The sequence below is a fragment of the Muscardinus avellanarius genome, assembly GCF_963383645.1.
Source record: "Muscardinus avellanarius genome assembly, chromosome: 2".
Lineage (NCBI taxonomy): Eukaryota > Metazoa > Chordata > Mammalia > Rodentia > Gliridae > Muscardinus > Muscardinus avellanarius.
The window spans coordinates 45,618,346-45,690,434 of NC_137787.1; positions in this window are offsets into that span (position 1 = coordinate 45,618,346).

Genomic DNA, 72,089 nt, shown 5'->3' on the forward strand with positions numbered 1-72,089 from the left:
AAGTTTCAAGCTTTTTTGTTTGGAAATTCAATAACAACCAAATGTATTCATCTTCCCCTATAAGGCGCTGGCCTTTTTGAAACAGAATCTGTGGGAAATATTCTCAGAATGTGAAATTCTGTGACTTTCACAAATGAACCATAAATTATATAAAATTAAAAGCAATTTTCTGACTTTTCAGCACTGACCTTCGAATGGATGCATCCCATTCAGAGATCAAATGCTGACAATTTACATTCCGTAAATCCAGCAAAAATCATTTATGAACATAAAGAAACTGGACTAAAATGAACCTCAGATGTCTAAATGGAAAATAGCAAGCACCTGCTTGCTTTAAGAAGAATGTTTTAGAATTAATTAGAAGGTATTGATTATGAATAAGCAACAACATGGTAGAAACAAAGAGCCAGTTTCTTTAGACTGAAATACAGTATTGAGAATCAGTAACATCCAGTTCAGTGCTTCAGTCAACATGCTTGAACATTACGTTTGATATGAAGCACAGTTCTTAAGTGTATAAAGGATTCCAGCTACTCCATGGTGCAATCATGTATTTCCACCCCCAGCAAAAATAATAATGCATTTACAATATTTCTATCCCGGTGTCCTTTTTCATCACCTCTATGCTCTGTTTTACTAAGCAGTGGGGTCAACCTGACATTTCCTGGAGGACTTCTCCTGTCAGCTAGAATCACCATTCTTCCAACTGCTGAATCAGCCCACCCTCAGACCACTAGCTGGTAGCAATACAAGGAGACCTTCAAATTCTGTGAATTTTGAGTCTGGATAGAAAGAGCTCTAGGCCAGTTTCTTTTAAAAGAGAACAGATTTTCAGACATTTATACGCTCACATTTCTAATTACATAGGGCTCAGAAAAATACTTATCATTTCAGACTTGGATGGACTGTTTGATTCCAAGTGAAAATCTTTCACTGTGTCATTCAGATGACTATCATATACAAAGACCATAATAATTATTCCTATTGTGGCAGAACATCATTCTAACTTGAAAACCCAAGCTTTTAGAAGAATGGCTATAAATAATCTAATACCAAACTAACAAATTTGGGGGATAAAAGAGTAAGAATCAGTCATAGAGTCTAAATTTCCAACCTTCATGACTTTGATTCTTTGCCAACCATTTTTTTTTTCTGTGCAAGCTGATGGATAAATGCTGCACAGAGACTAACACTGAATTAAAAGAATTTTTCTTCTGTTTTGAAGACTTATTAAGGGTCATCAGAACAAACTTCAACATTTTGGAGAGAATAGTCGATTATTTCCTAATGGAATCCCGGGTAACAATGATACTATATTATCAAATTCATCAGGACAAAATAAGTTAAAATGTATGGGCAAATTTACTATCTTGGGTCCTGGCTCCCTAATAATCAGAGCCTGAAGCAGTAGTTCTTGTGTATGAGGTGTACTGATGTTCTCAAGGGAAAGGCAGTAGAAGTGGGTATAAAACAAGAGAGAAAAGCAGAAAAGCTTCGCAAGGATGTGATCCCTTTTCAAGGCTGGTCTTGACCTGATCCTGGAGATCACACCACAAAATTCATCATTGATTCCTTGATCAAAGGGACCGTTTGTAGTCCCGTATCTATCAATCATTGACTGTCTGTGTTGGGGTGAGGATTGTAACCTCCTGGGAGATACAACTGCCATCAGCAATTGTCTAGAGAAGGGGCAGCCATGGGTTATTAACAGCCAGCACAAACAGCAGGTGGAGAAGGATATATGGGCCTGGTAATGGGACCTGGCCCAACACAGACATCATTCACTATACTCCCTAATTACAATTCACTCAGAAATTAGAAAGATACCTAGGGGTCTCTCAAATTTTAGACAGACTGGAAAGAGTCACCTCTAGCATCAACAGGTGAAGTCATTTGGATGAAATGGCCAGCAATCTTGTGCAGTTGCCCTTAATTGTATTACGCCCCATGACTTGTGCTTCCTTTGCTTGTTAACAATCTACAGCTTCTGACATAATGTATCCTTAACCTATTTTGGTGCCCTTAATTTACAATTATTCCTTCTTCCCGCATGAAAGAAAAGCTGCCAGTTTTGAGAATATCCATTAAGTTAAGGGCAGAAGGCAGAACGTTAACATTCAAAGTGAAGAAATAGACTTTATAAATCACAAGGCACAATTCATTTTCAATGGAAGAATGAAGTTTCCAATTGAGAGAGTTGGGGGCATGGAAAGAAGTTACCTTCCTTAAGATACAATTTTTATTTGCATTTGATGAGCCCTGTTCCATGAAAATCCTCCACCCAGTAAAAAACGTACACTTCTGCCATGGTCTGTGAACCTTCCTATTTCTTAACTACAGGCAGTAGAAATTCTAAACAAACTGTGAGTGATGTTTTTCCCTTCTTTACTCCCCAACTTTGTGCTGGTGTTGAAGTTATTCACTTTCACTTCATTGTGCTGTGATAGTTTGAAACAATCAAAACAAATCTGGGCCTTCATTATTCACCAGGTGGATGGGAAATAGGAATCCAAAGTCAAGACAGCAATAAATTTGGTAGTTCCTTTACCTAGGGGGATGTTTTAAAGCCACACACACACACACACACACACACACACACACACACACACACACACAATTCTGAAGCATCGTTTTGCACTTCTAACTTCCCTCCTCTCCATTTTGAGGTGATTAATTCCATCTGTGTCTAGAGAACAGTCAGCTTTATATGTGAATTCATTATAAAAACAGAAAAGGAAAGAAAAGACTTGCCTATCTCCATTGGAAAGTCCATTTCTTTCTCTTTTGACCTAATCAATGAGAAGGCACTAAATATTAGGGCTTCAACATCTTAACTAGATATGCCAGTTTAGTCACAAAAGGCTTTGTTAAAAGGGCATGTGGGAATCCATTGAGAGGGTCATCATTACAATAATCCACCCAGGATGGTTGAATTTCTATAGCTCAGAGTCCAGATATTTGCCCTGAATTCTGCAGCCAGCCAAAAGCAGTAGGATATTTTTTTCTGAAGCAAATAAATCTCCCTGTTTCATACTGATCCAACCTAATTCTAGCCACCCAGCCCACACATTATATATTTCCTATTTTGAGAAAAACATTCCTGGAACAGAGAGTGGGCAGCGGACTCGATTCTATTTTCCACTAAATTGAGACACCTTAAAGATAAGAAAAGCCACATTTTCTGTGACAGAGAAGAAACAGAATTCTTGCTACAGTTTAAAAAAAAAAAAATCACACACCAGGAAGGGGAGGATAAGAGGAGAAAGGCGGATTGACTTCCGGTTACAGGACAGCTGTAAGCGCTTACAAGGATCACTCTAGCATACTCTCTGATTCTCAGCTCCATTCCACATCCATAAAAATGAAGTCTCCCAAAGTAGACCGGGTGGGAAGCAAAATCCCAGCTTTGCCCGAGCTTGTGACCATGGCCTCATGTAATCAGTGCAAGACCCTCAAGTTTTAATTAGATTTCATAGATCCTTCAGTCTAGGATTTTGCAAGACCAATCCACTGCTATTTATTATCGGGGCTCAGTGATGTGTCTTGTGGCCAGAACTGTGTCCTCACCTTCTCCAGTGGAGGTATGAAGGGCCAGAACAGTTATGTTCATATTTGGATGAAAGCTAACATAACACCCTTAGAAATTAGGATTCTGATTTGAAAGGGTGAATGGCAGCTTTTTAAGTTTATTATTGGTATAAGAAAGTAATACTTTATTTTAATATTTGTATTTTGTTAGGGGGTGTCAGTAAATATGTTTATGAAATGCCAGTAAGAAGGAAAGAGAAGGTAGAAAAGAGAAGAGAAGGAAGGAAAATTCTTATTAAAATCTTACCAGAGTAAACAGAAAGCAAAAACTGGACATGCTTTCTGAATTAATACTAATATAAATGTACCTGATTAGTGAGCTCAAATTCAGTCTCAAAGAATTCACCTCTTCAGAAATGCAGCCAAGGAAAATGCAATCTACATGGACAAAAGTTCTGAAGCCAGAGGCACCGCCTCCTCACTAATAGAATTAGTTGACATTTATTTGTGTTTACAGGTGCTGGGCCCTGTTAAGACTGCAAGTATGAACATGTTATCACTTGCAAGCACAAGCTCTTGACTAGTCAACCAGATTGAAACCCAAGTGGAATACTTACTAGCTACATACCCCTCAAAATTATATTTAACTTCTCCATGTTTCTGTTTGTTCATTCATAAAAGAGTGTTAAAAAAATAGTCAGTATGGGCATAGTGGTGCATGCGGGTAATCCCAGTACTTGGGAGGCTGAGATAAGAGGATCACAGGTTCAAGGCCAGCATGGGCAACTTAGGGAGAGCCTCAGTAATGTAACAAGACTGTTTTAAAATAAGAAATAAGAAGGGCTGTAAGTGTAGCTCAAAGGTAGAATGCCCCTAGTTTCAATCTCCAATAGCAAAATAAAATAAAATAATTCACACCACATTTTATTTCAAGATCTTGAAGTGATAGCTGCACTCCCATATTCAATATAGCATTTCAACTATAGCAAAATGTAGAAACAATGTAAATGCCTTTGATAGGTAAATAGATTTTTCAATGTGGCATATACATACAGTGAGAAATTATTCAGCCTTAAGAATAAAAAAAAAAAAATCCTGTTACTTCCAATAAAATGGATGAGCCTGAGGACTTTATGCTGAATGAAATAAGCCAGTCACAAAAAGACAAATACTGTATGATTCCTCTTACACGAGGCATCTAAAATAGTCAAACTCATAGAAACAGAGAACTGTGGTTGTCAAGTACTAGGAGAAAAAGAAATGAGTTGTTATCCAATGGGTATAAGATTTGCACAGAGGAAGAATAAGTTCTTGAGATCTGCTGAATAACACTGTGCCTAGAGTTAACAACACTGTATCATACACTTAAACATTTGTAAGAGGGTAGAACTCCACAAATGTTCTTAACATCAATTAAAAAATAAAAGCTAATAAAAGAATCCCTACCTCACGGGATGCTGGAGAGTTATGTGAATTAATATATTAGGCACAGAATCTGGCACATGAAAAGAGTTTAAAATATTGGCTATTGATATTATTTATTAATTAAAAATAAAAATGTGGGGGATTAAACAGTTGCAAAACTTTCTCAAGGTCATGTAGTGAGTACTGGGCAAAGCTAGGATTTGAATTCAGGTCTCTTTCCAAGGTCCATGTGCTCAAGTGGTAGACCTTAACACCCTTGGCAAGCACACAAACTGGGGCCCACTGGGATCTGAGCTCAGGCCCACCCAACATTGCAAGAACAGAACTGCCTGAGATGTCAGGAGCTTCTTGTTGACCAACAGCTTGCGGTAAACCAGGTGTCTAAGAATAAAAGTATGCCACTAGCAATAGCTGGGATGTCACATTTAAATGTCACATTTAAAACAGGATGACTCTGTTCTTCAGTGGGAAGGATCCATGTAGAAAAAGCTGTTGGCTGAAACTAGATTCCTCTCATTGAAACTCAAGTCTGCTAATGAATTTTTTTAAAAAATCATGAATTAATAGCTTTAGTGAGGATATAATATTTCATCAAGAAAAATAGAAGTTACCTTTGGTGAGAGAGGATTATGCATGTTCCTGACTACACTCAGTTTTTACTCACAGTCCACCAGATATTTTATCATACTGTGTATATCAATCCCTAATGAGACTCCACGAAGTGGAAATATCAATTTTATCTTATGGATGAGAAAATAGAAGAGTTAAATGACAAGTAAAAAAATTGGCAGAGCTAGAATTTGAACCTGTGTCTGCCTGGTTCCCAAAGAGTGTTCTAACCACAAAATAACACTACATTGCTTCTTGTGTTGTAATGCTTTGTTTATATATAAGAAGTAAGGGATATTTACATAAGGCTCTCACATGATATAATATTTATTTATTTATTTATTTATTTATTTATTTAATTTAGTGGTACTGGGAATGGAACCCAGAGGCTTTCTACCTCTGGGCTATACTCCCAGACCTATTTATTATTTTATTTGGAAACAGGGGCTCACTAAATTGCTGAAAGTCTCACTAAGTAACTGAGGCTGGCTTCGAACCTGTGTGATCCTTCTTTCTCAGCCTCCCAAGCATGGGGATTACAAGCAGGTGCCACCACGCCCAGCTTCACCTGATATAATATTACCTTAGAATGGCTTGTCACAAACAGAAGTTAAAAATGTTATTTTTCCTGCTAACCATATACTTTTAGTACACTTTGGATTTTAAATACTTGTACTTTTCTTATGTTAAGCAATGCTAGAGAAGGCATTATTTTTCTTACTTTAATGGAAATACTGAGATTTGTATAAAGTGAGTTGTTCTAGTCAGAAAGATTTTTCAGTAGCACCTCATGGACTAGTTACACAAGTGTTGTTGTTTTTTTTTAACTACATTTCCTACTTCCTACTTTCTAAAATAGGTGATTATAGGATATAGTAATATAATCAATTTTCTAAAAGTATTAATGATATATGAAAATTTGAACACTGCATATATCCAAATAGCCATACCAATAATATTGCCAAGCAAACAAGGTGTGAATCCAGACATATGAGGCTCCTAAGATTGATAGATACCTTTGAATTCCTAGGTAAACGGCAAAATTCGTGGAGTTTACAAAGCTCAAGACTATCAGGTAGTCAAGACTTTTGATGGGAGAACACAGGCTAAGAAAAAAGCAAGTGATGTAGGAATTGTGGAAATTGGGACGAAGCAATGTTTGTTTCATGACCATGAGAAGATTAAAGCAAAAATGAAACATAGCCACATGCCTGCCACACAGCCATACGTACAATGACAAACACTTTAGTATTGAATCATTTATATCTATCTACCACTGCTTTACTTTGGAGTTTAACACTCAATATTCTAAAAAACCAAAAATCTTGGCTTTCCCCCAATCAGGGAAGGAGAAGGTGAGTTTGCAGAAAGAAAAAAGGAGAGAAGAAGGAAGGGAGAAAGGGAAGAATGGAAGGAGGAAATGAGGGAGGAATACTTTGATTCCCTGAACATATTTTTGCAGAGGAAAATGTTTCTACTTCTACCTCTTCCAACGTGGGTATATATGCCTTGTACCAGTTGAGAACTCCAGTCTCATAATGAACACTTAAGAAATGCTTATTGAATGAAGAGCATGGGACTCTCAAAGTGATGGGAATGACATCAGTTCTGCCCTGGAGGGACTCGCAATTGAAAACTTCTGACACTAACCCAGACAAAAAAAAATGGACAGGCTATTCGGATAATGCACTGAGAACTTAGAGCAATCAAATAAGTACGCGGTTTGATTTTTCCCCCCATCACTTAGGTTATAATCACAGACTGCTCAATCCCCAACCATCCTAGGGGTGACCTGAGTTCACAGGCTATTAAAACAAAGTCACAATACATTTTGAAAAGCAGCCTTCAGCAGCTTAAAGAGGAAGCCATTTTTGACTGAAGATGAGTAGAATGTTTTTTATAGAACCATTAGAAGGCATTTGGGAGTGAATCTTGCATACGTATTTCCTCTCTTCTTCTAAAAGGTAAGTAAAATCGGCAGCTAAACTAGCCTCCACTTCGACACAGATTTGATTATTTTGGCTAGCTCTGAAGAGATCTAATGATTCTAATGGATTCTTAAACTGTCCTAAGTGGTTCTCCACACTTGGCTGAATCCACAGCCACACAGACTGAATTATGTGCATATGGAACAGAAGCCGAGTTGGGGTGAAAATCCAACAGACAAACTGACCGAGTTGCTTTTGGACATTTCAAGTTCTGCCATACCTGCTGATATCACTCTCTAATGTGCCTTCATATCCCTCTGTGTTAACAGCCTATAACCCCTCGCTCTTTTTCTCTAACATTTCTATTATAATTTTCATGGAAACCCACTGCACCAGCACTTAGGATTATTTTCTATTGTCTGAAATGCTTCTCGTGAAAGTCTTCTGGGACTGCTGCAGAGTCTACTTACATCTTGGTGCAAGGCCCTAAAACGTAAAGAAGAGAGAAATGAGCTTGTAAATGCAGTCTGGAGAGGTCAGACTAAATATTTTGTTAAAGGTGGTCTCAGGAGTAATATTTGTTCATGAGGCAGACATGAACATTTCCGCTAAGAATCAATAGCGGGCCCATTTGCACCGTGCTTAGCGTTCAAAGTGTTTCTGTGCGTTTATCCCACCTTGCGCTCTTTCTCTCTATAAATAAATATCAGTGGCAGTCTGTGTTTCAGAATGCTGCTGCCAGTCGTTTTGTTATCCTTGCCTGAGAGTGAGGCTGAAAAGACCAATGCATTGCAATCCATCCTTTATACCCTGTATTCAAGCAAAGATTTTCCTGGCACAGCCGCTCTAACTGCGCTTTGCTTCTCTGCCTTTAACTGCACAGTGTGTGTGGTGCTCTCCAGCCCTTGCTCAGAACAAGCCACCCTCTCTCTGCTGGCTAAACCTCCAGGAAAAGTCTGTGGATTTTGCCTCCCAATATCCCAAAGCTCTACAGGCACTTGGGGGGGGGGGTCTCTGCATTGCACTTTTGCCTGGCATGTTTGCAGATGTCTGTCTCTCTGCCACAAATCTTGGGATTGCTGCATTTGTCTATCTTCCATGATTATTCTGGCCAATGTAACAGTGTTACGACACACAGTGCTTTAAAAACTAATTTTGAAATACTTTTTATTGGCACATTATGATTATACCAACGAATAGGCTTTTAAAGGGAGCAAGGATGGTGAAGTAGGATGAACTTGCTTTTTTATTTCTGACTTGGTTTTTTACTAAGAAAATTAATCAACTCCTTCAAAACTCAGCATATATAAATATATATATATGGAGAGAGAAAGAGAGAGAGAGAAAGAGAGAGAAAGAGAGAGAGAGAGAGAGGAGAAGAGAAGAGAAGAGAAGAGAAGAGAAGAGAAGAGAAGAGAAGAGAAGAATAACATTCAACTTGAATGACTGTTATAAAGATTAAATAATACCTGGAAAGGACCTGCCCTATATATACTGGGCATGCTATAAGGGAAGGGTAGGCATTGTTATTAATTCTGATAACATCCAGAAAATACTAAGATCATATATCACATGACTATGGAAGCTAGAGGAACAACCACTCTGTAGACAGTAGATAATGTGACAGGGAGCCTGACCTCATGCTTACTCAAACATCTGAGGAAAGGCCTATCCTTTCTTCCTGACTTTTGGAATTTCTCCCTGTCTTTCAGTATAGCATGCTGGCTGGGAGCAGAATTTAGCAATAGATTCACAACCATGTGTTGCTGATGGAAATCTTTGACTGGGGCACGCTGGAATATGACCCCTTTCTCCTTCAAGCTAGCCATCAATCAGTGGTGCTCTGCCAACTCTATAAAAAGGATCCTAATCTCTTCTTTCCTTTGCACTTCGAGAAGAGATTAGGCCAGTCACAATTGCTAGTTTCTTCCCAGTTAAGTTGGCAAAGACTTTCCATCCCAAAAAGGGTGAGCATCTACTAGGCATTTAATAGACATTAGATGTTAGGAAGACTGAACAAATGATTATGCCAATCATTTATGTCCTACTGAAAATATTCCTTGTGGGTCTGCAGGTATCTGTGTGCCCTCGAGTCCCTCTTTATATTCTCACTGTTTGAACATAACTCTGTAAGATAATATTAGAACTCATCTGGCCCAAGTTACTATCAATAGCTAAACGAAGTGATTGAACCTGAGTAAATGTCAAGACAGCCAAATTTCCAGCTGAACCGGGGCCTTCGTGCGTGGTTCGTTCTTACCATTCTTTCCTGCACACCTCCAACATCGGCCACGCCACAGAGCTCACACCCACCCTCCCCCGTCTCACTGGGTTTCCCATGTGCCTTTAAGGAATCATTCTTGATCTCAGTCATAAAATTGGAAAGCCGCATGACTGACGAGTGGATCCCCGAAGGCAGCTGAAATACAGGGTAGATTGAAACCGACAGTTAATTTGTAGCAGTAAAAAATAATGATATCATCATAAAACAAGTTTAAGATTAGACTGGTCTCAAAGACTGTGTGCCCACAGGATATATAGATGCGTATTGTCAAGCTTAAATAACAAAGCAAAACAAAACAAAACCTCCCAGCTTCCTTAAGCCAGCTTCGTTCAAGTGTTTATGATACACTACCACCATCTGCTGGCTGCAGGTGCCTAGCATTCTCTAAGTCCTGGAATATTCCATTCTGCAGAGCCTGATGTTAATTACTATGCACTGGGAAACATATTTTTAACCTCACAATATTGTTGAAATGGTACAAATAAGTCAGAGTTTCCTAGAATATCAAACAAATGAGAAAACCCAAGAGGCTAAAGATGGCCAAAAGCCCACACCCTCTGCTGCCGTGCCAGAAAGACACCTTTGCTGGGTGCACACTTCCTGGCACATAGTCTTTGTATTCCTGGGCTCTCCTGACAACGTGTTCACTTTCCGACTTCCTCCTCTCCAGCTGCCTTCTCTACCGGGCTTCCTACATGGCACTTTAGTGATAGGCAAAGCAGCAGCTCTCGGCTAAAAACAGCCTCCTCCTGGAGAGCTTAAAGAAAGAAAACCATTGACACTTGTCTTCTTCAAGGAAAGCAAAGCCCCAGTGGGATTAAGTGAGAGAAGAAAGGTTAGTGTTGGCTCGTGAAATTCTGAGTTCAATATTCTGCATGATTTCCTCAAGGTTTGCCTTGCATTATGTCTGGATTCCTTAGCTTGACAACAGGTGCTCTTCGGAAGGAAAGAGGATAGAGAATTTATAAGCGAATACAATCTTGCCATCTACAAACCCTCCTCATTTTATAATGTGTGTTCATTCTTAGCATTTCAAACCCTGCGGTACTGACATCGCAGGCCTTGAACTTTCCAACAATCCTGGGATAAAGAAGGCTTTACAAAATATTCTCTTTTCACCAAGACTTGTGTGGTTTCCTTTTCTTTTGAGTGGCTGCAGTTTAAAATGTTTATTCAACGGGCATGCAATAGTTGTGTGATAAATCAATTTATAGAAATCCTTCAATTTTTTACCTATTCAGAAAGTTATTCTGTCACTCATATTTTCATGACCTGAATTAGATGACAATTGTTCTTAGGCAAAATATACAATTCTTATTTAGCAATGATGCAAACACATTGTAAAATGGTTTCCCTGGAGAGAAGACTAGAGCCTACTATCGCAGAAATGAGTGGCATGCTGCGATTCGCGCACACCTCTCCTTGGTGGAAGGGTATCATGATACTATACACAAAACACACTAGGCCATATTAATTTTCTCCTGGACATTATCATGCTTTCATCTAAACAATTAGCTCCCTTTCATAAACATTCTGAGATTTGAACTTAGTTCAAAGAAATTCTTTTTTACCTCCTGCTACAATTTCTGAAATATACCACTTATAGATGAGGTGACTTCTATATAACCAGGTAAGCAGCTACAGAGCAATAAAATTTTGAGTAACATTTCTATTTGAATTATTTTTATGCAATGTCCAATGAATACATTTTAAATGTTTGACATCATCAATATAATCAACATCACATTACCCTAAAGTTAAATGAAAATATTTTGCATATCAAATAGCAAGAGATTTTTAACAAATAATACCAATATGGTCAAAGGACAAGAAAAGAGAATCTATGTTCTGCTATCAGAGGTATACTTTGAGGCAACACTTTTGGAGGATAAGTTGGCATTATTTATCAAAAGACATCTTTTAAAAATGTACATACCCTATGGATTATGCAGTCCAGAACTAGAAATATATCCCCAAAGAGCCATGGCTAATGAATACGGCAGCATACGTCATCAGAGCCATCTTTATAAGGGATGTTCTTAGAGTTTAAATGTGGTAGGCTGGATAATGGCCTCCCAAAGATGTCAATGTTCTTATTCTGAGAGCTTGTGAGAATACTACTCTATGGTAAAAAGATCTTTGTAGCTGTGATTAAGCTGAGAATCTTGAGATGGGGTATTATGATGGTCTACCTGGGTAGGCCCAGTGTAATCACAAAAGTCCTTATAAAAGAAAGGTAAATAGGTTACGGTCACAGAAAGTGACTAGACAATCCATAAGCCAAGGGACATAGGTTGCCTCCAAAAGCTAGAAATGGAATTAGGCTTTCCCGATTCCTGGCACCGCCAAAAGGAACATGGCTATGCTGATTCCTTGATTTTAGGACTTCTAATCCCCAGAACTGCAAGATAACGTGTTTGTGTTCTTTTTGAGCCACTAAACTGTGGCGATCTGTTGCATTACCAAGAGTAAACCAATATGCTAGGTATCAAGAAATAGAGAATCTGGTCAATTTGGGTTCCAAATGCCTTATAATTGTGGAAGAGAAAAAAAGGTAGATTTTTTAAACCTAGTATCTTTATTTTGATGATAACCTAAAGAAATAGATATTCTGAACAATCTGGTAGATATTTATAATAGCCATGCTATGATTTCAATGCCTAATTTGTGGTTGTGTTTATTAGTCACATTAGTACCAAGGGAAGACTTACCTCCTAAGACAGTCTAAGAACAAAGAGGTCACAGCAGTTCTGTGAGGTGTCTGAACCAACTGAGTTACCACTTGGCAAATAGCTGTCAATGTCACATTCACACTCTGAGTTGCTTTCTTTGTATCTCATGAGAATTAGTAATATAGAAAAGAATTTCTCTTTAAACTTGTGTTGGTACTGTGTCTTGAAGTACACCATTAAACTGATTGACCCATGGAAATAATAGATCGCTGGTTTAAAATGAGTTTATTATTAGAAGGTATAATAATGATGATGATATTCAAGATGATTCAAATGATGTCCCATCAGGATTGAAATCAAATAAATCATGTCAAGAAAAAAAATGTAAAACATTTATCACCTACTATCAAACACCAACTACCACTTTAAATAACTGATGGCATTTTAATTGTATTGATTTTATATCCAAGTTTAAATACATATTGTATTGGTTTTATAGTTATTAGCATCATGATGAATTTATCCCTAATTCTATATGTCTACATAGGGGAGTAACAACATAACGAAGGTGATATGTCCGCCCTGGAAAGAGCATGAGAATTTACATTGCTTTTCTTTGGAAACTGATCTATATATTTCCTCAAGTCTGAGAAATGTAAAATTATTTAATTATGATAACTCCTTCTGATGGACCATTATTCAATGATGAGAAATAATGTGGAAAAACATTTAATAAAAGTGTGAGATGATCAAGACATGTTGATAAAATTATGAGGTAGTCCCAGGCTGTTCTAGAAAGATTGCTGGAAAAGGAAGTAATTTTTATAGGTAGCAAAATTAGTAAAACAAAATACGTGGCTTATTTATTTTCCTTATGATTTTTGGTATTTTCAAAAATGTTTACAACAAGCATTATTTGAGTGAGAAAATAGATCTCTAAATAACAAATCTGGAAGCAAACTGCTATTTTTCTCTTGGCCTTGATTCTAGCTTAGGCTTAAATATTAGAATGACAGCCAAGCATGTTGGCATACCTGCTGTAATCCCAGTACTTGGGAGGCTGAGAAAGAAAAATTGTAGGTTCAAGGCCGTGCAGGAGTAGAATACCCCTACATTCATTCTCTAGTAACACACACACAGGCACATACACACACGCACGCACACACACACAAACACACAAGGCACACAAACTGACAGATAACATCCTATAAAAAGCAGAATGTCAAAGAATAAACTCAAGGACGCTATCATATGTCCTCAGAAAAGTTATTGGATTTACATAGACATATATACATATATGTAATTCAAATTATATAATATTACTTATATATATAATTAAAATATGTTAAATAAAATATACACATGTGTGTATGTAGCATACTGTATGTGTCTTCTGTGTGTGCATGTATCATCATTCTCTGAGAAACCTGTTTCTCTAGCGTGTAAGTTATTTAACTGATGCTAAATCATTTTCCTAGAGCAGGTTGAGGAGACTGCTTTTCATTCACCGGGCTGCCACACTTGCCCTTATTCCCTTCTGCTAATACTTGAAATCCATGACCTTTTGAGAAGTCTTGTATCCATTCTTGTATTTTTAAGTCGGACTCCCAAAACTTTTACTGCAGTTTTAAATTATCTCAGAGAATGTGTTTGCCAGCGTATTTTGTATTGATATGTGATTCAAACGTGTCAAAACCTCGGAGGTGCAAACTTAATTCATTAAATTTATAGACAATGTCTGTGTCACGGAACTAATTGGCAAAGCTTGTCTTCACTGTCAAACCAATCAACCAAATCAGACTTACTTTCTAACAGAAAATGTCTGGCTCCCTTGTTTACTTTAAATGAACATGTTAAATTACATCTCATACTTCCTTACCTATAAGCTCAAATTTATTGTTAGCTAGACAGAGGCAGAAAGACAAGAGTTTGTTGCTGACATGTTATGAAAATAAAGTTTATCACGCTTTGGCAGATCCTACCAAGGCTTTCTCTGCTTTGCTCGTACAGAACCAGAGCAGTCTCAGATGCTGCCGGAGACACCACGAGCAGATGAGAGATGGGTGGAAGACCCACAGTTCTCACCCAGAATAGAGGAGAGTGGCTTGGGGGTGGGAGAAAAACTGGCTCACCCCAGCCATTCTCCCTGGGAATGCAAGGGAAGTATGCATGTTGTCTTAGTCCTACAACAAAATACCAAGGACTGAGTAATTTATAAAACTAAGACAAGTATTGGTCACAGTTCTGAAAGCTGAGAAGTACAAGGTGAAGGTTTCAACAGGTTGGTTTGTCTGGTGAGGCTGCCCCCCCACACACACAGGTGTGAAAACCTGTGTCCCCGTGTGGCTGAAAGCAAACTAACCAAATACTAGGACGTGAGACCTCTTTTATAAGGGGCCCTAATTCAGTTGGGCGTGGTGGTGCACAGTATTTCAAAGACTGAAACAGGAGGGCAGCACATTCAAGGCCACCATAGCAATTTAGTGAGGGGATCCTCAGCAACTTAGTCAGACTGTGTCACAATTACAAAACAAAACAAAACAACAACAACAAAATGGGAGTGTATCTTGGAGGTAGAATGCCCTGGGTTCAATCCTCAGAATAGGTGTCCTAGTTCTATTAATGAGGGAGGATCCCTCCAGGCCCAGCTATCACATTGGCAACACCCGAATTTCAGAGACATGTAACACATATAAGTTGAGGATTTGGTAATTGAGTCCCTTATAGGTATCCATGACTTTGTAGGTCCTGGAAAGTATGTAAGCCCTCACATTTATAAGGACTCATGTTTGTAAACTGCTGTTTTGAACCCCTCCAAAATAAACAAAATCGTTTCATTCAACTAAAACTAGAAAGAGATTCGTTAATTCAAAATGCTAATTTTGAGCCCAGCATGGTGGTGCACGCTTGTAATCCCCAGGCTTGGGAGGCAGAGACAGGAGGATCGTGCAGGTTCAAAGCCAGCCACGCTGGCTTAAAAGACCCTATTTCCAAATAAAAACGTAGAAAAATAGGTCTGGGAGTGTAGCCAGAGGTAGAAGGGTTTCAAGGAACCCCAGTACCACCAAAAAAATAAAAGACAAAATGCTAATTTTGATACCAAAGCTTAGCATATAAGATATTCAAAAGAATAGACAGGATTATTCACCTCTTTCAATAAGGTTGAAGTTTTTTCTCATGTAAGATGAATCATTTGAAGATAGATAACCAGACAAAATGCTCATGGTCATAAAGTCTCATATTTCAACATGAGAAAATTCCTCTGGATTGTACCATATTTTTAGTGAGCACAAACAAAATTTTGGCTGGATGTTTAGCTCAGTGGTAAAGTGCTTGCCTACCACGCCTAAGACCCTGAGTTCAACACCCAGTACTACAAATGAATACATACATACATACATACATACATACATACATACACACACATATGAGAGAAACCTTCCCCCAAGACTTGGGCAATTTTCAGGCTTTGAGAAGAGAATATAAATTATTCAATTATGACTTCTTTTTGTGTTTTTCCATTTCCACTCTTGGGTTTCCATCACATATGTAAAAAGCCTTCATTAGATTGTAAACGACAGGATAAAAATTATTGTGATTAAACTGAATTTACTCACCAGCAAAAAACTGTAGTGCATGCTCCAGGCAGGCACTATGCTATGTTGTAAGAAATGTGTTATCAAATTACTACTGCATGCCCACAAAATAGAGAAAATGACTGGATGTGATGAACTAGTCAATAGTATGTTGGTATTTCATGATAGTATATTACTGCATTTGAACTTAGAATGTTTTTCCAAACTACTTCTATTCAGTAAATCTAACATTAACCTCACTTTGAAAAAAAGCATACCGTATTTTTGAAAAAAACAAAATGCCCTACTCTATTTTTCTCTGCTAGAAGCTGAGCTTCTTTCTGCTCTTGCTGGAAATCCTCAGAAATTCAGGTAGCATCCAGAAGAGTCTTTATCCTTGGACCCATCCTTTCCTGATTATAATCTTAACATTTCACCACAACTCTCCACAGCTCAACCAGAATGGCCTTTTTCCTCCTCACCCCCAAGAGTCCTCTCTCTGGAATTGGCTCATCCTCTCTCTCCCCTGCTAACTCACATGTTCCCCTGTAGATCCCAGCACAGTATGAGAGGCCCCAGTCTGTGCTCTTGAAGATACTTGTACTTCTGACCACAGATCACAACCATATCATTGCTTTTTTTTTTTTTTTTTTTTTTTTTTTTGGTGGTACTAGGGTTCCTGGAAACCCTTCTACCTCCGGGCTACACTCCCAGACCTATTTTATACTTTTTATTTTATTTGGAAACAGGGTCTCTTAAGCCAGCACGGCTGGCTTCGAACCTGCGCGATCCTCCTGTCTCTGCCTCCCAAGAGCAGGGGTTACAAGCGTGCACCACCACGCCCAGCCATATCATTACTTTTTTTTTTTTTTTTTTTTTTTTGGTGGTACTGGGGTTCCTGGAAGCCCTTCTACCTCCGGGCTACACTCCCAGACCTATTTTTTTTATATTTTTATTTGGAAACGGTCTCTTAAACTAGTGCGGCTGTCTTCAAACCTGCGTGATCCTCCTGACTCAGCCTCCCAAGCGCGGGGATTACAAGCCACGCCCGGCTCATATCATTACTTTTTAAGTTATTTGATTAATGACTGTCTCACCCATTGGCCTTGAAAATCCATAAGGGCAGATCTGTAAACATTTAATCACCACCACCAAGTTCTTATCATTCCTGGGACCTAGAAGAAGCTGATATTTAGCTGATAGTATGAATGCTCTAACTCCTCTTGAGAAACAGCAGATATGGACCGTCAAAGTACACTCAGAAGGACAATTATCTGAGTATGGTCTGTAGCTCTGATCCTGAATTGCAAGGTCCAGGGAACCCATGAAGTAGGCAATGTTCCAAAAGACTTTTTTCTGATACTTTCCTGGTTAATAAGGAATCTGCCAGGCAGAAACTGAAAAATGTGCTTCCCTCATAATCAACACTACAATCTGTACTTTTCTGGATTCCAAAGCCTTCTGTGATCCGTCCTCTGGTTTCTCTCCACTTCAAATGTTTTGTTTACTCCCAAGCCATCAGCACCTCACAAACTGCCTAACTTCAAGCAGGTACTCCACAGATATTCATTGAATGAACCAATCCTTGACGTCAGCTCCCCTTAGTACAAATTCCCTGAAACTGCTCAGTTGAAACGGTGTTTGGAACTTATACACAATTTGACATCTGTCCACATTAATTTTACACTCATTCTCTTAATCACCGCATTTTTTTCTCCTTGACTCATTATTTTCCATGCACAAAACTGCCATTTTCCTCTTAGAGGTTGGCAGGAACATAATTTAAGTTGACCAAAAGAGCCTTTTTTTTTTTTTTCTTGTATTCTGAAAAAACAAAGATAAAAAAAATTGCCTCACTCTTTTCTCAGCCAAATGTGCCTTTGAAAGATTTGATTTTTGAGTTCAGTATCTAACTCTCTAATTATCTAAACAATTCTACCAGCATAAAATACCATATTTGCATATGCAAAACAAGAAAGAGGAATTAGAATACTAAATTTATGCACAAAATTGAATGTTGAAACAACCACAAATTCAGATACAATTTTTTTTTTGCAAATTCACATGTTCAAAATGACCATTTAATATACTTCTTTACATAGCATCTTGGACCTCAAAATCTTATCTCTGAACAATTGATATTTTTAGGAACTTAAGTTTTTAGGTAAATATTTGGAGTATGTTAGCAAATTGAGGTTCCATAAGCAAGGCTGTTAACTTACAGGTCTCTTGAAAATGAGGTCTTTGGTTTGCAAACATTTTGTTCTAATACTTAGGTAAGTAAGGGGGAAGGGCACATTGATGGCTTAATAGCTTTTTCTTCCTAGGTAGACTCATTTAGAATGAAAGTGATTATTTAGAAATCCATTTCATTCTAAGCAAATGTCTTTACCCTGGGAAAATAAAACAGAGCTACTGCTGGCTAGCTCCTGAGCAATTGTTACTGTTTTATTAAGTATTCTTCCTTATTACTCCCAACAGTTTAAATAAATATCTATAATAGTCCCCATCTTCCTTGTAGTTCCACATAAAATGTACCCCATCCAGAAAATGTATTCTAATGAAATTATAGTCTTTCTTCTGTCTTTCTAGGTCAACACTTAATGCTCTTCTTTTCTAATTTTATACCAGTTCACAGCAGAGTTCAGGTCCAGCTTCATTCTGGAATGACACAATTTTCACTTGGCAGTCATGCTGTTTAATGGTGAGCATCATTCCTAAGGGGATGTCTCCCATGAGGTCACCTCCCAGCCCATAAACCCCCTAATGAACAGTCCAAACTGTCCTCATCCACCTTCTTCTGGCATGCTTAATTAAATTGTCTGTAAAGTTAAGTTAAAGAGATAATAAAGTAGTGGCTGAGAAATTTTAAATAAATGGAAAATTTTGAATATAATAATTAACACTATGCTTGGATCTTTGAGTTCATTTCTCTTCCCCAGTTTCACTTTTTCCTACCTGTTTAAGAACTTCCACATCTTCGTTTCACTAAGGTTGGCTTAGTTTAAAAGTTCCCTTCTTCTACCAGTTGTCTAGGGAATCCAGGAACTAGCTAATTGGAATACTTCACATTACTTTTATTCCAACTGGTTACATCATTTTATTCTTCCTCAAGGTCTAACCTTTGAACATAAGAAGCTTAAGACACAGTAGTGTGTTGTGTAGCATACTCAGCAAAAGTAGTATTCAACATGCACACGAGGTAAAGAGAGGAAGGAGGCATTATTACCTGCTCTGCATACTCTGAACACTGCAATTGTCAAGTGTATTGACTTTGTCAAATATCTAGCTATAATAATATCTGGAAAGGCACGTTATTATAGCTCTTTGGGAAAATAACAAAAGAATTTGTAGGGACTCACTGAGCCTGCCTTAGAGTATAGATAGATAGATAGATAGATAGATAGATAGATAGATAGTGTGTGTGTGTGTGTGTGTGTGTGTGTGTGTGTGTATAACTGGAGATTAAATCACAAAATCTATCTCCAAGCTATACCCGCTGCTCTTTTATTTTTTAGACAGGGTCTCACTAGGTTCCTGAGAGTCTTGCTAAGTTGCTGAGGTTAGTCTCAAACCTGTGATCCTCCTGCCTCAGCCTCTCAAGTACTGGAATTATAGGCATGTGCCACAACACCTAGCTAGGAAGACCTAAAATGATACATTTAGTGCTAACATTTATTTTAAACTCTTTCTTACAAGAAATTAGCGAACACTTGAACCATGGTACTAAATGAAGTATCTCTGTTCATCCTCAAAATACCTTCTTATACTCTGACATTTGTGATAAGTACCTTCTAAGGCCTAATCTCTATGAGTTCTAATCTCTATGAATTTTAATGACATAATATTTTCTCTCTAAATGAATTTAAAAGAGATTGTTTTTCTCCAAGGAGCTCTGCCAAATTCTGGGCTTTAGCTAGTTAACTTATTATATAGTTAATGATATCATTCTATAGATTCTCTACCTGGGATCTATAGGAGTCCCACCTGAATCTTTGGAATTTACTCTTATTTTTAAATTATATCACAATAGGCAGATAAGGAAGGTAGAAAAAGAGGATTATCTGCTCAATTATTTTGAAAGTTTGGTAAAAGATGAAAATACCTTCCCCATGGATCAGAAATACAAATTATATAACCTCTCTTCTGCCCTACCTTACAACATTTTTTACATGGTATCCCTCTTTGTGACTCTATTCTACAGAAATAGTAGAAAACATATGAAATGTCCAAAGATAGTAATGAGTATCATTTAATAGCAAAAATAAAACATTCTAAGTAGCCAATAATAATAAGAATGATTAGGTATTCATTACAAGTTAAGTTTGCAGAGTCTAAAATCACTTGTAGCATATGATATAATTGGATATATTTTTAAAAATCTATATTTGTAACTTATATCAGTTTTCTATTGCTGCTCTAACAAATTATTATAAATTTGGTGCCTTACAAAATACAAAATTTTAATTTCACAGTCCTGGAATTTGGAAGTCTAAAACGCATCTCACTGGGTTAGAATCAAGCTGTTCCCACGACTACACCCTCTTGGAGGCTCTGGAAGAAAAATACAATTTCTTGCTCTTTCCAGCTCATAGAGGCTGCCTGCATTCCTTGGCTTGTGGCCCTCTTCTCTAGGAATACAATGAATACTTCTCATGGTCTCACTCTCCCTTTTCTGCCTCCCTCTTCCACTTTAAAGCACACTAGTGATTATATACAGCCTAATGCATAATCCAGGATGTAGGGGTGCTGGAAAGCAGGCTGGAAGAAGCACTTTCCCCCCAGTATGAGAAGTTAACTAGAGAAGTCTTCTTCCATATTAGGATTAGAAATAAGGTATTAAAATATAGAGTTAAGATATAGAAGTAAGGTAGGATTGGAAATAGAATGAAGATCCATAACCCCAGCTGCCCAGGTTGCAGGATTCAAGGACGAGGGTAGGGGACCCACAAGGTCAAAGCCTCTAATCTCCAGCTTGCCGGCCAAGGTCTTTGTAAATGGGACCCCATCCCCATATCTCTGAGCTAGATCAGCAAACAAGGCCAGGCTAATCTGCTCTCCAGGCAGACTCTTCAGTGCAGAGATAAGCCTGGCCCAGCCAAGGTGGGTGGAAAAGGCAGAGCAGGCTCTGACGTGTGTGGATGCATGTTTTAAAATTATTGGTTGTACTTGTTTGTCCTTGTATCTGATTGGTTGTATTCTAAGGTTGGCGGGCTCGAACTTTTGGAGTGCTCTGACGTGTGTAACCACTCCCTCGTGTGTAACCACTCCCTCCTAGGGTTATAAAATTCAGAGCGTGGAGTGGGGAGGGGTCAACCTCGGCCATAGTGTCTTGGTCTCAACCCCTGGCTAGCCGGGACAGAGCTGCAGCACAATAAACCTCGCTTGCATTTTACATCTCTTGTGAGTCCTTCAATATTTGGGTTAATGATTCTCGGACCCTTCACAGGATAGCCTACCTATTTTAAGGACAATTGATTGGCAACTGTAATTCTTCTTTGCCATGTAGTCTCACAGATGTATAGGTTCTATGGGTTAGTATTAGGACGTACATTTTTATATGTCCATTATTCAGTCTACATACATTGTACAAAATAAAACAAATGGCAAAAACGCTAAAATAAATTATAAAACTAGCACAAAAATTATGGATGAAATATACCAAACTCTGCACTGAGGTGTATTGTCATTTTTATTTTCTTTGCTTTTCCATGGGTTCCAGATTTTATCGTTTTCCATAATTTATCATTTTCCAAGTAATAATAAAATTATTGTTCTGGTAATTGAGAATAAAGACTTACCAAAAATGTTTTTAAATCCCCATGATTACAGTAGCCTTGAAATTTATTTTTTTATCTTTTCACATAAATTCTTGTTTGCATGTAATCAGCTACTTAAGGGGAATGAAAGGTTAATAAGTACAATAATCATTGATTAGTACAATTTTCCCTAAAAATTTAGTATTGCCAACTTCATTGAGTAACAGAGCTCAGAATTGAATGTCAACTTGTAGTAAGGCTTTACCTCCTCAATTAAAATGCAGACAAACACAAGTATAGTCATATTTCTAATTACTAAATTATTAAAGAGAATGTTTTATAAAGAGTAACCATGACCCTTACATAAAATGAAAACATGTCAAAGATGTGTGTGAGGGTGTGTATATGTGGTACTGAGAATTGAACCTGGGGCATTCAACATCCACACTACAACTCCCAGCTCTTTTAGTTATTTCTTGTTTTGGAACAAAGTATCACTAGTTTGCTGAGAGTCTCACTATATTGTTGAGGCTGTCATCTAGTCTGTGATCCTCCTGTCTTATGCTCCAAGTACTGGGATTACAGGCATGTGCCACAATGCCTGGTTTCAAAGATTTTTTTAATCCAATAATTAAAGAGGGGACGAGAAAGATGTTAGATGTTATGACCTGTTCAAAGGAAATTTGAAATGCCACACATATATAATCAAATAAGAAATTCTGAAATAATTGGTAGCTAGATATCAAAGAGGTCTACTGACAATTGATTTCATTTAACCAAATACAAATAATTTATATTTCCTTGAACAAGAATATTTGTATTGTTTTACAACTTGAAGAGTTTCATTGACTAACAGTCAATGAAGTCAGAGATGAGCCGAGTGTGGTGGTGCATGCTTGTAATCCCAACATTTGGGAGGCTGAGACAGGAGGATCACAGTTCAAGGACAGCCTCAGCTACTTAGTGGGCCCTTTGTAGCTCAGTGAGATCCTGTTTCAAAGTAAAGAGTAAAAACTAGGAGTAGGGGTATAGTTCGGAGGTAGAATGCCCCTGAGTTCCATACCCAGTACCACAAAAATAACAACAACAACAATAAATAATAATAATAATAATAATAATAATAATAATAATCAGAGATGCCCCATAAGGTCATGCTAGTTAAAACACTCCAGATTCTTTCTCTCTTTCACTTTCTCTGGCCCATTCCAGTCTTTCATATAAGACAGTACCTCACATAGCACCTTGTATGTCTCTTTAAAAGATTGATTCTGCCAGGTGTGGTGGCGCACGCTTGTAATCCCCGCACTTGGGAGGCGGAGACAAGGAGGATCGCGCAGGTTCGAAGCCAGATGCACTGGCTTAAGAGACCCTGTTTCCAAATAAAAATATAAAAAATAGGTCTGGGAGTGTAGCCTGGAGGTAGAAGGGCTTCCAGGAACCCCAGTACCACCAAAAAGAAAGAAAAAAAAAAGATTGATTCTGGCCCAGTTGTGCTAATTGTATTTGAAATGTTAGTTGCCTTATTATTCTTTCTATTTGTCTGAGGCCCCTATTTCTTTGCCCTCTTCCCAGCTATACTGAAGTTATAAGAAGAGGAATGCCCTGGTTTCTGGGTTTAGCTGAATTTATCAGGGTAGTAGTGCAGAGGGAGAAAGAAACGCAGCCTGATTCTGAATTATAATGATAGTTTGGTATAATTGTGAGAAGTTATCTCAGGACACATGAGATTGAAAGTGCTAGACTCTCCCCCCTCCCTTAAGCAGGAACTATAAAGTCCTAAAAAAGAAAACATATCAGAGATGACCAGATAGCTATCAGCATCATCCTTGGATCATGAATCTAGACTTCAATACTCAGGGCTTCCAAAGTTACAATAAGCTATGTGTTTTTCAAAAAATTTAAATATGGGAAGTTGAAAAATGTTTTAAATTTTCTTGAAAATATTTATTTTTAAAAGAATCTATTTCCATCACTTCATCAGAAAAGTATAAATTTAGATGGACCTTTTCTTCAAGAACTAGATAAATTAAATAACTTAATTTTTTTTGGTCTAAGGTCAAGATATTTTGCAGATGGGTAAAGAGGCAGAAATTGAGTACAGTTAGAATTCTAACTGAAGTTATCAAAATATGGATATGAAAAGGAAATAAAAATCTTTGAAGGATTTCAGTTATTCTCACCAACAGTTTAAAAAATGTAGCTCTGTATTTTTAAAAGCTATGACTAGATAAAGATCAAGGTAATTCAGTAACTGTTATCAGACGTGATAGTCAACTCTAGTCTCCTTGACTGCACAGAAAACTGGATCAAATCAAAAACAAGAGATGGCACACGTCTTACCAATTAAAATCCTGAACAATTTGAAATGCAGAATGATCTAGCTACATTAAAAAAACACTCTATAAGCACTAATAATTGCCCCTTGTCCAAAGCAATTTTTGATTTGAGAGAACACTTACGCTGAAGAAAAAAAAAAAAAAAGCCTAGCATTGCACCGACCAACAATCAGCCAACCTGTTGGCACCTATTCAGAGATCACCCACCACTAAGGGTTGGAGTAATTCTTCTCCTTACAGTCTTTGCAGACATATAAATCAGATTCAAGTGAACTCACAATGCGCCCTGCACTGTCAATCCTAGAGCAGGCAGCAGGCTGTCTCAGGGGGTAAGGGATTCATGCTGTAGAGCAGCACATAACTCTTACAGCCAGTGGATACCATTGCAGGTGGAACTTCTTTAGTATTACCCCATTTCCATAAACTGTAAGTTTATGTATGACGATTTAAACTTTTGATTTTTCTCTGTTGCCTGATTTTAATTCTAAGTGAATCTTGAAACTCAGATCAGGAAGAAGAAACTGCGTGCAGTCTTTTAAAATGAGATCTGACTTGTTTTAAGACCAAAGCACCCTCAGTGCAGGGGCAGCAGGACTCCCTCTTCCGTTAGCGCACCTCCCATTTAATACTTCAAGCTGCAGTGTCTGTCGGCATTTGAGCTTTTTCTCTTCCTGCAAAACCTCCAGTTTCCAGGTGCACTTCAAACAGACTGAGAGAGATAGCCCTTGACTGTGAGCATTTCAAGCCTATTCCTCACGTAGGATCTAAGCAGCTGCCACATTAAACAGGAAACCCATGGGTCAGAATCCGAACTGAGAGGGAAAAGGTAACAAGCCGACCTGAGCCAGGGCTAATTTATGATTAAGTTAATGAAATTCTAATTAGGCTCATAAAGCCCTGAAGTATTTCCTGCAATGGCATGTCATGAAGCCTTTACTCTGGGAAAGCCAGTATGCCTTAGATCTGGGTCACATAACAGATTGTTGCATAGCTTCACGTTGATGCTTCCCTTTTACAGTCAAGCACACTCTTAAAGGTAGAAAGGTAATATGAAGCCACAAAAAAGCAATCTGTTTAGACCCAATGTAATACTTGCTCAGGGTACCTCTGGGTAACTGTGCAATTTTTTTTCTGATTTATAAGACAGATTGTTATCATCCTAAATAATGTCTAACACACTCACCAAAACATATTTCTGTACTACCATCCAGGCCCTTTTAGGAGTGAATTTATCCTTAGAATTAAGAACATCTCAGAATTTAAAATAGAATGTTATTAAAAGTAAGGGCCTATACTTAATTAAGTGTGCCTATTCACAAGCATTGAGCAGTGGCCTCCGCAGCACAGAGGGAGAGAAGAAGGCCACTTGGCAAGTTGCCTGTGTGATGGGAAGACGGTCTCCATTAACTCGGGTGCGGATAGATCAGGCCCACGCCTGCAAAGGGAGGCATCGCTGTGTTAATGGAGGTAGCAGGAGCAATCTATTCTGAAGTGTCTGGCTGGAAGATACATCTCAAGAGAGCAGAATAGAAAGCACTGTGCTTATTTGAAAAAAAAATAAGACAAGAATCAAAGATAAGTCCACGTTCAGACTCACTTTTGCACTTTTAGATTTAATTAGCTTATTAAGATAAAATCATATTCAAAAGGCAACAGCTTAAAAACCCCTTTGGGGACCCGCTTTCTCATTCATTTCACTCCAATGCAGACCTTCCTTGACTCTGAGTCCTAACATCCCATTACCTTTATAATTATCCAAACAATTTACGAAGCACCTAGGCATGCATGACACTAAGCCAGCCTACAGAAGTTGACACCCGCTCACGCGCGCTCATGTCCTCCCCAGGCTGGCCCACGTCCAGCTGCTTTCCCTCGATTCTAACACTGGAAAATATTTTGAGGGTTATTTATTCCCTCCTATCTCTCCTATCTCTCCTATCTCTAGAGTCCACATTCAATGTGGAGATAACCCTCATATACCTGGCAAGTTTTGTTTGTTTTGTTTTTCCTGGCTCTCTTCTGTTTTCAATGAGCCTCTTAATCATGAAACATAAATTAACCTTAAAAAAGAAAAGGCTTTGATAATGATACCTAATAATATATTTAGCTCTAATGAATAATTTCATTTAACTCCTCTAAGTACTCTTTGAGGAAAGTATTACTTATATCCCCATTTAACAGACGAGAAAACTGAGCCAGAGTAACGGTTTTTCAGGGCCATCTAGTGGAGCCTAAATTTAAACCAAGGTCTCTTTTACATAAAAGCCCTTTTCTGCTCTTAACTCTTTAATGGAGACTCTATAATTCATTATACCTTGACTCTTTCTTTCAGTATTTCTATAAATTTTGGATACCTATATAACTGCTGAGCAATAAATAATTTTTATTAACTCTGACCCACAAGCACACACAATATATGATGCTCGGCATCCATATATCCTTAATATATTTATAACATAAGCAATGACAAACAATGATAATACAGACTTGCAGAGAAAGAACCAGTTGTTCTAAATTGCAGGATGTGCTCAATGGTCAGCATGATTAAACTGTTCTCACTTAAAATCATGCTTCTGTCTCTTTTCGACTCACGCCCACTGGCCCCAACCACTACAAACTCCAATGTAATAAACTCAGAGTTTTCCTGATAAGAAAACGTCATATAAAAATACATTACAGAAGCCAGGCGTGGTGGCCCACGCTTGTAATGCCCCTGTTTGGGAGGTGGAGCCAGGATGATCGCACAGGTTCCAGCCTCGCTGGCTTAAGAGACCCTGTTTCCAAAATAAAATATAAAATAGGTCTGGGAGTAGTAGCCCGGAGGTAGAAGGATTCCATCCCCAGTACCTCAAAAAACAAAACAAAAACATTACAGAAATCAAAGAAAACTTACCTGCTTGATTTTAGGCGCATGATTAGTCTATTTTAAGACATGCCAAAATGTATTTATGAGTTGTCAAAGTATCTTAAAAATAAAAAAGAATAAATATAAGGATAGTTTTTAAAATAATATAACCTTTCCATGCCTGTAATCCCAAGTATTTAGGAAACAGAGACAAGAGAACATCAGGTTCAAAGACAGCCTCAGCAAGTAGTAAGATTCTCATAAAACTAGTGAGACCCTGTTTCAAATAAAAATAAAATAGGGCTGGCTGTGGGTGTAGCTCAGAGGTAGAATGTCCCTGGGTTTAATCCCCAGTACCAAAATAAATAAATAAATAAATAAATAAATAAATAAATAAAATTAAGCTTGAGATGAGTATAATTTGAAATGTAATTAACAAATTGAGATCATTATTAATAACTTAATAATATGAATTACATGGATTTGACAAGAAGTTACCTTGATTCAGATTAAAAAATAGAGAGCAGAGCCGGGCATGGTGGTGTATGCTTGTAATCCCAGCTCTTGGGAGGCTGAGACAGGAGGTTCCTGCAGGTTCAAAGCCAGCCTCAACTACTTAGTGAGGCTCTCAACAACTTAGTGAGGCCCTGTTTCCAAAAAGTATTTAAAAAAAATAGGTCTGGGAGTATAGCCAGGAGGTAGAAAAGACCCTGGGTTCCACCCCAATACCACCATAAATAAATAAATAAATAAATAAATAAATAATAAAGAGCATATTCAATATTGAGATATTTTTATTTATTTATTTTGCATTTTAGTTCTTTTGTGGAGTAGGGAGGGTCATAGTTACTACATAACAAATAAAAAAGGAAAAAATAACTTTTTCCTCATTATCACTAGATAACATTTTAAATCCCAACTCTATTTCTTTGACCATTTTTGAGACATCATTATTAAGCTCATTTTTAGATGAAGGAACTCAGAGGTGAACAGTTTAAATAATTTCCCAAGGATGCTCAGAAGGAATAAAGGTTGAACATTTTAACCTTGTTCTCTCTTGGATCCTCTTTTAACCCTGAAAGCACTTCTCCCCAAAAGATCATTGTTCCCTCTCCGTCTCTATACAGACGCTTCTCCACTTACCACAGGATTACATCTTAAGCTGAAAATATCATAAGTCGAAATACATTTAATACTCCTAAGCTACTGAATGTCACAGCATAGCAACAGTCACCTGTGGGGCATTGGTTGTTTACTCTCATGATGGTGTGGTTTTCTGTCACTGCCTGTCCCACAACAGAGAGAAAGGATTCTACTGCATGCTGCTAGCCCTGGAAAAGATCAAGATTCAAAGCATGATTTCTACTGAAAGCATACCCCTTTCATATCATAGTAAAACCCAAAATCATAAGTCAAACTATTCTAAGTCAAGGACTATCTACAGTTGCCTGGACAATTCCTACTGGTCTTTCAGGATTCCTCTTAGATACTATCTTTCATTGGAAGCCTTTTCTGGACCCCTCTGTCTGGATTGGTGCCTCTTATATTTCTTCCCATGGTACTCTAGGCATCTCACCTCCATCACAATACTTTCCATGGTATAGTATAATTACCTATCATCTTTAGGGCTCTCCCACTCATCCCAACCTCTTACTGTAAGTATCCTAATTAATAAGGACAATGGTCTAGTCAATATTTGATCCCCAGTGTTTAACAGTGCCTAGCACATCATAAGTTTTTCAATGTTGACTGTATAATAAAATCAATGGTTAAATAAAAGGATGTAGACTCCAAGGCCACATGACCAGCTGCCACAGGTTAGATGATATCTTAGCCTAGAGCACGCTGTCCAACTGAGCACAGGACCAGCTGGAACCCAGCATTCAGTACATGTGTTTCCAATAGTTAAATCCAGGTAGAGCCCTCAAGGATCTAAGGCAATTATTTCAGAGAAGGGCATGAGCTTTCTCATATTTCAAATCAATTAAGACTTTGTCAATAACACAGCAGTTTAGTCCTAGTATTGAAAACACAATTATTTCCTCATTATTTAAATGGAGAAAAAGGATGAACTGCATACAACTTACTTAGCTGTAAGTACCATTATAATGCTCTATTATAAAATTCCACTTAAATAGGTATGACTGAGACTATTCAAAATTAGATATCTCTCTCTCTCTCTCTCTCTCTCTCTCTCTCTCTCTCTCCCTCCCTCCCTCCCTCCCTCCCTCCCTCCCTCCCCCCCTTAGGCTACAAGAAAGAACAAATAAAGACATAAAAAATAAAATTATCCTCTTTTTATTTTGAGAAATGCCGACAGAGTTAAAGTCTTGGTTGATAAGATGCCTGAGAATAATTAAAAGAATGGGGAAGAAAATGCAGTAGTCTCTGAAAATTAACCCCAACGCTGAAAAAGGAAAGAGGAAGAGGATATAGAAAAATGATATAATAGAAAAACAAGTTGTGAAAGTTTTCTTCAACACTCTGCCCTTCTCTCTTTGACCACAACCCCTTGGGTAACAAAATAACAAATCAAATTATTACCCATATACAAATACTTCCCATGGTAGGCTGAATAACATTTCCCCAATGTTCATGTCTTAATCCCCGGACCGTGAGACTAGGTTATCGTACATGATAAAAGGGACTTTGTGCATGTGTGGGCTTTCCAGGTAGGACCAGTGTAATAAAAAAGTTTCCAGGTAGGACCAGGGTAATAAAAAAGTTTCCCTTTCAGAGGAAGGAGGCAGGGGAGCAATGGAGAAATAAGAGAATACACTATTTGTTTTAAAGATAGAGGAAGAAACCACAACCCAAGGAACAAAGGTGGCATCTAAAACCTAGAAAAGGCAAGAAACCAGATTATTTCCCTATGGACCCAGCAGCTCTGCTGACACCTTAATTTTATCCCACAGAGACCCACTTTGGACTTCTGACCTTCAGAGATATAAGAGAAGAAACGTGCTGTTTTAAGCCACTAGATTTGTGATCGTTTTTTACAACATCTATAGGAAACTAATACACCTCTCATATTTGCTTAGTGAACTTCTTGAGCCTCTGACTTCAGGCTGTTTTCATCTTCATTTTAGATTTCCCCTGAAAATTTCAACTCAACACATCTAGAACTAAACCCATAGTCCTCTCTCACCCTGGCTTCACTCCCAAATTCTCCTGCATGGTCTGTCTGTTACCTTGCAGTTCTTCTAGGGGAGGCTGGATGCTTCTCATTCTCCCATATCTTTCTCCCTTACCTCAGTTGGTTTCCAGCTGTATCAATCTACCAACTGACACTATTTATACTCCTATTTTTATTATTCTATAAAGAATGCTAACTCTTTAAATAATTAAACTCTAAAAAAGAATTTAAGATGAATTTCATAGGAAAAGGATTAATAAAAAAATTCAAGAGAAAAAAATTCAAGGGAAGGACCCCTGATGTACCCTTGACTAAATCTTCAAGCAAGAAGGACAGGATTTTCCAACAAATAATGAGTCCTCATCAGATGAGCTGATCTTAGCATCTATCGGTTCTAAAAATATATACTTTCTGCAGTTAAAGAAGCTGAGGGAAAATGGTAAAAAAAAAAAAAAGAAATAAAATAGTCTTTCCAAAAGTATTCTGAAAATGCTATCTACTTTACCATGCCTCAAGCTCTACTGGCCATACAACTTCAGTTTACAGCATCCCCATTCTCAGGATATGACTATGGTATGCTTGAAGATGCTCCTTCATTTTGTAGCAGAGGAGAATCAGGTTCCGAGATCCCAGCCATTTTCTAAGATAAAAGTAACTGTCAAATAAGAGTTAGTTCATGGAAGGTCCAGCTGACCTAGTTAAGTTAATATTTCATCCTCTATAAGTTGTTGAGAGAATAAAATATGTCACCACAAGCTCAGTTTTAGATAGAGAAACTCTCTAAAAGGCCAAACTCTTAGAATCCAATAAGGAGAACAGCTTACTTTCTAGTGACAGCTTGTCACTTTCCAAGAGAAATGTCCCTGCTTAGGCAGTCTCTAGACACCAGATACTGACTGTCCTGAAATACCCTCTAACTCTAAAGTCACTCAGTGCTGGGGTTTGCAGACTCTGTTTATAGAGACACCATTTGATTGGGACCTTTATAATATTTTGTGCAGTTTCCCAAGATAAGTACAAACAGCTGGCCATGCCTTCAGTATCTACCTGCCATGGAGGACCACTGCAATGGGCACTCCATTGTCCCTGAAGGCAGTGAGCAATGGGGTGCTCTAGTTGCTGGGTCCCAACGGGCCTCTCACCGTCCAAAGAGGAAGTAACCAATGGTATGCTTCAGTCCACTTCCTAAGCCCCAAGGAGAGCCAGGTGGGGACTTGCCCACCAGAGTATCAGCCAGATTATATTCTGATGTTGGCCCACGTAGTTTGTTATGATAGCCAACGGGAATCTCTACTTCCTGCAGCCAGGCAGTGTTTGGAAGTTTGGTTTTTATATGAATCTTAGCTCTGCTTTAAGAAATTTCCCTGTTGAAAATGCCTATGAACAAGTGTTTTAGCAGTAGAACATCTGCCTTTCTCCTTCTCCCACCCCCTTTCTTTCTTATTATTGTATATAAAACAGTCCAAGAACTTGATCAAACCATGCTTGTTCCTCCCCTGCCCAGAACAAAGTTTAAAGGAGCACACATTTACGCAACCTAGCAGTATGAATATCCAAACTTTCAGTGTTCTTATCCCTTCTAAATAATGACCCAGAAAGTGGTCCAACCACCCCAATGTGAGATGCTCTTCTTGGTTCCCTCAGTAAAACTTCATCAATAAAAAAAAAACACCAACAAAGATACGGTTGACAGTCTATAAACTCTCTCCCCTCACATTTGAAAGATTGGACCCACCCTAATCACAGGAACTATAGGAAGAACTTTTTCCTTCTTACAAGAAAATTACAACCAAAGAAAAGATTTCAGTAGCCAAATCCCATTCAGGAGATATTCTTTCTTGAGAGTACACTTCTGATTGCTTCGATCTTAACTGCAGTTTTAATTGTTGAGATTAAAGCCTTTGGGAAAAACCAGGACAGCAGAAATTATCATTTCAAAAACATAATGTTCACTTGTAGCTGAAATGTCTGAAACTAGGGCAGCAAGTTTGCAAGGAAATAGGAAGAAATCGGCTGCAATTGAGCTGAGGCAGACAGAATACAGAGATTCCCTAGGGATTCATGCAGTACAATCTTCTGTGGGACTATATCCACAGGTCTGTAAGTAGTCACAGATAAAATACCCATGTAACAAGTTGCAAAAGATGTGCCCCTAGCCAAATATTCCACAAAAACATGATTCTCAGGTTTGGCTTGTATAAATGGGTCACAGAGAGATAAGGAGATAAAAATTCAGTCGTTTTAACTGAGTTGTAGAACATTTCTTTAAATTCTGAAATGGCTCTCGGGGGAACTGTCCCAGTCCTCAGTGAATTCTTGATTTTTAAAAATGTGCCTGAAACAATCATTGTTTAATTATGTCACTCCAACCTCATCCCCCAAAAATGTCATGTGGCACATATCTTGTTACTTTTTTAATTAAAGTAATTTAAAATTAGACTTATTGTATTAATGTAAGGAAGTATTCATTCACAGCATCCTTTCTGACAACTGACTTAAACAATGTAGGGAAATGAAAGAAGAAATGTTTGATCTAATCGAATGTCTTGATTTGTTTAAAAGTAGAACTTAGACACATGCTCCAGTGGCCCACACAACCTGATAACACTGATCACTACAGTTGTCCTCACCAAAATTTTCCACATGAAAACACTACTATGCATGGGACAAATACTCTCAGCATACCACAATTGCAGCTAGTCTATGATCATAGATGGGAACCAAGTATATAACCTGTAGGCATATAATCAGGAAGAGTAAAGTGATATCTTTCCAAGTATACTCAAACCCATTGAAAATGTAAACTGTACAGCAAAATACTTTATGGTAACCCATATTCATTTTAGAGATTAAGTCATTTTCCAGGAGTGCAGTTAGCAAGGTACTTGGCAGAGCTCAGGCAAATGAATGCTTTTGATAGTCCAGGGTTAACATTTTCCAAAACTTTCTCCCTGGGGCAATAGTCCCTGTGCAATCTTATGGATTTTTTTCTTTAAAATGCATTTCAGAGGCCAGGTATAGTGGTGCACGCTTGTAATCCCAGTGCTTGGGAGGCTGAGACAGAAGGATCATGGTTCACAGCCAGCCTCAGCTACTTAGTGAGGCCCTCTGCAACTTAGTGAGACCTTGTTTCAAAATAAAGAATAAAAAATAGGACTGGAGGTATAGCGGTATAGCTTAGAGTAAAATGCCCCTGGGTTCAATCCCCAGTACTACAAAAAAAAAAAAAATGCTTTCCAGGAGACATAGGAGTTTGGGGAATTCTCTATTTTTTTTATGGTAGCTTGTCTTGAGAGTTTCTCTGAGTGGATATTATACAGTCTTCTCCAGGCTCATTTGACCAGCAAAAGATCTATTCACAGTGTATCTTTTAACACCTTGTGGGGTCCCCAGCACTTCCAGGAGCACAGTTTAGAAGACAGTCTATTGTTTAATATGACAAAGCCCATAGAGTATTTAGTTGCAAAACTAGAGCCAAGAGACAGTCATTCCAAAGAGTGCTGTTTCCTGTGATAGTGCTGTCTAATTCCCAGCAATGGCATCCAGTATTTTGCTACATCAACTCTCAGACTTCTAGCGGACATCAGAAATGGCAGGTTCAAGCCATGTTGACAGTTGCATTTGCTGACACCACTCGGGAGCATTTCTTGAGATTGCTTCCTGGCCTGTTCCTCAAGTTTTAGGCAATTGTACATTTCTGGTGCCAGGACGATCTGGCTGTACATTTAATTTTCAGTTTTGTTTCAGAGCCCTGTCATTTCATCAATCAGAGCCATTCCATCTGCTCAAATGCTGACAAATCCAGCTGCTTTGTCACTTCTAATCAATTTCATTAATGTTTTCACATTCTGTTTCAATTAGCAGCCTATTCTTTGTACTGTTTGATGACTCGATACTACCTACTGTCTGCAGATTAAAAATCGAATTACAAGTTGCTTTGTCCTTGACATTAAAAAAATCCTCTCTTCTTACCAAATCATTTCTATTTAGCACATTTACCCCTCTGAAGTTAAATTACACTCCATCACACTGAGAAATAAGGGGATCATTGTTATACAAAGAATGAATCCATACTGGGATGTTCCTCTTGACATTCACTTAATCCTCACACCCTCATTCAGAATTCAATCTTCTTTCATTTAATGCTTTCCATTGTTGTGGATTTTTTCAGTATATTACTTTAAACACCTACTTGGAGTGTTATTTACTTGACCATAATCTTTACACATTTTTTTTAAATTCATCAGACACAATACCTATACTGTCTATTGTCTACAGTTCTTTGAAAATTGTTTAAGAGGAACCAGTTAGACAAAGACATACTTATTGCTGATTATATTACCACTCAAACCCAAGCAATTGTGGAGTAGCCATTTGAAATCTACTCTCTAAGTAGATCTAATGCCTCCTCCCTCTTTTCTTTCTTTGAAAAATGTTTTATGCTTATTTTAATTGTATAAAATTGTACAAATTTTTATTTTTCATAAAAAAATTACAGAAATAGCATAGAATTTTGACTGTCTTTTCCATGCTTTGTGTCATAACTGACAGCATGGAGCTTTGGTAGCCTAAAGCAATACAGCAACAGTGCTGTGGGTCACATTTTTAACTTTAATGACAATCTGTAATTGCCTGCAGCCTGCCTTATTTCTGGTCCTGCTGATTTCTTGAGGACCTGTGATAACACAGCCCCAGCTTGGCCCTCTCATCTGGCTCCTGACCTCTTTTATGTGTTTTTTATATTTTTTCAGGGTTATCAGGTCTTGCAGTAAAGTAGTCAGAGTCTACAGCTCTACCTTCTTCTTCAGGGCATTCCAAGGAATTAGAATCCCCTTCCAGCCTGCAAGCTTTCACAACTGTCTGCTTTTTCCTGTGGCTGGGGTGGTAAAGGTTTGAATAGCAGCAGCTTTGCTTCAAATTGAACTGCCCAAAACCAGCCTTGAAATCCCCCTTAGCTTTAATCTTTTTTAGACATTTGAAATTTTCAGAATGCCTCCTGTCAGTGTAAGTTCCCTTTTCTTCCAGTATAACACCATCCCTTTTGGATTGCACTTAAAAGATGGTGCAGTTATTCTATTCCTCTTAGAAATGCTACATTCATTAAATGTTTGTAATGACCATACGTGCGCCCATTTATTCAGCAAATTCATTTGTTGAACACCAGCAATGTGTTACCCACTGTCTGAGAAGGTACTAGAATGCCCCAAAAGGAGCTGGCAGGCTAGTGGAGATGAACGATGGTTAATGAGATCAACATGATTGCTCAACAGAAATAGAGGGGAGGGCTATGATGGTACCTCTAAACAAAGAGGCAAGAGATGGCACAGTGTGGTGGTAGAGATGAGATGAGAAGCCAGGCCCCCTGGCTCAACTCCTGCTCCATCATTTGTTAGCTGTCATCTCAAGTATGTTACTTAACATCCCTGCGACTCATCTGGCCACAGTCATAAATTGAAGAGAGTGATTGCTCTAATTTAAAGGTTTGTTGTGAATATCAAACAACTTGTCTAGCATATAAAAAGTGTCATTGAAGTACTTGTAAAATTCAAACTAAATACCAGGTAGCAGGAAAGCACTATGGTCTGGAAAGTTCTCAGTTCTAAGAGTGCACTGCAGGTGCCAAAGCCAAGGGAGGTGGTAGTGTGGCCTGGAGAAGAACCGCAGCCAGTGCAGAGGTGAAAGGATGAAGGGGAAGGGGGACAGAGTAGTGTCTGTATAGCTAGACCTTAAAACGTCCACTAAAGATGATTAAAAACAGCCAGGCATGGTGTCACAGTCCTGTAATCTCAGTCCTTGGGAGGCTAAAACAGGAGACTCACAGGTTTGAGCCAAGTGCATGGTAATTTAGCAAGATCTTGCTTCAAAATTAAAGATAAAATAGCTGTAGGAGTATAGCTCAGAGATAGAACACTTCTGGGTTTGATCCCCAGTACCACAAAAGAAAAAAAAGACTAAAAACTTAAAGACAACATTTTAGTGCCGACCCTGGAAATATCTGGACTTTCAAGCTTCAGAAAGCCAGAGATTAAGAATGCATACGAATAATAAAGCAAGTGGATCAAACAGAATAATGCTCTAAAACACCAAGATTCAGAAGATCCCTTAGATACTGAAAAGCATAAAGATAGAGCCGATAAAAGGATGTGCTGCTACATTCCTGATTGCAAATTTAGGAAGCTAATTTCCCAGTGAAGTAACAATGGTTCAAAATAAACCGTGGCTTCTTGGGAAAACATTCAAGGTCTTTTAGAGATTATATCCTTCCTTCTGCGGCAGGTGCTTCTTACTTTGTCAAAAAGTTTAGAGCCGAAAAGGAAAAAGAACGCATTTAGAACTAAATTGAGCAAAATCACACAGAGGTGAAGCCAGCAAAACTAAAAATGAACAAATTCAAAGCAATAAAGAAATGTAAACGTAGTAAGTCAAAACACCTCTCCCCGTTCCAAACCCCACTCCTCCCAAAAAGGCAGCTGGGAAGTTTGGAACAAAGGCTGATCTTAGGGTAGCAGCTCTTCCTGTCATGTATTCTTAGCAGGTTCCAGGAACTGAATACGATTTTGTGGTTTATGCCTCTGAGCTACATTCCCAACCCAATTTTATCTTATTTTATTTTTTAATTTTGAAACAGGATCTTGCTAGTTACCGTGCGCTGACCTCAAACCTGTGATTCTCCTGTTTCAGCCTTCCAAGTATTGGTGTACACAATCCACATGACCTACATGAAGATAAACTTTGATGGCTTGTGAATTGCCTATCCAATCACTATCCAATCACTGATCGAAGCTGGACTTTCTCTTCCACCCTAAGGTGTTATTCTATTTCCATTAGGCTGAATCACATGAAATTGTCATTTTTGTAGTAAGAAATTAAATTCCAGCATATTTGTGCTTGTTAAACCAAAAATGTGTTTTCGGAAATGTTTAGTTTGTTCTCAAGAGTTCTGTTGAAGGACAAACCACAAGGCCTCAGGGAACAGTAATTCAGAGCTTACAACTTCATAGCAAACACTGCTTCATACACATGCCCTGACTCCCCAAAAACTTGTCTCCTTATAGGGATCTAAAATATTCCTTTATTTATGTATTTAATTTGGGTACTGGGGATTGAACCCAGATGCATGCTCCCTCTGTGCTAGACCTCCAGCCCTATTAACTGTGAAACAGGGCCTTGCTATGTTACTAAGAATCTTACTAAATTGCTGAGACTGGCCTTGAATTATGATCCTCCTAACTCAGCTTCCCAAGTACTGAAATTACAGGCATGTGCCACCACTTCTGCCTAAAATGTGCCTCTTTACAAAATCTACCCCTCAGTACCAGTTCTTTCTTCTGAAGCTACCTATGAAAAGTTTATTCCTCTCCCACCAGAAAAACTTGGATAGCTCACACATGCTTGAGTCTTCCCAGTTAGTAGTCACCCACAAACATAATTAGCAAATCTCCCTTACTTTTAACTCCAATCCATGATTTCATCTTGAATACTTTATTTTGTATATTATTTCATCTTGTTAATAATCAATTTACATAGAGAGATGCTCAGTATCAGCATCTTTTTCTAACTCCTTAGATTTAGAGTCCTAATCATGTCTCCCAAAATGAGACATGTTTATTAGGGGAAAAAAGAATTTTGTTATTTTAAAGAAAAGCATGTGATTTTACTGCCAGAATTCTGTGATGATATTGAGTCTATGTCACCACTCCAATCGTGTAGATGATGGTAAGGAGGTTTGAGAGGATCAGTTGCTGTATCTGTACTGAATGTTCTGTCTGTAAACAGAAACCCAGATGTGGTGGATAGACAGCAAAGATTTTTTAAATGATCTCACATAAGTAGGTCAATGGATACAGGCATATCAGGGTGTCTGGTATTGGAGTATGCAATAGCATCTGTGGAATTTCCTTATTCTTGTCCATTGTTTTAAGATGGTTGCAGCAGCTCTAACAACTTTGCCCTTCCATGAGAGTCTTCAAATAAGAATGCAAGGTGATGGCTGGTTGGGGGTAGGGCATCATTGTCAGCTGCCTTCTTATCAGAAAGAACACACATTGCCAGATATCTCTTACAGCTCATTGACCAAAAATGAATCACTCACCCATGTTCCATGCAGTGGTTCTCAGCATGCGGTAGTCCCCAGGCAACAGCAGCAACCTCACCTGGGAACTTGTTAAAGATGAAACTCCTCAAACTTACTGAGTAAGAAACTCCAGAGTTAGGGCCTAGGATTTGGGGCTGTGACAGGTCCTCCAGGTAGTTGGGCTGCATACTACTTTTTAAAGTATTTGGGGTGGGGGGGCACACTGTAATTATATGTAACAGTAGGATTTGTTTTTAAATATTTGTAATATGCACATAAGTTGGTCAACCTCATTTTTCAGTATTTCTGCTTTCCCTCTCCTCTTACCTTCCCTTCGTCCCCTCCCTCTACTCTACTACTCAGAAAATAAAAGGCCTTCCCTGAATTTTTTATGAGATCTTTCCCCATTCTCCCCTTTCCCTCCCTTAGTTTTCACATAAAAGAAAAAAACATATGATCCTTGGCTTTGTGAGTCTAGCTTATTTCACTTACGATAATGTTCTTCCCAATCACTCACAAACTAGAACCAGACCCTAGCAAATGGCTACACTGGCCATTGCTCATCATTAGTGACCTAAAATCAAATGATATTTACATATCCAGGAAAGGAGAGGTGAGGACCAAAACTAAAATTAGGAAAAAAGGAGAAGGAGCAGAAGCAGAAGGAGGAATGGAAACAAGGGACTCCAAGTCCTCACAGAAATGGGATGAAGGAGCAGCTCAGTCTGAGTCTATGGCTTGAGGAACATCTAAAACTATTGATTTTTGCAGATTAGAGAGAGCTAATACAACTAATAAAAAGCCAGAGGAAATCAGTGTTCTGATGAAAAGTAGAGTTGATTATCCCACTTCAGATGTAATTTAAGAGTGTGATAAGTACCATTCCATGACACATTTGCCAAAAAGTGATGCACACTGCGAAAATCAGTAGCTAATTAGAACTTCAGTAAAGCACCAGATTTCATACAAAGTGTGAGGTGGGGTAAAGAATGTCATCTAGCAAAATGCAAATTAGTGATTTTGCAGCTCTTCTTACTCTGATGAACTGGTTTACTTCTATAATGCAGTGTTAAAGAACATATGAAGCTTCATTTCCAATCACCCATAGCCATGTTGCCCAGTGGGGTATCCACTGAGGACAATGAGTGCTCAAAATATATGAACTGATGGGCTATAAATTTCAAACATGAGTAGAAAAGAATATATGTCGTATTATTAACAATTTTCTATTGATAGCATGTAGAAATGATAATATTGTGATATATTACACTTAATAAAATATATCATTAAAATTAGGATTTCCAGAAAGATTGTGACCAAGGGAAGCAGCACATAGCAGTCCTGCTGACACTCAATCTTTATTGCTATGAAAACAGCATCTTGACAAAAGAAAGAAACCAGCATAAGTTTAAATAAGAGCAACCAAGAACTGAAAGGTGGCAGAAAGAATGCTAGAAGATCAGAGAGCAGAAAAGTATCCTGCCTGCCTCCAATAGCTATGGTCCTGGGCACTGATAGGCAACATCTTGCTTCACTGTACCAGGACTGCCAGAGACCCCAAGCAGAAAAGCCAACAACTTGAAACAAAGTAAGGGGTTGCAAATAATTGGGATTAAAACTGGTCATCTCTTTCTCCCTGGACCCAGCAACAACTTGCAGCAGTGGCGGCCAAGGTCACTGTGTTCATACTGGCACTCAACAACAATGTAAGAGAACCAGCCATCTCCACAGGAAACTGCCCAGCATGACCACAGGGACTCACACATCAAGCAGTAGACTTAGAGGATCTGAGACTTTGTGGTTCACCCTGATGAAGGTGGAGGTAGAGTCTGCTGTCTGACACATGGATTAGCAAATGGCCCCTAAGGCAAATCAGACAAAGACCTACTGTTCCCTATGCTCTGAGCCCTAGTAGGGCCTCTGAAGATCTCCACAGACCATCCAATTGTGGTGACTAGGGAGAAGTCAGACCAACCCAATCCTAGCTGTGGAGAACACAAACTCCTACATATATACTGGGCCTGGTCCCAGTGGCACCCACCACCTACACAGGCATGGAGAGACTTGGGCTCAGCATTGGTGGAAATTGTGTAGACCTGAACTTAACAATACATAAAGCCCCATTGATACAGGCTGCCTGTGTAAACTGAGAAAATCTCAGACATAGGTCCTTTTTAAGAGCTCAGAGACCCAGGGTGGCAGCAGAAAAGGTGCTGGTGGCATTTGGCACACCTGCACAGAGAGAGACACCAGCCCAGGGTCCCAATTATTGAAGAAAACCAAAAGGCAGAGCTGTAAGCTGATATCATTACTATAGGTTACAGAGCAAATGAGAGTGATTGGAACATGTTGGAGAATCTATTACATAATGTGAACCTTAAAAAGTTGAAAGAATCCAAGCAGACCCAGTAGGACTGCAGAGACCAAGTCTGCTCAATATTCATATATTGTATATGAATATTGTATACATAGGATTGTACTATTTTACTGTTGTTGTTGTTGTGTGTGTGCTATTTTGTTCGCTCTTTTTCCTACCCCATTCTCAAGCGTCTTCTCTCATACATATCTACTCTCTTCTCTCTGTCTGTTTTCTATTTCTTTTTTCTTTATCTTGTATTAAGTCCATTTTATATCACTATACTAGGTACTCTAAATTAGTTACTAGAATCCTACTACATATTCACTATCTATAATGTCTACTATATGTTACCTTACCAAACTCATACCCTCATTCTATTCAATCTTATCTATGACTTGACCTTACCCTTGCATTTATGACTTCATCACTTTTCTTCTCATTCAGCCTTCATCATTGAATACAACACAATTTGCGCTTGTATGTGCCAGCTGATACATACAGACTGACAGAAAGCTATCAAAAGATACAAAGATACAAACTTAAACTTGAAATCATAAGAAGAAGAAATAACAAGGAAGCAATGATTTTCCACAACTCCACAATAACAGAAACCAACAACAGAATTACAGCGATCTCCAGAAGGACAAATAAGAAATTTAACAATAGAAATGATATAGAATTTTCAAAAAAAATTCCAAAAAGAGAGCTTTAAACAAATAAAGGAACAAATAAAGAAGCTGACACCCTGAACAGAAATTAGAAAGAAGCTCTGAACAAAGTGAAGGATGCAATCATTGACGTGAAGTCATCAATACAAACTATAAACAATAGATTAGACCACAAGGAAAATAGAATCTTGCTCTTAGAAAATGATCTTAAAAAAATGAACACATAATATATAACTTAGGAAAAACAATTTGACAGCATGAATTAGACATCAAAGAGATATGGGCCCATCTTAAAATAGCTAACCTAAGAATAATAGGCAGAGTACAGGAAACAGAAGGTGAAACCAAAGGAATCAACAATTTTTTCAAAGAAGTAATATCAAAATAATTTCCAAATATAGAGAAAGAGGTCAATACACAGTTACAGGAAACATACAGAACCCCCTATAGACAAGATCAGATAAAAGGTTCACCACACCACATAATAGTCAAACTGACTAACATAGAAGCCAAGGAGAGAATCTTAAAGGCAACAAAAGCAAAAGACCAAGTAAAATTCAAAGGCAAACCAACTGGAATCACTCCAGACTACCCAAACCAAGTCATGAAATCCAGGAGGTCCTAGAAAAAAATATTCTAAACTCTGAAAGAAAACAACTTGTAGAAAAATTTTTACAAAATAGTAAAAATTTTTGCAAAACTATCTCTCAAATGGAGAGATAAAAATACTTCACAACAAACAGAAACTGAAAGAATTTATGTCTTCCAAACCAGCACTAGATAAAATATTCAAGGAGATTAACTGCAGAGAAGAAATAAGTAATAAATACCAGAACCAGAGAAACAATGATTTCCATCAAACAAATAAACAAACAAAAATGCACAACCTCAAACAGAAGTTCATATTCAATATGTTAGGAATTAAAATCATCTCTCAATAATCACGCTGAATATAAGTGACCTCAACTCTCCAACAAAAATACATAAGGTGGAAAAATGGATTAAAAAGAGAATCCATCTATCTACTGTCTGCAAAAACACACCTTACAAGTAAAGATAGACACAAACTGCAGATAAAGGGCTAGAGCATGGTAATCCATGCTAATAGAATTCAAAGATTAGCAGGAGAAGAAACTATGATATCAGACAAGTTAGACTTCAAGCACAAGCTCATTAGAAAAGACAAACAGGTCATTTTTTTTATAAAACAAATTCTTGTGCCATTAAGTCATACATAGATCCCAATACAATAATACTGGGAGTCTTCAATACTCCTTTCGCACGGATGACCAATCTTTTAAACAAAAGTTCAGTAAAGATGCTTCAGACCCAAAGAACACCATAAACCAAATGGATCTAATATACACATATAGAATATTCATCTGACTATAGAGGAGCTCACATTTTTCTTAGCTGCTCATAGAACCTTCTCCCAAATAGATCACATCATGGACCACAAAGTGAGCACTAGAAAATTAGAAAAAAAAATGTGACATACTCCCTTGCTTCTATTCAGACCACAATGGAATAAAACTAGAAATCAACTATAAGAAGACCTAGAGTAACCACATAAACATGTGGAGACTAAACATCACATTGCTGAATGAGGAATGGGTCATAGAAGTGAGTAGTGAAATTAAGAAATTTCTAGGAACAAACAAAAATAGAGATAAAACATATCAAAACCATTGGGACACTTTGAAGGCAGTATTAAGAAGAAAATTCATAGCACTGAGTGCCCACATAAGAACAGAAAATCACCAAATAGCTAATATAATGAGATACCTCAAAGCCCTTGAAAAACAGAAACTGTCTAACCCTTAAGCCAGTATAAGACAAGAAATTATTAAAATCAGAGCAGAAATCAATGAAGTAGTGAATTTAAAAAATACAGAAAACCAACAAAACCAAAAGCTGGTTTCTAAGAAAAATAAACAAGATTGATAAACTACTAGCCAACCTAACACAAAGATCAGTGTGGAGATTTAGAAAACTAGAAATGGATCCACCATATGATCTGGCTATACCACTCCTGGGTATCTTTCCAAAGGGGTTGAAATCAGAGAACTATAGTAACCTATGCATACCCATGTTCATAGCAGCACAATTTGTAATAGCCAAAATATGGAACCTAGGTCTCCATCAACAGATGAATGGTTTGCAAAATCATGGGAAATACACACAATGGAATTCTATCAGCTATAAAGAAGAACAAAATCATGTCATTAGTAAGAAGATGGAAAAACCTGGAAAGCATTATGTTAAGTGAGATCAGCTAAGCACAGAAAGAAAAGGAACATATGTTTTTTTCTAATATGCCCAATCTAGGGAGTATTAGGAATACCAGAAGGACCCCAAATAATGGAGGGGAAGCCTCAGCAAAACTAAAATGGAAGGGTAGGAGACAAAGAAGGCTGAGGTTGATTAATGGAGGAGCTACATTCGAATATGTGTAAAAGTATAAATGTAGCATGGTCAATCTGGACACTCATTGTTGGGAGGGGGAAGGGGAAGGGGGGGCACCAAGCACAGTCTAAATATATGACATTTTCAATATGATCTACATAAAAAAATTTAAATCTTAATTTTACCATTTTTCTTTTTAGTGCAGCTACTAGGACATTTTAAATTATATATGTAATCTGCATTATTACTTCTTACCTTTTGGTACTAGAGATTGAACCCTGAGATTCTCTCCCACTGAGCTATACCCGCAGACCTTTTATTTTTTATTTTAAGACAGGATCTCACTAGGTTGCCCAAGTTGGTCCCCAACTTGCCATCCTCCCACCTTAGCCTCCCAAGTAGCTGAAATTTTAGTCATGTGTTGCCATGCCCAGCTGCATTATCACATTTTTATTAAATATCACTGTTTATGTCTTTGGCTTAGTAAGCTTACTTCAGTTGAATTCATTAAATCCTTTCAAATATCGGCCAAGCAATTAAAAAAAAATAAATTTATAGTTGCCATGCACCTGTGGCAGTAGGATCTGAGGGATTCTGGTGGATAAAAACACTCCACCTATGAGTTCTTTTTTAACGTTAGGAGTTAGTCTTTAAATTAAGTACACATTCCCTAAGCATTTTCACTTAACACATAAACGCACTTACAAGGAGGCTGACACGTTGGCCCATGTGCCCAACGTGAGTGGGCGAAGACTGTCAGATCTTCAGTTTCCATTTGTTCCTTTCCCAAAAAAATACAAAATTTATCTAGCCAATATCAAGAGCATTCAAGGTGCTGACCCAGCCTTAAGTTCTCACTTCACCTTTTAGAGTAGTATTCCAACTCCCTCTTTTTGTTGTTTAAAGCCATACTTAAAAGTATGCATTTCACAAACATTGCAAGGATACATAGTTCCTGGGTTGGCATTATAAGACTATCTAACAATAGATTAATTTGGAGATACTGCTCAGAAAGGGAACAGTACTGTATATATATATACATGCTACTGGGGGTTAAATACAGGAATGGTTTAACCACTGAGCTATATTCCTCAAACCTTTTTATTTTTTAATTCTATTTATTTATTTATTTATTTATTTATTTATTTATTTATTTAGGAACTGGAAATCAAACCCAGGGCGTTCTACCTCCAAACTACACCTCCAACCCTATTTTTTATTTCTTATTTTGAAGCAAGGTCTCACTAACTTGCACATGGCCTTACAACTTGCTGAGGCTGGTCATGAACCTGAGATCATCCTGTCTTAGCCTTCCAAGTACTGGGATAACAGGCATGTGCCACCCCACCTGACTCTATGTATTTTATTTTGAAAGAAGGTCTCACTAAGTGACTGAGAAATGTCCTGGAACCTGTTGTCCTTTTGTCTTGGTCTCCCAAGTTCTGGGAGTTACAAGCATGCACCACCACACTCAGCTAAGAAATTATTTTGCAAGATGTTCAGCTGTTTGGTTTTTTTCTTCAAATAAAATTAAAGAAAAAAATGAAGTTTTTTAGTGATCATATATTTTTCTAGTGATTAGTTCTCTAGTGATCATATATGTTCTTATGCAGTTTTCTAGTGATCATATACTTTTAATGTTTTAAGGAGAAATCACTAACAGGATTTTTTGTCATATAATTCAGAAGTTCAAAAATAATAAATGACATTGTCATAGCAATATTCTTTCCAATGCCAATCTCTTTATTTATGTGAGCAAGTTTTATAAAAATTTGCATCCATAAAAATAAAAAATGGAATATCATCAATATTGAATATTCTCATTTTTTCACTAAGTATTAAACAATAAAGAATATAAGCTTACCAATTTTTAAAGCCCCAAACATCTCATTTCCAAATATATTTCAAAGAAAATTATAATTTTTATACTTATTAGTAAGAATCTATATTTATGTCAAGTCCATGATGATAGCACTTTTAATGGCAATTCAGGGTTGGGGTAGGATGTATTTTATATTTTAATTTAGAGCCTCATGGAAATTTTTCAGAATGTTGAAGTCCAATTAATAAACTCATTTTTGTTGAAGAGAAATATGATGAACTAGTCAAGAAACCAAAAATTATGTGAGATAAATAAAGTAGAAGCAAAACTTCAAGAATAAAAAGTAAAATGTTTAACTGCTAGCTGAGTGTGTTTATATATTTCTTAAATGAATCATAGTGGGTAGGTAGGTATGGAGTTCCATAGTCTTGAGTTTCATTGGGTTAATCTTATAATTTATTAATTTTAAAATATCAGTCTTTGTAACATGTGAAAATTGTATTATTTGAAACCACCTAAACTATGTTGAAATATTCTAAATGTTAACTTAAAACTTTGCAAAATGAAGCCAGGAGGGTGGTGCATGCCTATAAACTCAGTACTTGGGAGTGTGAGACATCAGGAGCACAAGTTCGAGGACAGCCTCAGCAACTTAGCGAGATTCTCAGCAACCTAGCAAGATCCTGTTTCAAAGCAAAACATTTCAGAGTGGCAACCAAAAAGAAGTCAAATAACAAAAATGCTGGTGAGGATGCGGGGAAAGAGGAACTTTTTTACACTGTTAGTGGGAGTACAAACTAGTTCAGCCACTATGGATATCAGTGTGGAGATTCCTTAAAAAACTGGGAATGAGGTGGGCATAGTGGCACACACTTGTAATCTCTGCGCTTGGGAGGCTGAAACAGGAGCATCACGCAGGTTCAAAGCCAGCCTCAGCTACTTAGTGAGGCTTTCAGCAACTTAAAGAGACCCTGTTTCCAAATAAAATATAAAATAGGTCTGGGAGTATAGCCTGGAGGTAGAAAGCCTCTGGGTTTCACCCCCAATGCCACCAAAAAAAAAAGAAAAAGAAAAAAGAAAAGTGGGAATGGACCCATCATATGATCCAGCTATTGCACTCCTGGGTATCTTTCCAAAGGGATTGAAATCAGAGAATTACAGTAACATATGCATACCCATGTTCATAGCAGCACAATTTGTAATAGCCAAAATACAGAACCAACCTAGGTCTCCATCAACAGATGAATGGATTGCAAAATTATGAGGAATACACACAATGGAATTCTACTCAGCAATAAGGAAGAACAAAATCATGTCATTCGTAAGAAGATGGAAAGAACTGGACAACATTATGTTAAGTGAGATCAGCCAAGCACAGAAAGAGAAGGAACATATGTTTTTTCTAATATGCCCAAACTAGGGAGTATTAGGGATACCAGAGGAACTCCAGATAATGGAGAAGAAAGCTCAGCAAAGCTAGAAAGGAAGGATAGAAGAGGAAGAAGGCTGAGGTTGATTAATGGAAGAGCTACATTTGAATATGTGCATAAGTGTAAATGTAGCATGTTCTACCTGGACACTCATTGTTGGGAAGAAGGGGAAAGGGAAAGTGGGGAGGGGGGAGGGCACCAAGCACTATGTTAATATGCCTTTTCCAGTATGATCCACAAAAAATAAAACAAAACATTTCAAAAAAGGTGCTGGAAGTATGGTTCAGAGGATCCAGTCCTTAAGACCAAACACACACATACACAAAAAAATTTTAAAATATTTTTTAAGACTTGCAAAGTGAAACCAAATTATGCTAAAGTATATGTGAGGGGTTAAGTATGAAGACCACATGATGTTTGTGGAAGGTTAAGTTCAAAGACCACATGGTCTCAACCCTGCCTGAAATAAAGCCATGAGATTCCAGAGCCCACCCAGGAGAATTGCAGTCAGCATCTCCAGGAATATCCTGCAATTGCCCTGTTCACCTACAGGACATTAATACACAGCCTGGGTGAGGACCACTGCCACAGGGTGAATTCATTTCTCCTCTAGAACAGAAGGTATCTGGAAAGCTGATAGGTAAAGAGCAAAATAAAAAAGGAGAAAACCTGAAAAAGGATAAATAAGGCAAAGAAAAAAATGCAAAAAAAAATGGGCACTGAAAACCATCTCATCCCACTTTTGCTAAAGGATACCTCTAATCAAATGATAATTCAGTCACTACCAGAGACTCCTGTAAAGTACGTTTATTCTCTCTTTCTTTGTATTATTGTAATGTTTTACAAAGTAAATCCACAGTAGATATCATTTGAATGAATTCATTCTTGTTGCTTTGCTGACAACAAAACATCTTTTACCTAATGAATATTGATTCTTACCATTTTTATATCAGTTCCTCCTCCAAAATCTACTCAATATTCAATCAAAAAGAGGAGCTTTATTTTTTGTTTCAGGTTTAAGGCTACCTACCCCAAGGATTCAGGAATAGACTTTTTTTTTTCTTACCATTAGAAAATGCCTGCCACTTTGCTACAGCATATTTTATATTAGGGTCTTCCATGATGCTTTTCATACATAGTTTCATTCATTTGGGGTGTTCTCTTTAACTACCTTATGAGAGGTAAATTGCCTCCTTCCCTTTTTCTGACATCACTGAGTTCTGACACTCCATAGGCAATTAGCATTGTTTTGGCAACTTGGCTGTTGACATTTGTGGCGATTCCTTTAACTAGTAGCTTACCTGTGTGTACCACATAACCCTGCATAAACTTCAAAGGCTGTCAGGAGATGCTTTCTTGAAATTTTACTATTTCGTGAAAAAATGTAAAATCCTCAGTAAAGACTCAGGTCTCCTATTGTTTTGAAGTCATTACCAATTTGACAAGCTACAATAGACATTTGCTGCGAATGTTTTCTTTCAGTTTATATAAGCATGCAACTGATGACAGCAGCCAAAATATTTCCTCACTAGAGGAAAGCAATTTATTGTGAAGTACATTTTATTGATCTCCTACAAAACTTTTCAAGTCAAGAAAAAAAACAAACAGGAAATTCTTTGACCAGACAGGATATTCCTCTTTCTCTTTTGCAATCCTCAACCAGAAAAGGCTTTGAAAAAATTGTGGGACCTAGCAGGCTGAACTTGTTGTCATATTGAAGGCTGCCCTGAATCATTAAGAAGAATCTCTGAGGCATAACTGACACTTTTATCCCTTATCTGACAAATTTGACAGGCGCCCACTGTGTTCACTAAGCCCTAATTCTTACTTTGGAGTCCCTTCATACAAATAAATAGCTCCTGCATTCCAGGCTCCTAAAAAGTTTTCACAGACCACAGTAATTTGAGTATAATATCTACCTGTTGGCCTTGTCCTGCTTCTGTTTCTGAACACCAATATTCCCTGCCAATCCTCATCAACAAGAGAGAAATTAGAGAACCAGGGAGACCTTGTTAATCACACAGAGGTGGCAGATTGGCTGAAAGGCTTTTAAGTAACGTGAGTTTGATACAAAACTACAACTCCAGGCCTTTTCTTTCATCACTTACATTCCCGGCATCCCAATGTTGTCTGACATCATTGAGTTTATTCCTCTGCTCTACTCCCACAGCCTCTGCTTTTCCCATTCCAGGCTCTGCCCTTCTGTCCTAGATATTTTATGACAACTGCTGACAGGTCTTCTTGCCTATAATTTTTCCCTTCTATGCTATTGTTTGTGTTATCTTCAGGAAGCACAGTTCTGATCATATACGTTTCCCTTCTCAAAAAGTTTCAAAGGCCTCACATTGCATGCAGAACCAAACTAAAACTTCTTTACCTGATTTTCAGGTAAAGAAACTTTTTAACTGGGCCCTCACTTATCAGATTCAATATTGATAAAGGCCTTCATTTTTCAAGCACTCTACAAACACCAAGGGCACAAAAAGTAAGAAGAATATTAAGTATTTATTGGTATTAAGGGGGAAAATGAATAAAACACGGCTCTCCCAAGAAGCAGTTCTCATCTAGCTGGAAGGCAGACACATAACAAATACTGTGCCACAATTCCTGAAGAACACAGCATCAGATACTTAGAGTAGCAGGGGAACTGAGTAAAGACAACCTAGTTTTATTCTTGGCTTTAATTCACATAAACTCCACTCTTTTGTCTACAACAAATTGTCAACAGAAATCTTTTCTTCAAGCTATAAGGGCCAATCCACAGTCCTGGAAGTCATTACCTATTGCTTCTCTGCACTTTCATTCACCTGGTTCTCTTCATCTAGAAGCCTGTTTCCTCCACTTCTTCCTCATGGGCACCCATCTTTCCAGTTCCGATCAAATATGACTTTCCCATGAGCTTCTCTCTCATTCCCCCAACTCAAGTATCCCTTGTTATTAAGCTCATACATACTAGTAGTCTTATGTTCTAATTTAGGAATTTTTTTCTTGCTAAATTTTTAAAGGCTTTAAGGGTAAGGATGTTTTTGCTTTATGTGTTCCCAAGAGACTGATGCAGAGACAGGAAATATTTCAGGGTACACAGCAAATGCTTTAGAATGGGACTTTGGCAAAGTGGTACCTGATGTGTTGCCTCTTTTTGTTGAAATCTATACATCATTGTTTTCCATGCCATGGTAACATATAGTTTCCAATACTCTCTAAGATTCTTTTAATAGCTTCTCTAACCAGAAGTTTTCTTTTAGCCAGTAACGTCATGTGGGAAAACTTAATGTGCTTTCTCCGTATTCTGCAACTGCAGATTTTCTTGGCTATGTCTTTCTCTGATGATTCTTGATCCAAATGGCAATGCTGTATCCATGGTAGACACTGAGCCACAAGCAGTCACAATTATAGAGAAAAAAGAGTTCTCATTAAGTACTTGCTAATTAAATGGCTTGGGTAAATTCTAGGTTTGTGAATTATTAGCATCTTCTTCTCTGGGTAGATGTATTTTGGGGCTTCATAACACAAAAGCCATGCCTGTGCAATGACTAAATAGCCATCAATTAAGTTTTGAGGGAAAAAAATTATTCTCAATCCAGTATGATGTGGGTAGTGGGAAATCAAAGAGGTTTTAGAACTAATTTAGACAATGTAGTTGTCTAACTTTGCTTTGCTACTTTTCACTTCAATATTGTTTTGTTTTGTAGTTAAGAAACATATATCTACAAGGTATAAAGCCATCGTGCTAACCTATCTAAAGCTTACTCAGTATTTATAAATAGGGAATAAGTATATGAAAACTAAAGTTAATTCATTGTTATCAAATTCCTAAACATTATCCTGATAGTATTGATTTCTAAATATTATTTATAATTACAACTCAACTTGCAGGAAAGCCATGAAGAATCAGCATGTCCACTAGTGTGGCCCAATACGCCCATGAGAAGTCACGTTTAACTGAAGAAGAGATGTTAAGTAGGAAAGAATTCTTTTTAAAAAATGTATATGTATAATATGTATATTATATATAAAGATATAATATGTATATTATTTATCAATATATATTTACACACATATTGTACAGAGGATTGAGCATTGGGCATTCTACTTCCTAGCTATACTACTCGTCCTTTTTACTTTTTATTTTGAAATTAGGTCTTCTTAAGTTCCTAAAACTGGCCTTGAACCTGCAATCCTTCTGTCTCAAGCTTCTCAAGTACTGGAATTACAAGCATATGCCACCACTCTCAGGTAAGCTTATATCTTAAACTCCACCAAGAGTAACAGATTCGATGGAACTAAATCAATTCAAGATTATATAACCCCTTAGACTTACCTATAGTGTTTAGGAAAACATGCAAGTACAATCTGTTTCCAGAAAGAAAATAGTTTTACTGTAAAATTACTGGCAAACCCTCTTGGGATCCAGCTGACAGAATGCAGGATGTTCTTTCTATTTCCCATCCTTCTGTATGCTGGCCACACTATCTACCTTAGTGAATACCCTTCTTTAACTCTTCTGCCTCCTCCTGTTCAGCCTGTTCCTTGACTACCTCTGGATTTTCTGCCTCATTTTCAAGATATCATGTTTTGCTTCTGACTTCATCACAGATTAACCAAAGCAGAGCCTTCCTGTAGGTTGCTAAAGAAGACTTCACTTCAGAACTTGCAAAGTGGTGGCCTCCGAGTTGAAATCAGCATGCAAATACAGCTTGCTTTGGCCCTTATAGTGTACTAATGTTTTAAATCAATTGTCATCTTTAAAATTAGGGACCTTCCGATTTGTTTCTCTAAAAGAATTTGAAAACTTACATTGCCACACACACATACACAAATTGATCAAGGATTGCTCATCTTTAGATGGTGAGTTCATCAGCTTTGTGCCACTGTGACAAGGACCTGAGATAATTTTATTACAATGGAAAAAGGGTTATTTTGACTTGTAGTTTTGAAGGCTTTAGTCTATGATCAGTTGGCCTGTTTGCTTTGGACCTGTGGCCAAAGATATGACATATCATTTAGTAAATCCTGTCATATATTTTAGTTAACCATACAGCATCCTATCCCCACCTCAAAACAATTAGTTCCTCATTCATGTACATTAGTTATCATTGTATTCCTCTCATCTAGGACAGTGACTTGCCCTACACAAACTATACATTCAGACAGTCTTTATGACAAATAAACTGGATGAGTGAATAATGTAGCTGTAATTTTTTTTTTGTGGTACTAGGGTTTCTGGAAACTCTTCTGCCTCCAGGCTACACTCCCAGACCTATTTTATACTTTTTTATTTGGAAACAGGGTCTCTTAAGCCAGCGAGGCTGGCTTCAAACCTGTACGATCCTTCTGTCTCCTCCTCCCAAGCGCGGGGATTACAAGCATGCACCATCATGCCCGGTTGTATCTGTAATTTTTAACCTATGGAAACAAAACCCTATCATAAATGAAAAAGGATATAGGCAGAATGGTGCACGCCTATGATCCCAGTACTTGGGAAGCTGAGACAGGAGGATCACAGATTCCAGACCAGAGTCATCAACTTAGTGAGACTCTTAGCAACCTAGTAACACCCTATTTCAAAATAATAAATAAAATAGGGCTGGGGTGCAACTCAGAGGTAGAATGCCTCAGGGATTAATCCGCAGTACCAAAATAATAATAGTAATATTAAAAGTAGTAGTAGTAGTAATTAGAAGAATTTAAAAGGCACCCTAAATGTAAGGTCCTTTTTAAACAGATGACACTACTTACAAATTTTATGGAAGACTAAGAACAATAAAAAGTTCTCTTCAGTTTTTTTTTTTAATTTGTGGTACTAGAGATTGAACCTAGGCTCCTAGTCATGATAGGCAAGATGAATAGCATTCCTTGCCCCAGATTCTTTTTTCATTGATTTTAGCCACTTTATTTATTTCTTGATTGCCAAGTGACTCATTTAAATGTCATTTAAAAAAAAACTTGCAGAGCCGCCTTGATGGTCAGGGACAATAGTGACACACTGAACTGAATCAGCTGAGCTGTATCAAAGGAGTGAGTATCAAAGCTCTTCAATTGTATCTTGTCATGAGAACAAAAGTATGTAATACAATATCCAAATATCGAGCAAAAAAACGTATTGTCATTTTCAAACAAAAAAGTTTAATTTTGTTTTAATAAAAATATGAGAAATACCACGGAAGGGGCATACTCTATCAGACAACTTTGGCAACTCACATGTTACAGAAAACATAACATACAGAACCAGTCTCTGACACTTTTGAATTTATTACTTAATAATAACAACAATTAAATTACAAAATGCCCCATATGTGCCAGACAGCTAAGTCCTTCTTTGTATATGCCAATTCATTTAATCAAGTCAACAAGTATATTAAGCAATATATAAGTACTATTATTGTGGTGATGGTTGTGATGGCATTATCCACTGCTTTATGAAGCAGATGTTACCATCATCTCCATGTTTGGGGTAGGGAAGTGAGGCACAGCAAGCTTTGGCCTTGGCCAGCATCACCTGTCACACTCTGGGTGGAGCTCTGGGATGTAGATCCAGTTGTTCTGGCTCTAGAATCCACACCCCTAATCATTTCACTGACATACTTACTCCCCAGTTGTTCTTTAGTTTTTCCAAAATATCTCATTCACCTATAGCAAGCTTAGCTATTTTTCACAGACAAGTTAATGGATACATTATACCCACGGGAGAACAACTTAACACGCTTGATAGAGAACACATCTTTCTCTTCCGACACAAGAGCCTTAGGAACTACACTGGTAGGAAACCTCAAAACCTTAGTTCTCTTGAGAACATCCCCAAGTCAGAACAGTGAACATGTCCAAGTTTTCCCCTGCTCTTACCTAAAAAACTTCCCACAGTGAGGAGGAGTAAGTCTGAACTTGGACACGCCCAGTGACATCATTCTATTCTACAAAAACGATTTCCAAATTAAAGAACAAAATAATGAGAAAGCTTTTTAGACAAAAAGATATTGTGCTGAGGTCAAGAGAAACTACATTTTTATTTAAAGAAAGAATGTTTCTATGTCAACGATAAAACTAGACTGTGCTTTGCAGAGACTGGATTCAGCATGGTGAGTCTTCAACCCTGAAGATTCAAGGTCTATAAAGACCTTGGCCCTCAGAGGCTATTCTGCACCAAAGAACATTCCTGGACTAGTGCAGGAGGCTTCTATAGACTCCCCCTCGGACTCGACTCATCTCTCTCTCTCTCTCTCTCTCTCTCTCTCTCTCTCTCTCTCTCTCTCTCTCTCTCTCTCTCCTCTCTCTCCCCTCTCTCTCTTTTTCTTTTCTTTTCTTTTTTTTTTTTGCCAGCCCTTCTTCATTTTCATCTAGGCATCACACACACTTTGATCTTTGCACTGGTCTCCTGCTGGGTAACCTCATTTCCACACACCCTCTCCTTATTTCTAACTTCAATCCTCCATCCTCTGGCTCCTCATTTCATACCCTCCTCCTCAGCATACGCAAGGACAAGGTTTTTTAAATCATACTTTGACATCTACATTTTTATTCTTTTCTCTCATCAAAAACAAAAATGGCTTTCTTCTTTGTTTCTCCCAGGGCTTTCCAACCTCACCCTCATTAAAACAAAACAAAACAAAACAAAAAAGCCTATATAACCAATTTTTCCCCTATAAAGTTTTCAGCCATATATAAATCACCACCCCAAGTAATATTGTCTTAAACTTAAGGGCTTAATAAAATATAAATGGCTACCTTGAACTTTAGATTAAATTTTATTACACTGGAGAAGTATGCAAATTCCAAGTAACAACTCAAGAGAAAAGAAAAATGAAAAAGACCACTTTTCAATTATTCCAAAGAACCTTATATCAAAGTCACTTTGATTTAAAAACTTCAAAGACACATACATTCCACTTATTGAAGGGCCAAACAGTCAGCAATATTGATAAAACTACCTAGTTATTCTTTGGAAGAGATTAACCCTGGATTTTAACCATCCTGCAATTTCTTAACCTCATCTTACCTCATACTTATATTCAGTAGTCAGTTCCTTTGCTCTTGGACACTTTATAATTACTTCTATTGAATAAGATGTTATCATCACCCTGGATTTACCATTCTGAGACTAGATGACATCAAGTTTCATTCTAACTTCTACCAAGGCAACATATTTTTGTTCCATTTGATTACTGTATTAGGTTCAGTGTAAGGAAGACCTTTCAGAGAAAGTCTAAAATCTACCCCTATACTTTAACCTCTTTCTCTGTAGAGCTTCTTTTTACCTTTCCTTGCATACCTTCAAACATAAGCTAATGCTTACACTATATAAAAACTTTCCTAGCATTATTATCTATCATTATTACCAATTTTGTCATTGTTCACTTAATCATTTGCCTTCTTTCAAGCAGCCTATTTATCTCCTTTTGTTGCTGCACAACTAATTCAACACTGTATTTTATAGTTACTGGCTTCAATGCCCATAAAATACCTCCCAACCTCATCACAGTTTCCACACATTAAATTCAGTCTTTAGTGATCTCCCAAACGGTGTTTTAGCTCCACAAGACCCATCTATTCGCCATCTTCATTGGCATTTATTCTTTCAAAAAATTCATCTAAGCCCATGGGGTCCAGTCAAACTTTCCTCTTCATCCCCTCCTGGTCTGCACACTATGTTGATATTCCTAACCAACTCCATGCACCTTCCAAGAGAATGTTCGGCTCCCACCTGAAACTCAAGAGGTCCAAAATTTAACACACTCTATTTCATCTCACATAGACTACTTTATGATCATCTGATTTTAAATACATATGAATCAAAACTAAACACTTTCTTTAACTTTCCCCTATTCTTTCTAATTTCCCATCTCTCACCTGCTAGAATCACCTTTTTTCCACAACATGCACCTTCTTTTCTGTTGGGCTACATACATAACTGCCAAACCTATCGTGCTATGCTGAACTCTTCACTTTTTTCTTCTTTCAGACCCAGCTTGAATTCTGTCTTTTCAAAAGATATTCTCTTTACCAAAGAGCCTGTGGTCTCTCTTCTTTGGATGGCTACTACAGACTCAGTTGACTTTAGAAGCCAAATGCGCAAAATATTTCAGCTCCTCTTGAATGTTCTGGATAGCAAGTAATGTGGTACTCTATTCATACCTCTCCCACAAATACTTTATAAAGATTGAGTTAATCAGCATGCATTAACCCTGAAGGGTAAATTGCCCCCAGAGTATAGTAATTCATGTAATTTCTCTCTCTGGAAGAGCTAACACCCAATAATTGTTGTTTTGCATTCACAGCCCTCCCTGACCCTGTCTACATACCTTCCAAGTCTATATCACTATGTATCCCACCATCACCATTCTACTATACTAAGAGTACTCCTGTTATTTCCTTTAAAAGGAGTTAAGTCCAATATGCAAATCAAGCCATCAGGAGGAGTTCAACAAAAGAAACCTAACAAAATATAAAGAAAGGAAATAATAATCAAAATAATGCCAGATGTGATGGTAAATGGGAGGCTGAGACAGGAGAAACACAAGTTTGAAGGCAACCTTAGCAACTCAGTGGGGCTTGCATCAAATTAGCAAGACCCTGTTTCCAAATAAAAAATACAATAGGGGATGGGATATAGCTCAGAGGTAGAATGCCCCTGAGTTCAATGACCAGATCCAGGATAGATAGATGATTGATACATACATACATACATACATACATACATACATACCAAATATAATCAAATTACTAGACAAAATCATATTTAAATTATAAATAGCGCTGGACATGGTGGCACATGCTTGTGATCCCAGTGCTTGGAAGGCTGAAACAGGAGGATCGCATAGGTTCGAAGCCAGCTTCAGCTACTTAGTGAGGCTCTCAGCAACTTAGTGAGACCCTGTTTCTAAATCAAGTATAAAATTGGTTTGGGAGTGTAGCCCAGACACCCTGGGTTCCACCCCCAGTACCACAAATAATTAATTAATTAATTAGTTAATTAATTAAAAATAAATTATAAATTAAATTCAAGAGCTGGTTCTTTGATCTTAAACCATATATAAGTAAATATAGAGAATACAAAACAGAGAAGAAAACTTTAATAATTATTTTAAAATATTATGTTTAACTCTTTATGAGCCCTTTTCAACCAGTTCCAGAATTTAGTCCTAAGGTATTCATCGAAAATAATGAATTAACTTATTTTTTGTATCTCTATAATAGTAGTGACTATATAACATTTTAGGGAAATTGAAATCATAGCCCCTCAACTTTTTCTTTAGAAAATGGATTTATTGGGATATTAATTTAAAAATTGTAAAAAAATACAAATTACAGAAAATGACCAAACAAGAGGAAATCTACTTAGAAGAAATAAGCTAAATGAAATAACTTAAAAGCTAACTCCGAAAAAGTATTCCAAGCAGCTAGTTTTATAGGTAAGTTATTTCAAATCCCCATGCGATATAAGCTTTAAGAAACAGGAAAAAAAACTGTAAAACACAAAATGTATTTTAAGAAGCTAAACAATGCCTCACACCAAAACTGAATGTAGAGAGAAAATTACTTAAACTGTAGATTCAACAATCCTAAAAACAAAAAAAATCTATCAATAAAATTCTATAGTTTATTTGTAAAGAATATTCAGTAATCAAAGTAGAGTTTATCTCAGAACACAAACTGGGTTTATTTTTCAGAAAACAATTTATATATTACTTTAGTAGGTACAGTGGAACAATGAAAGCTCAAATTAATCTATACCTTAAACTAGGAAACAAATACTTCTATAATATACAATATAAGGCCTATTTTAAACCAATAGACAATATCCTTCGGAATGTGCCATACTTTAGAAATTATATCTAAAGTATAAGATAATGCACCTATAAAAGCACAAAAAACACATCATATTACTATTAACATTCAACATAGTTATGAAAGGTCTAGCTGATACCTTTAAATTTAAAATCAAATCAAGAAACAAACTTTGGGAATGTAGGAATTAGAATCACCATTAATTGCATGTTATACCATTATACCATGGAAATACATTCTAATCCCAACAGCGAGAAAACTTCTAGAATGCCTAGAGTCAATCTTGCTAAATCACCTATGAAATTTTACCAACAAAATTTTATAGAAATACATGTTTTTACATTTTGCGGGCCTGGGGGTGGAACCCAGGGGGATTCAACCTCCGAGCTACACCCCCTGTCCTATTTTTTATTCTTTATTTTGAAACCGGGTCTCACAGAGTTGCAGAGGACCTCACTAAGTAGCTGAGGCTGTCCGCGCACCATGATCCTCCAGTCTCAGCCTCCCAAATGCTGGGATTACAAGTGTGCACCACCACGCCCGGCATGTTTGTACATTTTTGCAAATATAAATATATATCATGTTTTCTCCTAATAACATTTGATATTAACAAGAGACATTCTTTCCAAAATAAAATGTAGATTAATTGCAAATTTAAAATTTAAATGTCAGTGAAATTCTTCAACTTGTCTAAATGAGTCTAAGAATCTCCTGGGAAACTAAAATGTTGACACCAGCTTTAGAAAACTGCTGAGGAAAAGTAATGAATGAGGATTTGGCCTACTGGACATAAAAACTCCTATGAAACTATAATAATTCAGATGATGTGGTAATAGCACAGGATTTGACAGATTAATGGGGTAGACTAGATAGCCCTAAAATAGGACTAAAATATATAAAAACTTAATGAAGAATGATAGATGAAAAATCACATACCATAAAAATGCTGGAAGTAACATTGGTGAATATAAAACTGATTTAAAAGCAATAGAATACATCACCAAGGAAAAGATACATAGATTTGACTGTATAATTTTTAAAAAATTTGTTATCACTGAAATAACATTTATCTAATGTAACATCAATAATATTTTTAAAGTTAACAACAAAACTCTGTGTCAGAAAACACCATAAAATATTTAAAAGCAAGAAAATTAAAACCTTGGAGAAATATTTGCAACATATATGACAAGTGAATAACTTTTTAGTATAAAAGGTTATTTACATGTCAATAAAAACAATAAGAACACATTATTGGTTTCCTATTACCACTGAAACAAATGACCACAAGTTTGATGGTATACAATATACACGTTTACTTTCTTACATTTCTAAAAATCAAAAGTCCACTGAGCTAAAATCAAGATGTCCATAGGGCTAGTGTGTTCTGCTCTAAAGGAAACCCCTTCCTTTCCCTTCCATTTTCTTTCTTTTTTATTTTTTCCTTTCCTTTCCTTTTCTTTCCCAGTTTCTAGAGGTCACCTGAATTTCTTGCCTGTGGTCCTTTCCTCCATCTTCAAAGCTGGCAATACAGCACCTTCAAGTCTTCCTCCTCTGACCTCTGCTTCTGTCTTCACATCTTCTTCTTCCCCCCCCTCAGTCTCCTTCTTGATATGATCCTACCTTGATAATCTGGAATAATTTCCCATTTCAAGGTTCTTAATTAGATCACATCTGAGAAAAACATTTTTCCACTCATGTAATATATTATATGTCTTGGGACTAAGTTTATGGATATCTTTGGGAGACTCCTATTCAGTGGGTCACATGTCAATAGAAAAATAATGAAGTGTCAAGACATTTTTTAAATGGCCAATAAACCTAAGAAACATTTAACCTCACAAAGATGCTATCAACTGTAAAATAAAACAATAGATACTTCACTTGTCTAACAAGTTGACAAAATTTTTTCTAAAATGTGAATATGTGACTCTAGCTAGAGAAGTTTCTAGACTATTCTAGAAAATAAGTAATGGGTGTCAAAAAGTCATAGAAATAATACTATAAATTTTGAAAATCATCTTAAGAAAAATAGAGAACATGGCTACTACACATAATGTTTGTAAAAAGTAATTAATCAGAATCTATAGCCAACAAGCCAGTTGTGATAGTGCATGCTTGTAATCCAGTACTTGGGAGGCTGAAACAGGAATATTGCAGAAATGGGTTTTCCTCGCTGCATTGGGGCCTAGAAAGAATTATGGGAATATTGCAAAGTCCTGCAGAGCCAGAAGGAAAGAATTAACCAATATTAGTTTAAATTCTAACATAAGAAAAAGAAATTAATTGGGATGGGTAAAGAATCTGCCAAATAAAGTTATCAGACATCACACAGTTTAGAAGACATTTTTCCCCACTGGGAGGAGGGAAAGAAGGAAGGAAGAGAGGAAGAAAGGAAGAAAGAAAGGAAATATTGGCACAGGTTCTCAGAAGGAACAACTGCTTCATGATTTACTTAGTACTACCCAATGCTATTTGTCAATAAACCAATAGAAAGTTAGCTTTATGATAACAGGAGTTGGGGTGTGTTTTCTGTTTGTTTTGTTTTTGCTGTATTTTTTTCATTGCTATAAGTTGATGACCTACAACTTAACACTGGAGAGGATATGACATTAGGAAAATCTTTTCCCAGAGGACTTCAAGTTCAGCCCCTTTTTAACATGAGATAATATCAGAGTCTAAAGTGATTGATCTGAGGACACTAACTGAAGTCATCACTACCTAATGAAGGGCTTTTCTTTAAGGTGTTCTGTGCTAGTCAACTTTCCAGCACTGTAACAAAATACCTGAGATAATCAACTTAATAAGAAAAACATTTTATTTTGGCTCATGGTTTCAGAAGTTTCAGTCCACAGTCACTTGTCTCTGTGGCTTTGGGCCTGAGGCTACACAGTATATCATGCCATGAACATGTGATGGAGAATACCTGTTCATTTCATGGTGGGCAGGGAAGCAAAGAGACAGACACAGGAAGGGGCCAAGGTCTCTGTACTCCTTATAGAACACATTACCTAAGCCAGGCATGGTGATGCACGCTTGTAATTACCTGGGAGGCTTAAACAGGAGGATCATGAGTTCTCAGATGGCCTCAGCTACTTAGTGAGGCCCTCTGCAACTTAGTGAGACCCTGTTTCAAAATAAAGATTTAAAAATAGGTTTGGGGTATAGCTCAGAGGTAGAATGCCCCTGGGTTCTATCCCCAGTAACACACACACACACACACACACACACACACACACACATACACACACACACACACACACACAAAATGACCTAATTTTCTTCCATTTGGTTCCATCTTGGGGCCAAGTCATCAACAGGTGGGCCTTTGAGGGACATCCCAGAATCAAACTCTAGAACTTCCCCACACTGACTGCTGGAGTCAGATGCTGCTCTAGATGGGTGACTTGGTAAGCCAAAGCACGTTTCATTGGGCCAACTATAGGGCTCCCACCTCTCATCTTCTTATAAAGCATGACCACTCACCATATTACCCCATACTCTCTACGCCTAGCATCTGCCATTCCATATTGCAAACTCTAAAAATTAATATGGACAGCATTATTTTTCCCACGACTAATAGAAAGGATCCTTTTTCAAATGAGTTTCCAACTGATTTTTGAAATCAGCTCAAAAAAAGTCCTTTCTAAAGACTTGCAGTATCACAAGCCTGGTAGACTTTCTGCTCCTTATAATTGTGTTGTTCATCCTTGAAGTCTCTGCATTTGACATTTTGCCATTGTCGGCTCATTAAATAAATTACTTATTAAAATAAAAGAGCATCCTGCAGTAAGTGCCTGGCCTGCTGACATGGAGCCGAGGAACGATGCCAGTAGGTTTTCAGCATTGTCTGATCATACCAAGTCAGCTTGGCGGGCGCAGCAGCTCCCAAGCAGCCCTTACAGAGGCTGGGGACACACTGAAATTGAGGGCACCGGGTATATGGCAAGGCCATTCCTGCTTACAGAGAAGGGAGACACTTTTACAAATTACGGGCCAAAAACATACTATTATGCCTTTGTAGGCCACTTGCCGTAGTTCTTAGGGAAAATGTGTAATTTATAAATTACCTGTCTTACATTCAATGAAAAGACCTACACAGACAGATTGTCAGGGTCTCTTGCACACAGGAGTTAACACTATGTCACCAGAGCCAGGGTCAACATTGTCACCAGCAAACATCAAGGCAGAAGAAGACTGAGTCTCTCTCTTCCCACCTTAATTATTTTTCCAAAACTAAAATTCAAACAAACGTAATATTTTATATATAATATGTCCCCCTTCTTCTTTGCCCCCTCCCCTTTTTTGGCTTGGAATGAGAAGCAGCAAATGTAGATTTCTGTGATTCTATGCAAGGAAAATTGGAGCAAGTAAGGTCTCAGCTGAGCTGGGAATATGATAAATATTTTCATGGACTGCTGAGTCTCACTAATTGGATACTTCAGTGAAACTTAAGGTTTCTCTCTGTAAATTCTTACACCCTTTTAGCCCTTACAGTTTGCATAATTTTTTAAGTAGAAGAATGTGTGATCCAGGAGAATCTTTTCTTTGTCTTTTCTATCAGAAGATCCAGCAGCAAAGAGGTAACGCCTCCAAGTAGGGAAAAGACTCGGCTTTCTCCTACTGCCTTCAGAACAACTAATAAAGAGAATTTCTCTCCAGTGTTCACTTGAATGAAATTAACATTAACTGAACATTAAAGTACTGAGGAAACACCCACTAGCCCTTTCTTACTTGTCCCCCACCATAGCCATCCCGCCATTTCCTCTGTTCACACACTAGGCGGAAAGATGTCTTCTCCTATTGTACCTAAACAAATCGGTGTACAGGGAAGTGATTTATCATTCATGAAAAGCAATCAGATTGCTTGGGGCTGACAGCTGTTCCCCAAATGCAGCTGAGAAACAGACCTTTGGCAAAGTGCAAAATTTGGAACAAAATCATATTACTGTACTTCAGCTGGCAATAAAAGAGGCTGACAGTGAGCTTAATAAACAAAATACCATGCTGCCCAAAATGCATTCACTAGTCCACACTTAACAAAAGGGCCCTTTCCCTAAATCACTTTCAGTCTAAGAAAATATCTAGCACAAGTAAAATGATCTCTTTAGTTTTTTTAAGAGTTAGGCAAATTTGGGGTAAATACTTTTTTCCACACAATTCATTATAGGAAATGGAGCAGAGCAAGGAAGAATTATGAACCATGTAGAAAGGTTAAAAAGGGACACAGCTTTTACTAGAAAAGGAAGATTTCCAGTATATCCTGGCCTCCAAGTCATAATTCATTTTATTTCCCATGTTGAGAATGCTTTCCCATATCTCTCTACTTGTCTAAAATCTGTCCTTTCAAACAAAAAATAGATCCTCTTCCAACCTACAAAATGTTACAATTCTTTCTTTCTTTCTTTCTTTCTTTCTTTCTTTCTTTCTTTCTTTCTTTCTTTCTTTCTTTCTTTCCTTCCTTCTGTCTGTCTGTCTGTCTGTCTGTCTGTCTGTCTGTCTTTTGGTGGTACTGGGGGTGGAACCCAGAGGCTTTCTACCTCCGGGCTATACTCCCAGACCACTTTATATTTTATTTGGAAACAGGGTCTCACTAAGTTCCTGAGAGCCTCACTAATTAGCTGAGGCTGGCTTCGAACCCGTGTGATCCTCCTGTCTCAGCCTCCTAAGCGCGGGGATTACAAGCGTGCGCCACCACACCCGGCTTCTGTCTGTCTTTTGCACTTAGGATTGAACACAGGGGTGTTCTACTTCTGGGATATACCCCAGCCCTTTTTATGTCTTAATTTATAAAAGAATCTTCCTAAGTTTCTGAGGGTCTTACAAAGCAGCTAAGGCTGGTCTCAAACCTATAGTCTCCTTTTTCAGCTTCCCAAGTACTGGGATTTTGTAGCCTGGCAAAATGCTACAATTCTGAAATGATTTTCCTGACCACCCTAGTCTTCAGTGTTCTTGCCTCTTTGAACTCTTGTAATGTCTCTGCCAGCAGCCCCCTCTCCATATCCATTTCCTCCCATCCTCTCTAATACCTTCCTTTCCCCTTCCTGACCCCATTTAATTACATTGAAACTCTTTGTCCTATATCCAAAGAAAAACATGTGTGCTTTGTTTATTTCATATTTCTGATTTCTTTTCTTTTGTAAGATTTTCGCTGTGTTTTTTTAAGTTTTATTAGTGCATTGTATTTATACATCATAATGGGGTAAAAAACTTGTGTAGACATAAATGCACACATCACCCAGCCAGCCCCCACCCACTCCCCACCTCACTCCTGTGCTTGGTTTAGTGGTTGACTTCAACATGAATAAATACATCATGTGCTTTATTGAGTTTCCCTCTCCCCCCCTCCCATCCCCATAGTTAGATTGCCTTATTTGCTCCTCTATAGGATCTCTTTTTTCACCTGGAGTTCCTCCTATGACCCCTTTCCCCTAGCTTTCACATATTAGGGAAAACATCTGATTCCTTACATTTTACGACTGACTAATCTCGCTTAGCATAATGTCCTCAAGATCCATCGATTTCCCTGAAAATACCACAATTGCATTTTTTTATTGCTGAGTAAAATTCCATTGTGTACATATCTCACAGTTTTATAATCCATTCATCTGTTGATGGACATCTTGGCTGGTTCCATAGTTTGGCTATGGTGAATTGCGCAGCTATGAACATAGATACACATGCATTTGTTTGGTAGTTTGGTTTTCTTTCTTTGGGGTAGATACCCAGAAGTGGTATTGCTGGATTGAATGGTAGACAAACAGATGCCCCCCACAGTTCTTCATTGTGGCCAATCATGTTTAATCTTTGAGACTAGTTCCTGCCCCTTTCTTCCTTCTCTTCTTAAGCATTTAGTGATCTTCTATGACGATTCCTGTCCTATGACTCTGAGTAAAGACAGGAAGACACAGCCTCCATCAAAAAGACATCCATCTATTCTCAGTGCTGAAGATCCAAATACTTAACCTAAAATCACCGTGCCATGTGCTCCTGGCTAATTCACCAGCCTCACTGGCCATCACTGTTTTACTTCCTTGGGCCCTGCCACACCAGCTTGCTCTAATTTTTAACACAACATTGTCCCAAGACTTCTAAACATCCTATTTCTTCCTATCTTGTGCTCATTGTTCCTGCTCTGCTTCACTCATCCTCCCCACAGCCCATTCTCAGCAAGGCCTTTCTCAGGTCTTGTGACAGAGCTCTCTTTACTAAACATTCTTACAGCAATGTCTGAGTCTGCTTCAAGACAATGTTCAAAACCCCAATTTTACAGTTGTTTTTTGACTTCTTTATTTATGCTTCTTCAATAAAGCTATAAACTGCATGTATAATAACCTTTGTGTTCATATGTCAGTAAATCCTCAATACCTTTATAGTGTCTATATACATTAATATTCAAAAAATATTTATGAACCAGGCACGGTGATGCATATACCTGTAATCCCAGTACTCAGGAGGCTGAGACAAGAGGATCACAGGTTCAAGGCCAGCCTCAGCAACTCAGACTTTCAACAATCCACTGAAACTCTGTTTAAAAATTAAACAAAAATTAAAGGTTGGGGGTATATCTTAAAAATAGAATGCCCCTGGGCTCAATTCCCAGTACTACATGAACACACATACACACACACACACACACACACACACACACACACACACACACACAGCATAAATAACAAGTGAATGTGTGGGCAAAAAGAAGTCAAGTACGTAAGACAGAGTACATGGTAGAGGGACTTATTAGTGACGTGACACCCCTGAGGAGAAGAACCTGGTTTAACAGAAGGCCAGCGGTGACTTCCATGGGCATAACTTATTGTGACCATCAGATGGTAAAGTCAGGTCAAAACTAGTCAAGGCATTAGTGGGAGGTGAAGCAACACATACACTAACTCAACACTCTGTTCAAGAATTTTAATTGTAGGGTGACAAGAAGAATATCTAGAATAGATAAAATGACTTTTTAATGAGAAACTGAAAAATACATATGTACTGATGGAGTACTGTTAGAGGACTAAACTGAACAACTGGTAGATCTGGGTTTATAAAAATCTAGAGAAAATCTTGCCTAGAAGAGAAAAAGGTAAGAATTATTCTTAACAGGAAAAGAGACCTTTATTTTACTAGGTAGGAAAATGTGCAGGAGTGCAACATTCATTCAACAGATATTTATTGAGATTTTACAGTAAGTCTGACACTTGTCTTCTTATGTTACACGAGTAAATAAAGTAGACAAACATCTATACCTTATTTATACCTGCTTGTTAGAAAAGAACAATAGATGGGGAAAACACAAGCAAATTATAAACTATATTAGGAAGTGGTGTTTGCTATAGGATAAGGGGAGTTGACTGTAATTGGATTTTAAGTGAAATAGGACTTATTGAAAAAATACAAATTAACAAAGACACAAAAGAATGAGTGAGTTATCCATGCATATATTCAAGAGAAGAGTGAGCCACGTAAAAAAGGAACAGTTGGTTTTAAAATTTCTAAGGAAAAAGCATGATAGAATTCAGAAGAAAGAACCATGGTATTGCATGCTAATGGCTCCCAAATTTTCTTTGTGAAGCCAAAGTAAAAGTTATCTGATGTAGGAGGAATGGAGGCTAGGGTTGATAAAAATAATGAAAGTTTGTATTAACTACTATTAAGGGTATCAAAAAATATGTAAAGAACTCCTGGCAGCACTGGTGAGTACAGAACAGAGTTTGAAGTCCATGTATTTGCACCAGCAACATTGCAATTCTCAATCTAGTCTTTAGAGCTATGAAGGCAAAGATTTGAGTCTATTCAAAGAAAGAATAAAAATCCTCTCCTCCAAGAAATTGGTGAGAGAATTATTCCTGTAATAGAATGAGAGTTGGAAAAATACAAGAAGTAATGCTAAAATAAAATAAATGTAGAAAACCTTTTCACTTCCACAAACTCTCCCAAAGAGCTAGCCACTCCTTGTGCCTACACAGCAACTTCTATTACATCGACTACCAGATTAACTTTGTCATACCTGATTATGTTCATATGTAAGAATATCTTGTTTTCCTTTTATCTCCCCTATGTATTTTCCCAATGCCTGATCAAGAGCAGGCACTTAGCATGACTTTGTTGACTTAAATTATAAGTGAAATACTTTGCCATTCATGAATTGCTATGTTTTTCTCTTTCCATGTGTATGACCTATTTCCTCTATTATACAGGTTAAGAACAGAAGCCATGTTTCATATGTCTTTGTTTCCAAAGAAGTGTGCCCTAGAAATAAAAAGCTCAATAATTTTGTTAGTGTTGTTGAAGAGAAAAAAATGATTAAGACAGTAAAGCAAGGTCAGTTTCTAGAGTTTCCTCTCCCTGAAGCAATCATAAACTTGTATTGAGTAATTGTAAAGTTTTGAGACTAGAGCAGAAAAATGATGTAATCAGAAGAACTTCAGTGACAAGTGTTGAAAAGGATGATCCTGAAGATAAATGGCTTCTTTTGTCTCCAACATCACCAAATGTCCAGAAAATTATTTCTTGGGATAGTTCCAACCCCGAGGTTAAGAAGGGCATTTTACAAAGTCATCAGAGCTTGATGGAACTCCCTCCAAGATAATGACTGTCCAATAGTGATATGAGTATCCTCAGGGGAATTGAGGGTGGTGGTGATTCTAGAGATCTGAGAAGCACCAGGGTAAAAGTGGTGTATTTGAAACATACTACTAGGTATCAAAATAAAGCAATTTACTATTATTAACATCAAAATAGTCACATACACATTATGAAATAGAATGTAAATTTTGAGTGAATGAGAAAAATTTAACTGTACATAAGGTATGCCAATTTTGCCTCTGTACCTAGACTTGTTACATGATATAGGGATCAGAAGCAGGAGAGCAGGGGTAATATTTACTTTCATTAGCTATTCTAGCACTTCCCTAGGTGAATTTGAGAAGTATTGCATGATAATTACCAACTCCTTAATGATTTAATTAAACACCAAACAACTTCTTAGGTCACTTAATTTTTTTTTTTTTTTTTTTTTTTTTTTTTTTGGTGGTACTGGGGGTGGAACCCAGAGGCTTTCTACCTCCAGGCTATACTTCCAGACCTAATTTATACTTTATTTAGAAACAGGGTCTCAATAAATTGCTGAGAGCCTCACTAAGTAGCTGAGGCTCGCTTCAAACCTGTGTGATCCTCCTGTCTCAGCCTCCCAAGCGCGGGAATTACAAGCGTGCATGCACCACCACGCCCGGCTTGTTGATCACATTTTGACATAGATTTAGAATCACACTTCACTTAATTGGAAAATAATAGCTACATTCTATGCTTCAGCGTTAATACTGAGAAGGTAACACACAAGTCACTGATTTTCTAATTTTATGCTAGGGTCTTATGGTATATGCATCTTTTATTATAAGTATAATTGTGTTTCACATTAAGTATAGCTAAATGATAGTTAAAGTATAACTAGAAAAGAAGAATCTTTGAGGTGAAGTATAAAAGAAAACATAGTCAGTTCTCATCTTCCCAAATTTGTGCTCCTAAACCTTCATAGCTACCCTTTAAAACACTCCCACCTCAAGGCTCAAGTAAAGAAGATTCAGCAAGTGGGAATGCAGCCAATTCTGAAGTAATTTTATCTACTTAGAAGAAAAATGGTTAAATAAACAGAGTGAGAAAGAGAGAGAGATGTAAAATGTTATTTTTTTTTAATGTGCTGTTCTACCAAAGCCAAGACTAAAGAGTAAAGGATACCTGGGGACAACTTCTTAGAAACTTATAATTAATTTATTATGTTTACTCTCAAATTCCTGCTTTCCCCCTAAAACACAACATTAAAATGCAATATTCAAACATATATGTGGATTTTATCCAAAGTAAATTAAATTTAGATGAGTTTGCATTTATATTCCCTTAACCCACTTATATATTCATCTGTTCATCAGTGCATTAGCTAATGATTTCCAAGGACTGAACTGTACCAGTAGGCTTTTTATAAGCCCATGAAGTTTTTTTTAATGTCTTGATTATTCAAGTGTTTGTCATTTTAATCAAATTACCTTATTCATTTGTCAATGGGAACTTCCCATTTTTATGGGAAGAGCTGAAATGTAGTTAAAGAAACCCACAACAAACTTAAAATTATTCTCATTGGTCTTAATATGAAAACAATTTAAAGTTAATTTGGTGTTTGTTTAGGTATTTTTCAATCAGCAGGATAAACTAAATTATTCAACAACAAATATCCAGAAAGTTTTCCCTCTATACAAATATTCAGGTTAAGCAATCAAGGCACAGAGTCCCAGAGATCTCCTATCCAATTTGAACTAAGATTTGGTTTCCAAAAGACTACTTCCTTCAAGCTTTTTCTCTCTCAAAATCCCATAGCATATTTGTCAGGGATTTTCACTGCAGACTCCCTTGCCCTACCTTTACAGTACATTTCTTCATGGGGTACTCACTACTATTTTTTCCTCAATTATCCTTTCCTAGTTCAGGTTTACCTAGAGGGCTTTACTACGAGATATTCTCCTAAAGCCCAAGTTGTTTGGAAGGTGCCTGTGTGTGTCCAATGTAATTTGAGTTACAATCTTTAGCTTTGATTGTCCGCTTGTCCATGAGACACCAAATACAAACAGGCAGGTAGAAAGTATACCCATTTGTGCTAGCCTTCTCTATGTAATTTCATTTGAATTATTTCAAATTGGATTTCTACTTTAGCCTGCATTTGCATATTTATTATTGGACCCAGAAGTCAAACATTTTAACTGTCTCTGAACTCCCTTTACTCATCATCAAGAAAAAAGAAAAAAATAAAATTAGATTTTGACACAGATTAATTTATTTGTATATATTACAGCATAATGTGAAATAGATGCAAAAGAATCCCCCAATTAGGAATTCTATCTCAAGTATAAAGCCTAACTTCTATTCACAAGTAATGTGAGCCACACATCACACACAGTTTCGATCTCACTCAGCCTGTTCTGCCCTCATCCTGACATGGGCTTGCTCTGGTCAGTAGCATTCCAAAGCATCAGTGGACTCTTAGGAAAAGTGACCATCTGCCCTTTCTTTTACCATGCACATGACAAGCACTGGACATGGAAACCTTTAAAGAAACATGGTCTATGAGGATAAACTAAATTATTTAGAGGTGTGATATCTGCAAGGCTATCAATGGATAAGCCAAGTGCAATGAGAAAAAGAAAAAAAGACATTTCAATTTCTCCTCATTCTCCTTTTCCACACTGATGCCCATGATATCTGCTATATCTTGCACTCATTAGATGCTCATATATGTTGTCCTAGCAGCACAAGCATACAAGTAAAAGCAGAATCACCTTTAGTCCCCAGTAAGATGTTGCTGTTAAGATGGGTCCCACTCTGCCTCCCCGTCCCCAAAGATGTATCCTTCCCCTTAGAGCCAAGGGAACATGTATATCAGGAACCTGAACCCATCCCCACCCGCACCATGATTATGGGACCATAAACTTCCTAACCCAAATTATTTCTTTTTTCTTTTTTTTTTCGGTGGTGGTGGTAGTACTGGGGTTCCTGGAAACCCTTCTACCTCTGGGATACACTTCCAGACCTATTTTTATACTTTTTTTTTTTTAATTTGGAAACAGGGTCTCTTAAGCCAGCGTGGCTGGCTTCGAACCTGTGCGATCCTCCTGTCTCTGCCTCCCAAGCACTGGGATTACAAGCATGCGCCACCACGCCCGGCTGTAACCCAAATTATTTCAACCCACTTCCGGTCCCTGCACAATCCTCCTCCCTGAATCTCCCTTTCCAAGGGCCAGCCAAACTTATGAACACACTTCCAGGAGTTCCCAGATGTCACTGTTTAGCAGGAATGAGGACGTAATAATGGACTGAGCTTGGACCCGTGACCCTTCTGCATGTATATGGTGCCCCTCCAAGAGCTGGAGGAGCCAGAAGTAAGTAACTAAAAGAGCTGAGTCTGGGAACCACTATGGTCTAGCTCAAAATTCCAAGGAACAAAGAATTCTAAATGTAAACCTGGCTCATTATAGGGGTATATTTGCCAAGATAGGAGGCTATGACATACTTTATTTAACAGAGAAGATCTTTACCAGTTATTTTTCTGATAGAGGACTAATATCTAGAATATACAAAGAACTTAAAAGATTTTACACTAAAAATACCTATTCAAGAAATTGGCAATTGAATTGAATAGATATTCACAAAATAATAAATACAAATGGCCAATATATACATGAAAAAAATGTTCAACATCATTAGCAATCAGGGAAATGCAAATCAAAATTATACCGAGATTTCATCTAACCCCAATCAGAATGGCAACCACCAAGAAGTCAAAAAATAATAAATGTTGGCAAGGATGTGGGGAAACTGAAACTCTTCTACACTGTTGATGGGATTGCAAATTAATTTAGCCATTATGGAGATCAGTGTGAAGATTCTTCAGAAAACTGGGAGTGGATCCAACATATGATCTGGCTATACCACTCCTGGGTATCTTTCCAAAAGGGTTGAAACCAGAGAACTACAGTAATATATGCATACTCACACATCATACTCACACATCATGTTCAGAGCAGTACAATTCACAATAGCCAAATTATGGAACCAACTTACGTGTCCATCAACATATGAAAGAAATACAGAATTATGGGAAATACACACAAAGGAATTCTACTCAGCAATAAAGAAGAACAAATGATGTCATTTGCAAGAAAATGGAAAGACCTGGGGATCATTATGTTAAGTGAGATTAACCAATCACAGAACGTGAAGAAAGGTCATATTTTCTCTAATATGCGCAATCTAGAGAGTAATTGAGATACCAGAGGGATTCCAGATAATGGAGGAGAAAACCTCAGTGGAGCTATGGAGATGGTCTAAGGGAACCTCAAAATAGTGAGGTTCATTGAAGGGATTACTACCATCCAAGATGCAAGATTAAATTTGGCAAGATTAATAAAATTTCAAGAGGAAGGGTTCGTAGGTATGTAAGAATATTTCAATGAGGTCAGTTCTGTTGCCTGAGTGTAGTTATTAACATTGTTTTATGTAGAAATTTCTAGATTATATAGAAATTCTGTTTTATTTTTGTACACATCATAACTGAGCAAAAAAGCATGTTCATCTTTTTCTCTGCTCCCCCCTTCCTGCACTCCATCTTCAACCTACACAGTGGTTCTCAGTCCTATTTGTCAAACCTAGAATTACTTGAAAGTGTGTGTGTTTGGAGGTGGGGTAGTACTAGGGATCTAAGCCAGGAGTGCTATAACACTAAGATATACCCTCAACCTTTTTTTATTTTTGTTTTGAAATAGAGTCTTGCTAAGTTACTGTGCTGGCCTTGAACCTGCCGATGCCTACAACACATCTGTAGCCATCCTAATTAAGGAAATTCCTGGAAATTAGTATTTTTTTCAAATTGTTCCAGGAGATTCTAACATGAATTCTCAGTTGGGAACT